General features: G+C 43.2%; 3 protein-coding genes and 2 long non-coding RNA genes across 10 annotated transcripts in view; 2 read left to right on the top strand and 3 right to left on the bottom strand.

The window, feature by feature from the left end:
* LOC145536867 (melanoma antigen preferentially expressed in tumors-like) overlaps positions 1-6,097 on the bottom strand; it is a 26,888-nt gene extending 20,791 nt beyond the window's left edge. Inside the window, exon 1 of one of the 3 annotated variants that reach the window (XM_081567038.1) lies at positions 5,898-6,097. The gene's annotated coding sequence lies outside the window, so the exon portion shown is untranslated. The remainder of the gene's footprint in view (positions 1-5,897) is intronic. The other 2 variants (XM_081567037.1, XM_081567039.1) reach the window with 2 other exon arrangements.
* A 10,242-nt stretch (positions 6,098-16,339) lies between these two features.
* LOC145536866 (uncharacterized) lies at positions 16,340-20,925 on the top strand. The gene is made up of 2 exons (XR_014076064.1): positions 16,340-16,469; positions 17,679-20,925. It is a non-coding gene; the product is annotated as an uncharacterized LOC145536866 (long non-coding RNA).
* LOC145536861 (melanoma antigen preferentially expressed in tumors-like) lies at positions 20,454-53,940 on the bottom strand. 4 transcript variants are annotated; one of them, XM_081567028.1, is made up of 4 exons: positions 53,705-53,940; positions 24,434-24,733; positions 23,403-24,008; positions 20,454-22,577 (listed from the first exon to the last, which is right to left on the bottom strand). In XM_081567028.1, exons 2-4 carry the CDS (start codon positions 24,721-24,723, stop codon positions 22,064-22,066), a joined length of 1,410 nt encoding a protein of 469 aa, XP_081423154.1. In that variant the 5' UTR covers positions 24,724-24,733; positions 53,705-53,940; the 3' UTR covers positions 20,454-22,063. The 4 variants fall into 4 exon arrangements, with proteins under 4 accessions (XP_081423154.1, XP_081423156.1, XP_081423155.1 ...); XM_081567030.1 differs by having other exon boundaries at positions 24,434-24,736; positions 53,705-53,931; XM_081567029.1 differs by lacking the exon at positions 53,705-53,940 and adding an exon at positions 38,185-38,851.
* Positions 48,615-52,615, top strand: LOC145536865 (uncharacterized). The gene is made up of 2 exons (XR_014076063.1): positions 48,615-48,716; positions 49,886-52,615. It is a non-coding gene; the product is annotated as an uncharacterized LOC145536865 (long non-coding RNA).
* Positions 53,941-57,941: 4,001 nt separating the features above from the next.
* LOC145536864 (T-complex protein 11-like X-linked protein 2) lies at positions 57,942-62,342 on the bottom strand. Its single transcript, XM_081567034.1, has 6 exons — positions 62,122-62,342; positions 61,139-61,231; positions 60,609-60,826; positions 60,332-60,513; positions 59,174-59,337; positions 57,942-58,365 (listed from the first exon to the last, which is right to left on the bottom strand). Exons 3-6 carry the CDS (start codon positions 60,729-60,731, stop codon positions 58,133-58,135), a joined length of 702 nt encoding a protein of 233 aa, XP_081423160.1. The 5' UTR covers positions 60,732-60,826; positions 61,139-61,231; positions 62,122-62,342; the 3' UTR covers positions 57,942-58,132.
* Between the last annotated feature and the right edge of the window lie 9,442 nt (positions 62,343-71,784).

Genomic DNA, 71,784 nt, shown 5'->3' with positions numbered 1-71,784 from the left:
CAGAGAATCAAATGGTTAGATAGCATCACTGACTCCATACACATGAATCTGAGCAAACTCTGGGAGACAGGGGAGGACAGAGGAGCCTCAGTTGCAAAGAGTCAGACATGACACAGCAACTGAACAACAATAATCATATGACTATCACCATAGATGCCAAACCAATCTTTGGGAAACTTCAATAGGCATTCATGTTAACAAAGAGAAAACTCAAGAAATAGGAATCAGGGATGCATTATGACATGATAAAAGCTATATAAGAAGCTCCTCATGCAAGTACTTTATTTATATAAGTACTTTATACCGGAGGTTTTCCAATAAGGTCAGGAATAACTGAAGTATGCCTACTACATCACTCCTGTTCAGTCTTCAACAGCAAGCACTAGTCAGTTGACTAGAGAAACCAAAAAGATTTTTAAGAATGGAAAAGGAGAGGTAAAGCCACCTCTATGTGCAGGTGATATCATAGCACACCTGAACAGTCTTATAGAAACCATGACAAATTAACTAAAACAAAGAGAATTCAGCAAGGTAGTAGGATATAAAGTTACATACAAAAATTATTAGTCTTTGTTTCTACACACACACACACACACACACACAGAGCTGGAGGACACTTTAGGAGAGAAAATCCCATATACAATAGCGATAACAAAGAGTAAATGTATAGAAATAAACTTAACGAGAGCATCTATACAAGGATAATTTGTAAACACTTTCGAACAACATAGAAGGAAACTTGAATAAGTAGAAAGATTTTGAATGACCTTAGATAGAATAACTCAGTATTAAAAAGATATTCATTCCCTCTAAACTTATGTATACATTGAATATAATCTCAAAAATATCAGTGAACATTTTTACCAGTTAGGGCAATGGATAATTTAGTAAATATTTTTTAAAAAACAAGCAAGAATAGCCAGGATATAAGTAAAATGGAAAACCTATGAGTGAATAGTAATCATATCAGACATAAAAGCACACTATAAAGCCCCAAACTTATACCAGTGGGGTACCAGTACAGGAATAGACAAATAGGCCAGTGGCAGCGAATAAAAAACTCAGAATAACACCAGTTATAGTTGGGGATTTTAGTATATGGTCCGAAGGCATGTAAAATCACTGAGGCAAAGATGAACATTTAATAAATGATGCTGGAATAACATTAAAAACATTAGTGTAGATCCATCATCTCCCATCCACAAAAATAAACTGTAAATGGGTTTAGGAATCGAAACAAGAAAATGAAACCAGAACAAAATCTTGAAACTATGGCCGAATTCTTCTTCAATATCAGCATTGGGAAAGGCTTTCTAACTCTGAATGAAATTTCCAGAGGTGGTTAAAGGAAAGAACATTCTATGTGACTAAAAATGATTTTTTAATGTAAGGCAAATGAAAGTGAAAGTGGCTCAGCCATGCATGACTCTTTGGCACTATGACTCTTAGGGACTCCATGGAATTCTCCAGGCCAGAATACTGGAGTGGGTAGCCATTCCCTTCTCCAGGAGATCCTCCCAACCCAGGGATTGATCCAAGGTCTCCTGCTTTGCAGGCAGATTCTTTACCAGCTGAGCCAGCAGGGAAATCCAAGAATACTGGAGTGGGTAGCCTATCTGTGCTCCAGAGGATCTTCCCGACCCAGGAATTGGACCGGAGTATCCTGGCTTGCAGGCGGATCCTTCACCAGCTGAGCTAAATTAAAAGGCATTGGAGAAACTGGGATAAAGTATTTGCAGGATGTCCCACAGACAAATGAATAATAGTCCAAGTATACACAGAGAAGTCAAGTACTGCAGGGCAAAGGGCTAATATTTCCTCAGAAATATGGGAAAAGTTATGAATAGAGAATTCGCAATATATATATATAATGTGTCACTTCCTCATAATTAGACAGATACATACTAAAACAAGGGCTTTCCTGGTGGCTCAGTGGTAAGGAATTAACCTGGCATGCAGGAGATGCAAGAGACTCGGGTTCAATCCCTGGGTGGGGCAGATCCCCTGGAGAAGGTAATGACAACTCACTCCAGTCTTCCTGCCTAGAGAATCCCATGGACAGAGGAGCCTGGCAGGCTACAGTCCATGGGGTTACAAGAGTCAGACACAACTGAGAAAGTAAACCACCACCATACTAAAACAACACGGAGATATCATTTCTCACCTACAATGACAATAAAGGTCACAAAGATAGAGAAACACATTCTGATAGTGAGGCAGTGAGGAAAGAATCCCAGTGGCCAGTGGTACAACTCTTCTGGAGAGAAATTTGGAAATACCTAACATAACTACAGATGCATTTAACATTTGGCCCAACAATCCTACTGCTGGGAATAAAACTTGAAGAGATATTTCTACCAACACAAAAACACGTGTACCCAGGGTTATTCACTGCAGCATTGTTTGTATTAATAATTACGAAATGTTGGAAACAACTGAAATGCCCCTATAGAAGCCAGTGTAATCCAATGTAGCTGTAAAAAAGAATGAAGGAGTACAGAATAAGGAGTTATTTTTTAATGGAATGCTGTTTATTGCAAAAGGAAAAGTGCAAAAAAGCTGTAGAAAATGCTATCTTTCATTTAATAAACAATGGAACATAAGACAACCCATATGTATCTGTTCATTTGTGTAGAGTAAATACAGGGAAGATTCAACCAGATAACCAGATTGGTTATCTACAGGGGGACTGTTTGAAAGAAATGGGGAATGGGAAGGCTGTAGAAGGCATGGGGAAAGAATCATACTCCTACAGCATGTGTTTTTGTGTAGCCCTGAGTTTGAATCACAGTAGTGTTTCACATATCCCAAGATTAAGTGAAAAATTAAAATGAACTAGGATATGCGGGGAGAGGGCAAGCTCAAATTAGAAACACCAACAAATTAACCTAAATAGATTACAAATGAATGCCTTAACCACAAGAGAAGGGGTGAGGAAGAAAATAGCTAAGCTAAGCACCTTGGGGGAACAGTACTTTGATTGCATCCTCTGAGGCTTAAGATATAAAGAAGTGTACACAAACACAAGTCATCAGATCCGCTGCTAACAGGTGTGTTTTTGTGTTCAGTCACTAAGTTGTGTCCAACATTTTGCGACCCCCAGCTCTGTAGCACCAGGTCTCCCCACCCTTCACTATCTCCTGGAGTTTGCTCAAATTCATGTCCATTAGGTCGGCCATACTATCTAACCATTTGGTAGCATTTCTGCAACTACATCGTGTATAATCAGGTGTGAACAAATAAGTAAATACTGAAGATAAGGAGAGCCAGGTGAGACAAAGAAGTTACAAATAAGGCTAGAGTGGATTGTTGATATATCGCATCAACCATCACAATATTGTAAACTCATTATCCTCCAATTAAAAGTAAGTAATTAATTTAAAAAAAAGAAGTATCAGTGTGATCTCCTGGCTTTCACTATCTACAGAAATAGCTAGAGAAATTCCAATGTATTTGGAAGTGTAAGCATATACACAAAATGTATTTCCTTCACTTAGGAATGGAGAAGGAGGACCTAGCTGCAAGGAAACGCCAGTAGCAATGAACACGCAGGGAGATATCAGCTACTAAATGTCATTTTCCAAGGAAAGGAAACATGGGTTTTGGCAGAAGTGTTCTGATTTCAGGGTCATGGTGGGGAAAGAAAAACAAGAGATGAACAGGAATATCTTATAACACCAGCAGGGAAGTACACAAAAAAGAACCAGGTCATGCTAAAAGAACACAAACCCCACAAGAAGGAGTTCCTAATCACCAAAGCTGGAAAAAGGCAAGAAACTAAATAATGATATAATTTGATTATAAGTCACAATATAATGAAGCTATTCACAATTCAATATTGACATAAAGAATTTGATTACTTGATTTGATAATTAGAAAGGCATTCTATAAAATTTTATAATTTGAAAATTTATAAAATTATGAGGGGAAAAAAGACAGCTCTACAGAATTCCAATGAACAAATATGATAGGAATAGGACATAGAAAGTCACCTTTTAGTCATATTTGTTGTAGGCAAAATCAACAGATGAATTGTAAAAGCGGTGAATGAAAGTCTGAGAAGAATCCTATCCCTCTTTTTGGCTCCCAGCAAGAACTCCCCTAGCCCCAAAGCAGCCTTATCACAGGAACTAGCCACAGTGTCTGCTTGCCCCTGATTATCAGGTTTCAGTTCCCCACCAGCCCACAGAAGTATTCAAACAAGCTAATCACATCTTTCCTTGGGAAGCAAGGGTCACCTCCTCGTCTTGTTACCACAGATTGCCTCCCACAGCCCTGCTTGTTCATTCTCTTCCAGAGCATGACTTCCCTGAGGCTCGACCTGGCCAGTAGTGTCCTCTGCCCTCAGGCGGTGAGGGCAGTGAGTGAACATTACTGAGAAGCTGTTGCGGGTAGCACTTGTCCAGTGTGTATGTTCAGCAGTCACCCCCAGATCCCTATGGTAGAAATCACTCCATCACCATTAGAATGAAGGAGAGGAAATAAAACAGGTATTATCGCCAAAAATGTGTAACTTTCATTTAATCCTAAGAAAACACCAACAAACCCAAATTGACAGACATTCTATAAAACACCCCACCAGTATCTCCAAAACTGTCACCGTTGGGAAAGACCCAGAAAGCTTGAGGAATTCTCGGCCTGGAGGAGACTAAAGAGAAATGATGGCCAAATATGGTATGCTGGGATGCTGGGACAGAAAAAGGAGATCACCGCGATAAATGGTAGACTTCAAATAAAGTATGTAAATTAGTTAATAGTGCTGCATCGATATTAATTTCCAATTTTCATAATTTTTCTATGCCTATGTAAGATGTTAACATTATGGAAATCTGGACGAAGGCTTTCTATACTGTTTTTTGCAAACATTTTTCGGGTCTAAAGTTATTTCCAAAAAATTTTTTTAAAAAAATCACTCACTGCTGAAAGGAACCATAATGATATCTGTGTGATAAATTGATTCAGTCTTGTCTGACTCTTTGCCACACTATGGACTGAAATCTACCAGGTTCTTCTGTCCATTGGATTATCCAGGCAAAAATACTAGAGTGGGTTGCCATGTCCTCCTCCACGGGATCTTCCCGACCCAGGGATCAAAGGCAAGTCTCTCATGTTTCCTACATTGGCAGGTGGCATCTTTACCAGCTGAGCCACAGGGGAAGCCCCACGGTTATACTATAAATCTCACTTTTTAGTAATAGTTTAACCAATTGAAATACGGTTAGGAGGAGGGATATAAAGATGGATAAATGTTCGTGCCTCGTGATCCATTAACAAACTATTTCAAAGTGGTTTGAAAGTGAGAGTGTTAGTTTCTCAGTCATGTCTGACTCTTTGCGCTTCCACGGACTGTAGCCTGCCAGGCTCCTCTGTCCATGGGATTCTCCAGGCAAGCATACTGGAGTGAAAAATAAAAAAAAAGAATACTGAGGTGGGTTGTTGTGACCTCCTCCAGGGGATTGTCCTGACCCAGGGATCGAACCTGGACTCTGTATGTATATATATACACACAGAGACACATATGCGTGTATATACACCCACACATATATACAAACATGCATCTCAACATTTAGAATTTAAAGTTTGGCGTATCACTATGAACCACAGAAATAATTCGATGCAAAGAAATATGATATTTTAAAGGAACGCAACATGATCGAGGGATTTTATTTTGTTTTTTTTGGATCGAGGGATTTTAAAGAGAGCAAGAAATGATTAGTCACAAAATTGAAGCTAATCACAGGTAAGGAAAGAGGGTTGTACAGAGGGTGGACAGGAGAGTTGGCCGGCGAGCAATTCAATCGATCGCCTTTCTTATTAATCCCCAAGCTTTGGTCCTAGGTAATTTCATTTATATCAGTAGAGACGTAGTTTATAGAAAAAATACTGTTGAGATGTACCTGACTGGAAGAAGAGTCGGAAAATAGTTGAGACGTCCAAGACCCCAGCAGTGGCAGCGCGTTCCTCCCTCTCCTCAGGTCGCCGCCAACAAGCCGCAGTGCTGGAGGCAGCTGGCGGCTTAACGGTTTCCGCCGCAAGCTAACCTCGCCAGAAGAGCACGTGATTGGTGTAGTTCCGGTCACATGCCACTCACTCACTCAATCAGTTCGGTCCCGGGAGGCGGGGCCAAAATACAGGCCCGCCCACAGGGACTGAAGGCAGAGAGGCTTATGGGTGAGAGGGTTCCTCTCAGATGCCAGCTCCGCGTCTCTGTAACCCATGGGTGGAAAGCTCGGCAAAAGGTCTCTCCGTGTGGCCTAGATACCGCCTGGCCAGGGTTTCTGCCAGGCCAGGACTCAAACCCAGAGAACTGATGTCCACATCGATGAACTTTGCAACAGAGACTGAACTTAAAAACGATTGGCCCCTTGATGAAAAAGAGGCTTCTCAGGTGGCGCTAGTGGTAAAGAATCGGCCTTCCAGTGCAGGAGATGCCAGAGTCCAGGTTCGATCCTGGGTCGGGACGATCCCCTGGAGGAGGTCACGGCAACCCACTTCAGTATTCTTTTTTTATTTTTCACTCCAGTATACTTGCCTGGAGATTCCCATGGACGAGGAGCCTGACGGGCGACCTAGCACTTGATGAAAAAAGCCATCAGACTCTAGTGTCCACAGGCCTCTCCTATGGTAAATAAGGAGTTGAGTCCACACCAGATAGGGAAAATGTATTCTGGCCTCTGTGCAGTAAAGCCAGCATAGCAATGACATTGACATTTGACAAAAGCAGCATAAAGGAGAAAACGGCATGCATGCTAAGTCACTTCAGTCTTGTCTGACTCTTTGTGACCCCATGAACTGTCGCGCACCAGGTCCCTCTGTCCAGGGGCTTCTCCAGGCAAGAATCTTGGAGTGTGAGGCCATGCCCCTCTCTGGGGAAGGAGAAAACTGTGACCCCTTTAAGAACAAGAGGCATTCAGGGTATTTGTGTCCAACCTTCTCAGTGTGCAATGTGGGAGACCTCGTTTCGATTCCTGGGTTGGGAAGAGGCACTGGAGAAGGGATAGGCTACCCACTGCAGTATTCTTGGGCTGTCCTTGTGGCTCAGATGGTAAAGAATCTGTCCATCAATGTGGGAGACCTGGGTTTGATCTCTGGGTTAGGAAGATCCCCTGGAGAAGGGAAAGGCTACCCACTTCAGCATTGTGGCCTGCAGAAATCCATGGACTGTATAGTCCATGGGGTCGCAAAGAATCGGACACGACTGAGCAACTTTCACTTTCTCCTGATTCCACTGTTTATTTCCTATTCTCTTCCCAATTGTTTAACACTTTTTGGAATACAATACATTTTATTTATATGCTATTTTTCTAAATTGGCCATCTCCTTCTGATGGAAAAATATAAATTCATGGAAGGCAGGAATCTATGTTTATTTGTTCATTAACATATCCATATAGTAATGCCTGGTATAATGTATACTTCAACGTTTGTTCAATGAATTTTTCTCCAGCCACACTAGCCTCTTTTTTGTGCCTCTGACTCTAACTCTAACTCACCAAGCATGTTCTCACACCATTATGTATTTTCCTGTAACAACCTGCATGTAGATGTCCCTATAAACACCACCCTCACTAAGCTCACTTCTCTGCTCAGCTTACCAGCCAAGGCTTACTTTTCTTCATGAAACTGAGCATTTGATCATAGGTTTTCTCAGTATGTTTTGTTTCTCCTATTTGTCGTTGTTGTTTTTACTTTGCTTCAGTTTAGTTTTGCTTTTTTCTGTTCTCTTTCTTCAACACTTCTTTCTTATATTCTTTTAATTGCTGCTAAAGAAGTAAACCATCCATGACTGTTCTAATTTTTGCCGTCTAATGCCATCTTTCAGTAGATGGGGGTAATAGCATTAAATATATTAAGACTGGATCCCTGGGTTCATGACTTTACCACTGAGTGGTACCATAGCTCCATGACCTTGGCCTGGCACATTAACACTTCCAAGATTTCATTATCCATCTTCAAAAGGAGAATGACAATTGATGTCACTTCTTGACTGTTGATAGGCTTCCATTTAGGGCTTAGCAGAACACTTGACAGTGATGATAAATGGAGGATGATTATCATGATCATTGATGTATGCTATCAGAATTGAGTGTCAAGAGATCTAGGCTTCTTCCTAGTCTCTGTTGCTTAAAAATATATTGCAACTTCCGTGAAGTTACCTTAAAGCACACTGTGCTTTAGATTCTGCTTCAGTCCAAAAGAATGACAATGCCTATCAATATTGATTCCCATAGGTAGTTTAAGGAAAGTCTAAGTATTTAACTCATCTCCAACCCAGTATCACTTTTTTAATGGGAAATGGCTGGTTGAAGTGCTTCCAGTGTCCAGAGAAATTTCTAAAGAACCTCAGGCAAGGATAATGAAAAATCCTGTTCTCTGTTGCTCAGAGGAACAGACATTAGCCCAGCCTAATGTCAGGTTCTGCCCAAAGAATCCTGAGCAGAAAACAACTGAGAGGTCCAATTCAGGTGCCACTTGTACAGACAGTAACTGGGCAGATTGCAACGATAATGCACTTAATGTCTTCCTCTAGATGGACCACTCATGGGTGAAGATAAGAACAACAGAAACTTTTCAAAAGGAGAATTTTAAGGTATCTATTTTCCCCTATAAGGATTTTGAAAACTGGCTTCTCATATTTTTAGATTGCAAAGGATGTAATTTCTAGAATATTGTAGATATACCAGATAAATGTGTTTTAGATATCCTTTTTCTAAATCTTGGTACTACAAGTGTAGCTCACTCAGATTATGAAAAATGTTCAGCATATGACTGAACGATTGGAAATCTAGTTCTCACTGAAAATTTTCAATTATCAATAGCATTATAGTTTATAAGTAAAAGTCTGACTTCATTTCTCAATTTCAGTAAATGTGTGAATGTCACTCTATAGTATCTTCCTTCTGAATTTCAAATCTAATATTGCTCAGTGGATAATAAGATAGAATGCAAGGTAGAAGAAGCCCACTTTTAAGTCTAAAATCTATCTCCCAGGTTTCAATAAGAAATGCAGTATTGTGTTCTATAATTTCCATGTGTTTCTTTCTCTTTCACTTCTTTGCTGAGATTTTCAATTTTTTCATTTGTTTAAAGAGAATTTGTAACTACTTGATAGTTTCTTTTATGATGGTCACTTCAAACTTCTTGTCATTATTTCAACATTGTCCACATCAGTGTTAGCATCTGTCAAATGTCTCTTATTATTCACGGAGTGATTTTCTTAATTCGCGGTACTGTGATCTCTATCATATCCTAGGCATTTTGAATACCAAATTCTAAGGCCCTGGACCCTATTCACATGTATTTTTGTGTGATTCTTGGGTGCAACACACAGTGATGTGGGCTGTACCTTCAGATTCGTGCTCTGATTCCACCCAAGCAAAACTGGATTGCTGACTCAGGCTGCCTCAGTGGTAGCAACCACCCAGCGCAGCCCTGGATACCGTCCCAGTCAATGAGAGGCACCAATTCACAGCCCTTCTGTAGCTTCAGAAAGGGAGTGTAAGCTCAGTTCTCCTCTAGGCAGGGCTGACCCCAGGGAAGGGGGAAGGGAAGGGCAGACCGAATAATTTGTGAAGAAAATAGTCAGGACTACATTAATGGATGCAGAAGTAGTATTTGACAAAATCCAGCAGCCATTCATAATAAAATCTCTCTCAACACACTGGGAATAGGGGATAATTACCCCCAACTTAACAGACTCAAGGGTAGGTGCAGAGATCAGCAATGTTTGTAAGTGTCAGGGAGGAATGTAGGCACTCTCCAGAGTTGACAACTTGGGAAACAATTCCAGATGGCACAGTCCAAAACCGGAAATAGAAAGAAGTGATTGTCACCTCAGGGTGGTGAAGCCTCTCACCCCCAGTCTCTCCATCTTCTCTCTCCTTTCTCCCCTGGGTAGCTCCCTCCCAGACTGTCCCAACTCCCTTCTCCTGTGCCACAAGGACCAGCACTTCAAATCCAATCTGCAGGCCTTCCACCCCTCCCTGCCTCCGTTCCTCCAGTGCCCAGTGAAGGGTGTGGAGGAAGAGGGAGTGGGGGGATGGATGGCGAGGGCCTTGCTACCTCACTGGGGGTCCAGCACTCTGTCAAATCAAGACAGACCTCAGGGATGGCCCAGGAGGCTGTGGCAGGGAGGTGGGTGTGGTGGGGCTCAGGAAGGAGGGAGGAAGATGAAGACAGGAAGAGAGTGGAGGGAGGAGGGGAGCGATGAGACATAGGGGTGTAGAGACAAAGGAGAAAGAGAAAGGGAAGGGAAGAGAAGAAAGCTCTACCATGGCGGGGGTCAGAGGAGAGCCAAGGGAAAGGGGAAGCGGTGCCCCTGAGGCAGCCCTTTCCTTCCCCTGCCCCAGAACAGCCCAGGCACCGTTCCTCCAACTATGCACATGTTGGACTGGGGGTCACTGGATGCTGGTTGAAGCTTTGTCACCTGTGTGAGCTCAGTCAGACTTGGCCGTGGGAAACAGAGCAGCCATGGGGGTAGATCGTCCCCAGAAGGAGTAAAGGGACAGTTCCCGGCTCACTGTGGGGCTGAGGGTCTTTGGCCCGCCCTTATGATCACCACTTTCTCTCCCGATGGCCCCTGTGCCTGTCTGAGTTGGATATTTCTCTGAGGAATCACAGCTGTCTCAGGCTACCTGGGGTTCCTCTGGAGGACAGGCAGGATGGTGTGACGAGTGCAGGGAGGGACGGGCGGTGTCCCCCAAGAGGCCTGTCCTGCAATCTCCTCTAACACCTCTGCCCTCTGCCAAGTTGGAGGAAGGAAAAGAATGAAAGTGTTAAATGTCTGGCCATCTATTCTGCTTGCTGACCTGTTGCAGTCATGCTGAGGGGGCCCATGTGGACATCACTCATTTTTGTGTGTCCATCTCGCTCCTGGTAGGATGAAAGATGTATATCAAAACTGTTCCAAATAATTCCCATGCTTCTCTGAGTAAACATGCTGGGGTTTGCTCTTCTTGGAAACGAAATACCGTGATCATTGTAATCTGTTTTTGGAACAATACATTAATGCTCCAAAGGCCGGAACAAAGTCCTAGGAAAATATCATGCCTAATGAAGCAGAATCACTGCCTTTATTTTTTTTCTTTTTTATTTATTTTAATTAGAGGCTAATTACTTAACAATATTGTGGTGGTTTTTGCCATACATTTAGGTGAATCAGCCATGGGTGTACATGTGTTCCCCATCCTGACCCTCCCTCCCACCTCCCTTCCCATCCCATCCCTCAGGGTCATCCCAGTGCACCAGCCCTGAGAACCCTGTCTCATGCATCCAACCTGGACTGGCGATCCATTTCACATATGATAATATACATGTTTCAATGCTATCCTCTCACATCATCCCACCCTTGCCTTATCCCACAGAGTCCAAAAGTCTGTTCTTTACATCTGTGTCTCTTTCTCTGACTTTTAAAAGCTAAAATGAAGTATTGCACGGTTCTAAAAATGTTGGAAGACCTCACTATACTGTATTTTCTGGGATGTGAGAGGTTGGGAAGATCCATAGCCCAGGAGAAAGCAAGTACAGTGGGAAGGACTTGGGCTGAGGGTCTGATCTATGTTAGTTTGAGCTCTGCCTTTGTCATGCTGGGTCACCTGAGAACATTCACTTAACATCTCTAACCCTTACCTCCCTTTAATATACGAGAGGCATAATAAACTATACCCTGAATATTTCGTGCTGTGGTTCAAAGCTCAAAGATGATTTTCCTACTTGAAAGAAGACTTAGAAAAATGATATATCGGTCTAAGGAAACTGTATAGACTGTAACCTGGAGTGACACAAGGTTAGAAATTGGCAAAAGAGAGTAGATGAGAGTTAATGGAGAGGTGGTGAATAAATCTAATACACGTTTCATTGGCATTCAAGAAAGAGAAGAATAGAGAAGTATTTGAAGAGATCATGATTGAGAAATATCCAAAAGTAATTAAAAATATCAAATTGTTACAGCACATCAACGAGAGAATTAATTTAAGGAAACTATACTGTAGAAAAGAAACATTTCATAACTATAAATGGTTTCACTTGATAAGAATATATTAATAAAGCAATTTGAATTTATGCACTTCTTATCATAGGAGTAAAAATATATGCAGCAGAAATTGACAGAATAAATAGTGAAATAAACAGTCACAGCGAGGTGATGTAACAGCTCACTGAATTACAAGTAAAACAGACAAAAAAAATCAGTTAGATGGAGAAGTTTTGAACAACATGAGTGACAAAATTAATTCAAATTAGTATACTGCATATAACAACTGTGGCTGCAACATCCCAGAATATGCTTGGCCATAAATCAAACCTCAAGAAACTACAGTGAGAGTAATACAATCGATCCTGAATGGTTCATGTGAGGATTCAAAGGTAAGCGTGGTTTCTCTGCCCCTCCCTCATCTAATTATGAATCCCAAGATTTCCCACACTCTCCACCCCAGGGACACTCCCCTCTCTCCAAATATTTATCCTGAGAGGTATCAAAGACAAACAAGGCCAAGAACTAGTTCCAAAGAGTTGGACACGACTGAGCAACTGAACAACAACATATAGGAAGCAAGTCCACTGTGAACTGAACTTGTAAACTGTCCAGTGTGAACTGAACTTGAATCCTTGAAAAGAAGGCTGGAGACATTTTTACAGATGGGTGAATGCTAAGGGAAAGTCATTGAGGGGTGTTTGAATGGGGGTGGAGTAGGGGCTTAGTTCCTATGATGCAGCTACTTGGATTTGGTAATTAGCACTTATGTGGGGCTTCCCAGGTGGCTCGATGGTAAAGAATCTACTTGCAATGTGTTGCAATGTGGGAGGCCTGAGTTCGATGCCCGGGTCGGGAAGATCCCCTGGAGAGCGGAATGACTACCCAGTCCAGTATTCTTGCCTGGAGAAATCCATGGACAGAAGAACCTGGCAGGCTACAGTGCATGGGCTTGCAAAGATCTGCACCTGAGGGTAAGAGTAACACTTTCTCTCTTTCACTTATCTGGAAGAGAAACAGTCTTCTATTGTATTGCTGACAGGAAGCAGTGGTGTAAATTGAAACAAGGTGTTCACTGAACTTAAGCCCTTAACCTCCCATAGGGACAGGGAACAACAGGGAAGGTTATCTCCCTGAACCTTTGCACTTCACAGCGATGACTCTCAGGTCCTTGAGGCAATGTTTCATCTCAAATTGAGGAGAAAGGATTGTAACTATAAGATATCTAACTGCTCTAAGAGTGAGTACTGGGGAATATCTGTCTGCTACCAAGTTTTAGATGCAACACACAGCAAATCCTATTGTTAGCATTGAGCTTTTTCAAGGATACAATTAAAGGTGTGTGTGGGGGTAAGTTGGGATGGGGTTGTCTCTAAGATACAGCCTTAAGCTACTAAAAGCCATGCTTGAGTTTAGTCAAGTCTTTTAGTGCAGAGATTTTTGAAGGAGTAGTTATGAGCCTGGAGTTCTGCAAAACTCAAGCAATCACATGATTAGAGCCTTTCCCCTTCAGCAGAGGGAAGATTCTACATTAGCCATGACCTTAGCCACAAGAGGAGAGGTTCATCACAGGTAATCATGGCATATGTGTTAGGGCTCACTCCACACACATCCTTAAAAGAGTGGAAAACAATCAACCTGAGCCATTGTGCCAGCATCATCTGTGTAAAGGGGAGTGCCCTGGGTGTCCTGTGGGTTAGGGTGGGGAGGATCTCACAATCCCACCTACCATATAGGGTCCTAAGGTCAAGACCTCATGGTGACCGACTCACCCAGTTTGGCTTGTGGGCAGGGACCAGGTCTTCACAGAGTGTTTGTGAGGAGAGTCTATGGGATGAAGTCATGGGTTTTTGGAAAAATAAGGAAAAATGGTCAAGGGAACCAAGAATCGTCTCTAAATCACCTTGTCAGGGCCACATAAGCAATATGAGTCCTCAAAAGAAGTTCCTTTTCCAAGCAGAGAGAGGAGAGCCCTAGGGGCCAGAAGAGACTGAGCTCCCAGTTCTTACTGCCCTCCCCCCACCCCCACTTTGCTACCGGTGTAACACCGAGAGAACCCTTAGAAACCGAGCCACCCATGCAGAAGCAGGTAGCTAAAATCAGGAGGCCTGGGTCCCAGTTACTTGGATCTACAAATCCAGGGAACTCTGAGGGCCTGCTGCATGCCAGGCCCTGTGCCTCCTGCTTCATATTTTCTTCCTTCTTGTGTTCTGATCAGGACTCTGATATGCAGAACTGCCAGGTCCTGGCCCTCTCTGAGGCTGCTGAGGCTTAATGAAATATAGGAGCTTGTCAGGAGTCATTCAGATGCTACACGGAGATGCAGACACTGGGACTGAGCTCTAACTGAAGGAACATGATACCACCATGAATAGTTTTTAATAAACTCCCGCTGCCATATTATGGGATTTTTCTGAAGGAAGATCAAAGTTGCAAAAAGTACTGAAAGTAGCTGCATGACAGTCCAGCCCGTTCCAGGGAGGGCATACCAGGGACAGAAATGGAAAGCATAAAGGACACAGGAAGCGGAGCTTAGTGGGCACTGAAATAATAGTAGCGGGAAAAGTCATGCTGCTTCTTTTGGAAAAATGTGGACAATGTGGATCGATGTTCCCTGTTTGTCAGAGACAGAATTGGAACTCTGGAAGTCTCAGACCAGCTTACTTAGCAAGGGAGAGGGAGTGAAGACAGGGTATCAGGCAGAACTTTCTGGAATTTTCTCTCTCCTAACAGCAAGTTCTTCTGGAGTCTCTGTGACCTGAGAGAAGAAATCCATCTCCTGCATGAGCTGAAGAGAAATCTGCACAAGAGTTGTGAACAGTTTGGATGATGGAAGTGAAAGACAAAAAATAGACACACACTGAAATAAACCTTCAAGAAAACCTAAAAATCCATGTGAATGTTTGGTCAACGTATTAGTATATATTTTCTAGTGTTTCACTCAACAAATTTTGCTAATTACAAAATATTAAACACTCTAAATGTTTATTTAGAAGAAGAAATCATTCTGCATCTTCCATCTATATGAAACCATCACCGTGACTCTTAGATATCCAGTATTTACTAGGTTGGTGCAAACTTTCCAAATGCATTTGTCCTTAGGTAATGTGCTTACCTACCTAAAATATTTTAAAGTGTTTAGGATGTTTGTATATTATTTTTAATAGTTACTATCATGTAAAATTTTCTTCAAGGTGGCTTTCTCACTTATTATATCTCCTAATTTTCATTTTTTAAGCTAATGTGATTTGGCATCTGTGTAGAGGTTTATTGAGGAAGTGTTTTCCTTTTTACGTGTATTATTTGTTGATCTCTTGTCTACTTTGTCACTTATATCTCATGGCATATTTAGTCATTCAGCCATGTCGGCCTCTTTTGGACCCCATGGGCTGTAAGTAGCCCTGCCAGGCTCTGTCGTCCATGGATTTCCCAGGCAATACTGGAGTGGGTTGCCATTTCCTTCTCCAGGGGCTCTTCCCACTGGAAGGACGGAAGGATCTAACCCAGGTCTTCTGCATGGCAGGCTGATTCTTTACCCCTTAGTCATCAGCTCCCTACTAGGGAAGCCTCCTCTCCCTACCAGGAAGCATGCCCCTCCTCCAACCTGGGAAGCCCCCAGTTAGTAGATAAGAAAACAGTGGGGAGGGGCCGCAGAGGAGGCGGGGAAACCGCGACTAGGCCAATAGCAGGGCTGGGACCACCTTCGGATTAGCGCCACATGCACCGCGGAGACTGCAAGATCTTCCCCATGCTGGACATCCCAGGGGAGCAGGCCCAGAGACTGCTTGAAGCACGTGGAAGCTGCCTAGGAGGGGCCGACCGCGGAGGCCGCAGCCAGGGCCTCTATGTAAGCTGTCTTCCTATTTCCTTCTCATGGGCAGCGTTCCCAGGCATCTGCCACAAAGGCAGGTGCCCCCATGTCTGAACTTAGCGGGATGGAGGACCTGGAGGTCCTGAGAGGACACTCCCAGCAGAGTAACACTGGGGTAGCAGGGTGCGCAGGCCTTTGATCAGCAAGACACACTCTGATCCACTGCTAAGAGTCCTACCAGTTTGGTTTTGACTTCAGCCCCCCTCCCATCCCAAGAGAGACCAGCCCCTGGCCCGGCACATTCACCCAGGAGGATGCCCAGGAGGGAAACAGCGGACCTGATGGTCTGGAAAGTTCCAGATGGGGCACCAGGCAGGGACCAGCAGGGGCAGCCTCTGACACCGCACAGGCTCTGGGGGTGTGGGGGGCGGAGGGGTTTCCCTCCTCCCTCCAGGACGAGGGTCCCAAGCAGGGGAACAAGCGGCTGCGGGCAAGACAACCGCTGCCGGTAGCCCCCTCCCGCCTGCCTACGCCTGGGTGACCGTGGCGCCAGGGGGCGCCACAGCCCCTTGGAGCGGCGGAATCTGGGGAAGAAGAGACCAGTCTCCTGACTAGCCGCGGGCCCGACACCAAGGCGGACAGGCGACCTCCCCAGGAGCCTTTAAACCTCCGCCCCAGGACAGGCTAGGTAACAGCGAGGCAGACAAGGCAGGGGCGGAGCGCCCCACAGCCGCCACCCCGCCTTGGACCACCACTCTCCACCTACAGACCGCCCGGGGCACGCAGGCTTCCGCGCTTTGGGCCCCTGACTAGGGAACACTGGGCGCCGGGCGCCCGCCGGCCGACGACAACCCCGGGTCCCCTGGAAAGCAGGCAGAACCCCCTGGCTCCCCGATCGCCCCTTGACTTTCCCAAACCCCGGGACCCTCCCCGCACCCGCGTCTCAGGCACCCTCCCAGCCACAGGCGAGGAGGGGGAGAAATTGCCTAACCGACGGAGGGGAGGCCCGAGGCGGAGAAGGCGGGGAAAAGCCCTGGGCTGCAGGCCTGCAAGCCCACCCGCAGGGGAGCAGCCTCAGCCACTCCGCGTAGCCCTGAGGCTCTGCCCCAGACACACGGGAGGCTATGCGCTGGTCCAGCACACCCGGGCTGGGGGTGGGGTGGAGGTGTCGTAACTGGCCACAGTGACGAAGGAGCGTTGGAGATGAGGGGCTGGGCCCCATGGAACCCTCGAACATAACCTCGAGGGACGTGGCAGGGAGGTCGGGCAGGAGAGACATGCCAGAGAAGACTTCCCGGGACGCGAAGGCGGGGCTCGCCTTGGCCCTCTAGACAGGGTTCAGGGTGTTCTGGGTGTAGGCAGGAGAGGAAGACGAGTGGGGAGAGGGCGAGGAGCTGCCTTCCCACCCAATCGCTTCACGCCACCCCTTCTCACTGTCGTCCCTTTCAGAAGACTAAGGCCCGACTGCCTGCCGCCCAGGCGCCAGATTCTTGCAAAGGCGAGGACTGGCCTCCAGCGGCCTCCGGCGGCCTCCCCGCCCTCTTCCCGGCCCGCCTGGGGGCAGGCTGGAGAGCTGCCTGGAGTGGCCTCCACACTCTCAGAATCGCGTTAATGATCCTCTTGCAGGTTCACCTATGTACATAGTCAAGATCCACCGTCTTAATGCTCAGCCAGGCCTTTGGGCAGACTCTGGTGGGGCCCATCCCAGTGCCTCACTAAACCATCCATCCAATCAGGAGTAGCAAGGGGGCAGTAGCAACCACTTCTCCACTGATTAGCAAAGCTCTTCTTTGGTCAGGCATCTTAGCATAAAGTCTATAATATTTACTTTTAACACGTTTCCTTCTTTTGCTAGTACAGAAATTGTGTAAATTTATTCATTGATTTTTGCCAACAGAACGCAATGGTCATAGCAGACACCCTCTTCCGACAACACAAGAGAAGACTCTACACATGGACATCACCAGATGGTCAACACCGAAATCAGATTGATTCTATTCTTTGCAGCCAAAGATGGAGACGCTCTATACAGTCAGCAAAAACAAGACCTGGATGTGACTGTGGCTCAGATCATGAACACCTTACTGCCAAACTCAGACTTAAATTGAAGAAAGTAGGGAAAACCACTAGACCATGACCTAAATCAAATCCCTTATGATTATACAGTGGAAGTGAGAAATAGATTTAAGGGACTAGATCTGATAGACAGTGCCTGATGCACTACGGACGGAGGTTCGTAACATTGTACAGGAGACAGGGATGAAGACCATCCGCATGGAAAAGAAATGCAAAACAGCAAAATGCCTGTCTAAGGAGGCCTTACCAATAACTGTGAAAAGAAGAGAAGCAAAAAGTTAAGGAGAAAAGGAAGGATATTCCCATTTTAACACAGAGTTCCAAAGAATAGCAAGGAGAGATAAGAAAGCCTTCCTCGCCGATCAATGCAAAGAGATAGAGGAAAACAACAGAATGGGAAAGACGAGAGATGTCTTCAAGAAAATTAGAGATACCAAGGGAACATTTCATGCAAAGATGGGCTTGATAGAGGACAGAAGTGGTATGGACCTAACAGAAGCAGAAGATATTAATAAAAGGTGATGAGAATACACAGAAGAACTGTACAAAAAAGATCTTTACGACCCAGATAATCACGATGGTGTGATCTCTCACCTAGAGCCGGACATCCTGGAATGTGAAGTCAACTGGGCCTTTGGAAGCATCACTACGAACAAAGCTAGTGGAGGTGATGGAATTCCAGTTGAGCTATTTCAAATCCTGAAAGATGATGCTGTGCAAGTGGTGCACTCAATAAGGCAGCAAATTTGGAAAACTCAGCAGTGGCCACAGGACTGGAAAAGGGCAGTTTTCTTTCTGATCCCAAAGAAAGACAATGCCAAAGAATGCTAATACTACTGCACGATTGCACTCATCTCAAACGCTGGTAAAGTAATGCTCAAAATTCTCCAAGCCAGGCTTCGGCAATACGTGAGCTGTGAACTTACAGATGTTCATGCTGGTTTTAAAAAAGGCAGAGGAACCAGAGATCAAATGGCCAACATCGTCTGGATCATCGAAAAAGCAAGAGAGTTCCAGAAAAACATCTATTTCTGCTTTATTGACTATGCCAAAACCTTTGACTGTGTGGATCACAATAAACTGTGGAAAATTCTGAAAGAGATGGTAATTCCAGACCACCTAACCTGCCTCTTGAGAAACCTGTATGCAGGTCAGGAAGTAACAGTTAGAACTGGCCATGGAACAACTGACTGGTTCCAAATAAGAAATGTTGTACGTCAAGGCTGTATATTGTCACACTGCTTATTTCACTTATATGCAGAGTACATCATGAGAAATTCTGGACTGGAAGAAGCACAAGCTGGAATCAAGATTGCCGGGAAAATATCAAGAACCTCAGATATGCAGATGACACCACCCTTATGGCAGAAAGTGAAGAAGAACTTAAAAGCCTCTTGATGAAAGTGAGAGAGTAGAGAAAAAATGTTGGCTTAAAGCTCAGCATTCAGAGAACTAAGATCATGGGACCTGGTCCCATCACTTCATGGCAAATAGATGGGAAAACAGTGGAAACAGTGTCAGACTTTATTTTGGGGGGCTCCAAAATCACTGCAGATGGTGACTGCAGCCATCAAATTAAAAGACCGTTGCTCCTTGGAAGGAAAGTTATGACCAACCTAGACAGCATATTGAAAAGCAGAGAGATTACTTTGCCAACAAAGGTCCGTCTAGTCAAGGCTATGGTTTTTCCAGTAGTCATGTATGGATGTGAGAGTTAGACGGTGAAGAAAGCTGAGCGCCGAAGAATTGATGCTCTTGAACTGTGATGTTGGAGAAGACTCTTGAGAGTCCCTGGGACTGCAAGGGCATCTACCCAGTCCATCCTAAAGGAGATCAGCCCTGGGTGTTCATTGGAAGGACTGATGTTGAAGCTGAAACTCCAGTACTTTAGCCACCTCATGCGAAGAGTTGACTCCTTGGAAAAGTCTCTGATGCTGGGAAGGATTGGGGGCAGGAAGAGAAGGGGACGACAGAGGATGAGATGGCAGGATAGCATCACCGACTCGATGGACATGAGTTTGGGTAAACTCCGGGAGTTGGTGACGGACAGGAAGCCCTGGCATGCTGCGATTCATGGGGTTGCCAAGAGTCGGACACGACTGAGCGACTGAACTGAACTGATCCATTGATTATTTGGGGGTGGGGGCGTGGGGACCACGCAGCTTGCACTGCAGGATCTTAGTTCCTCAACCAGAGATTGAACCCAGCCTAAGGAAGTGAAAACACTGAGTCCTAACCCCTGGAGCACCAGGGGGGTTCTCAGTGATGTTTTAAATGCAAAAATTATACAACTTGTGAATAACTGAATGCTTATTTGGCTTAAAGAAGACACCACAGAAAATGCCTCCGACTTAATTCTATTTGTGGGATTTCCCTGGCGGTTCAGTGGTTGGTTAGGACTCTGCACTTCCAGTGCCGCAGGCCTTGGGGTGGATTCCTGGTTGGGGATTGTTAGTCTTTCTAATTCAGAAATGCAGTCCTTAAATGCAGTTAGGAACAAGTTGTTAGCTATAGTTATTAATTAAGAATTAATTTTTATAATTTCTCAAGACTTTAAAATGGTTTATCATTTCAACATGTAGGAAAAATAACTAAATTTTTTACTGAGTTTTAAAAATTGTTTTATTACTTCAACATGGAAACAACGAACACATCATTAATACTGTTACATTTTTTCTTTCTTACTAAGTTTTTAAAATGCAATCTGTTTTCTTTTCAACAAGGAAACCCTATACATAAACTACTAATTATTTTTCTATTCTTTTTTTGTTACCAAATCATTGACATTTTCTGTGTTACCCTATCAACATATAAACACTAGGAACAATCTATTAATTAACAGTATTTTCTCTCAGTGAGTGTTGAAATGCCTTATTTTATCACATTGACTTGTAAACATAGGAGCAGGTAATTATTTTAACATTTTCCTTACTAATTCTTTGAAATACAATGCTATCATTTTAACATATAACAATATAAAGAATTTACATTCTCTTATCTTTACTGTTTTTGATATGCAGTATGTTATCAGTTCAACATGGAAACAGTATACATAAATTATTAATCAGTTATTCTACATCCTTTGTTTCTTATTGACTCTTGGATACACAGTGTGCATCTAACACTTAGAGTACATCACATATGAGAACAGCCAAATTTCTAGACCTCAGTATTGACATATGTTTAGTGTGCACCATACTGAACAGTGCAACTCTAGTGGAAGAGCAGACAGAATAAATACATACGGAACAATGTGTACCGTGAAGGAACTGTACATGGTACATTAAGACAAAGAAACATCAGAATAAATCTACTTAAATGGGGAAATAAGAGAAAACAGAAAACCTGTCTGAGGAGGTAAAGTTCAAGCCATGATGTGAGGACTGAGCAGCTATCCAACAGGACAAAAGAGGCCAGTATCATTTGAGCCAATCATGTAAGGGAAAATGTTAAAAAAAAAAAAAAAGGGCGGGGGAAGGATATGGGGGATAAATAAGTTCTCAAATGCTCTAGGGAAAACAGACAAGCTAGTAAATGAGAGGAGTATCTACAGTTTGAGTGAGATCAGGGACTTTATTGTTTTTTTTAGCATGTGCAAAAGTTCCTAAATCATAACACATGCTTGGTGAACGTGTGTGGAACAGCCAGTAACAAAGCCGGGCTTCTGAGACCTGAAAAATCAGGCAGTAACATGCTGATGAAGATGCCACTAGGTAGTGGGCATAGTCTGTTTCTTTTTACCTGCATATGCTTCCTGATACACCTCAGCGAAGCAAATAGAGAGGGAAATCTGTAGGTACCTAGAGGGTAAAATTCCTGAACAAATACCACCTCTAGGAAGAGTTTCAACAGATCTCAATTGTGTCAAGTGCCCATAAATGGATAAATGGACCAATCAGTGTGGAAAAGGAAATGATGTGATGTATAATGCCTCAGTCAGCATATATCACAGTCATAACTTGGTTAGTAACGAGAAGATGTAGAGGGCAGCGGGCAAGAGATCCAGAGGACTTTTCTAATTCCTCTATTTCCTTTTTAAGGTTTCTCTTTTATAGAGGTCAGTTACATATCCAACATTCCTAAACCCCAGTTTCCTGGAATAGTAGAACTTTGTATATGTATCTCTACAAACTTGGGCTTCATGCAAAACAATGAACCCTTAACAGCCACGTATCAGTGATGAAACTACTCCTTATACAGTGGAAATCACTCAGAATAAGTAGCCCATTTCACGTGATCCTGGTGTAACATGTGAAGCATCGCCTTGACCTGGGCCTGAACTTCGGCAAGTTTCTGTCGGTTCACGCTGCAAAGAAAATTCCACTCCTGGTAACAATGGACAGGAATGGGATACATCACCTGCCTCAGCCTTGGCAAGGATGTCAAGTGCTGCAGAAGGCTCTCGAGCACAGGCATCGTAATGGGGTTGAAGGCAAATTTAAAGACGCGGAGGTGGGTACATTGGTTCAGGGTTGGGATGATGGCCAAGAGAATAGAATCAGTCATCATACAATAATTTATCTCCAGATGTTGCAGGGTGCCTGAGACCTTCTCCAGCAGAACCTGGAAGGGCTCATAAGCTTCTGAAAAGATTTGATTGTTATTGAGATTCAATACTCTGAGCTGGGTGGCCTGAGAGCTCTGGGACAGGGAAGTGACATCTCTGATAGAAAGGCCACAGAAAGAGAGACACAATGTATCCACATGAGGTGGCAGGACTCTAAGGAGAGAAAAGGTAAGTTTATTTTAGAAGAATGACAGCAAAGAGCCCCAAATTACAGTAATATATTCGTCTAGAATACACTGCTATATACGAGTTTCCAATAGGTGGTTATCAATGTGGACATGATGATCAGAGATTATAAATTTGTGACCCGGAGAAAGTTACTTTACCACTCTGAGGAAGAGGGTTTTAACCTTGAAAATGTGCACAGCAGTAATTATTATTCATGGTTACAAGAAGGATTAAGTGAAAAAAATCGCATGCACTCAATATATACAAAATAATAAGTGCTGGATCTGGTTGACTTATTTGGCGAGGATGGGTCCAGGGAAGCAGGCAACTGAGGGTTTCCTTTAACTACTTCCCAGATGAGAAGCTCTCCATTCAAGGGTCTAAGCCTTCAGGAAAATACAGGAGCAAAATTATCGGGCAGTGTTAACTCTTGTGAGCCATCCACGGGCATGTGCATTAGAGCTACAACTTAATGTTTCTCTCTGAGTGCCTCCCCTTCCTCCCTAGAGAGCTATAAAGTCCAGGAGCAGAAGAATGGAGTCTTTTTCAGAAATCTATGTACAGACATGTTCTAACTGTCTGCCCGTAGTCACTGAATAAATGAGTGAGCAGAGCTTCCTTCACTAACCTCATCTGTCCCTCACCATAAGGTTCCCCATTCTCCCCCAGCTAGGTTCAAAGTCCGAGCAATGCCTATGCTGAGGTGAAAGGAGATATAGGTTACTAGGAGCATAGGAAGACGCAAGAATGGGCCCTTCTGTCTTAACAATGAGGTTTTCAGGGAACCCAGATTTCTCCCAACCCCCTCACCTGAGTACTCTGTGCAGTTGATCTTTGAGGTAGAAGAAAGACAACCTGAGCTCCTGGAGGTTTTCCAGCTGCCCAAGCCAGATGAGAAAATACCTGAAATTCCTTCCCTTATAAGACTCAAAGCTGAGGTTAGACAAACTAAGGCTGCGCAGGTGGATCATTCTGGAAAAATGGGTCATGACCTCACTCAGATAAGCTTGATCCGTTTCCAGATGATCAATGCACCCCAGATCCACAATCTGAAGGATCCGTGTGTTGGCAGACATTCTACTGATTTGCAAATCTCTGCAGCAGAGGTGCAAGAACCCAGAGCTCTGCTCAACTTTATTACAGAGGAAAGTGAGAAACTGCTGTGTTCTCAAGGTATTATTGAGGGAAATATCCACTAGTAATGCCATGGTTTCCTGAGCTGTCTCAACCTCAGACCTGGAATTACCAATCCCAAGGCACCTGGCACTATGATGCTGAGTGTTTTCTAAGTTAAGGACAGTGTGCTGAGGGGATATGCGTGACTGTAAACACAAAGGGAATGCGATCCTGACGTGAGAGCATGTTGTCTTATACTTTGAGTTGTGCCTTAAATCTAGGATCCTCAGTTTGTGGCCCCTGTAAGGAAAGGAGAAGACACAACACATGAGATGTGGTTGATTGGAACATAACCCAGCAAGATCAATGATGGGAAACAGAGAGAGAACACCTGAATCCTGGTTTTCACTTCATCACCATTCACCAGGAAGTTCTTTCCACACAAATTGAGCATCTTTCATCCTTTCCCCACACTTCCTTCACCTCTGGTCTTGCCCTGTCTCAATGCCCACGTCCCACTTCTATGTAATCACACTCAAATTCATACATAGTACCCTCAATCACCTCTATTCTTTAATCAACTCTATAAGACAAGGAAATACTGAATGTGACCCCAACTGCTGAACTCATTGGCTAGTGTTGGGAGAAGGTTAGATACTCCCCTGCCGCAGGCTACAGCATACCCTCCTGCTGACTCCCTATAAATCTTCTGGTCGTAAACTTACCTAGAGGAAGAGTTCTGGGCTGGGGGGATCGGCAGACCATCAATCATGGCTTCCAAGATGTCATAGTATGGCTCTTGTGCCTTCAGTGACCCAAGATGAAGACAGTGAAAAGGCCACACCCTCACCATTGCCTTTAGGATCTTCTTATGCCCACCAAAGAAGGCAGCGTTGAACAATGGAACAAAGAGATCTCTTGGGATTTCCTCCAGAGCATGCATCACTGCAGGCTCACTACTCAGCAGACTCTTTGCAGCAAGCTCGAGGAGTGTGGCTGTGGTCTTTTGGTCCATCTTCACAAACCTGCTTCAGAGTGGAGAATATTAGAAGTTCTGAGAAGAAATATATAGTCTCTTGTCTGTTTCCGGGGATAGCTATGGACAAAATGCTTACTGAGTAAGTATATGGGCTAATTATATGGCCAACTTAAGTGACCTCTCCTCTGGGAATAGAATGAAAATAGACTTGCGTGTGGATTTAATTAGATATATGCACACATAGGCACGTTTACATAAGATAAAATGCCATTAGAAGTCATAGGTAAGTTGGCAGAAGCCGATCTTGACCGTCCTCAAATTATTTCTTCCCCAAAAGATACAAACCAATAAGAAGCAAAATGTGCATCAACATAAAAGCCTCATAATTCCTTTAAAATGGGGAATGCCAAAAATTCAAAATAATTGTGAATAAAACAAATTTCATGAAATCTCAGCATGATTTTTCATACTCCCATGACTAGGCTTTGTGGTAAGAAAAAAGACAGACATAGAAATCTCCCAAGAGATAGAGAGGAAGGAAGATGGGAAAGGGCTTAAAGGAGATCTAAAACTACAGCAGAATGACTAAGCACAGAATAAATCTAAAATTCCTAAAAAGGTGTCCTAGATTATGAGAGCATGGACTACAGGGGAGGAATTCCTAATAGGAACTCTTTAAGGGACACGGATGAATTAAAAGTGCAGTTTTTGAAAGATACAACTTTTTTAGGGAAGAATAAGGCAATGAAGAAGGGAGAAGCCTCAGCTGGCCCTTGGGTAATGATGGGAAAAATAAACAGAAGGGAAAATTAAGGCTCTTTCAATACATAAGAAAACCACAAATCAGAGTACCATGACTTCTCACTCAATCGCCAAAACAAACAAACAAAATGAAAGGCTGACATAAAGATTTTATATTCAACTAAGGAAGCTACTAGAGTAGGGATTAGTCTTCAGCCTGGCCCACTAACCCAAATCAAGCCCACTGCTTCATTTGATATATAAAGTTTGATTGGAACAAAGCCACGATCTACCATTTATGTATTGTCTCTGAATGCTTTGGCACTGCAGTTGCATAGTTGAGTAGAGTGACAGCGACACTGCGACCCGGAAACTTACAATATTCGCTACACGTCTCTTTACAGAATATTTGCCAGTAATCTTCTAAAAGAAGAACTGAGATTGTGTCCCAACAGGTGATGAGGAGGAAAACGTCACCAAAGTATCTAACGGTGAGTATTTTACATGGCAATACTAAAATCAACATGGAGGAAAGGGGAGAAGACTAATGTACACAAGTTTTATGTTGTGAAAAAACAGAACATGTGCAAGTAAAAATGAGAGAAAGGGGAAGAGTATAAGAAAATAGAACAACCTTTTTATCATAATGAAATAGGGGAGTGTTAGCTGATACTGGAGGAAAAAATGCATGGATTAGAGAGTAAAGTGTTAAGGAAATAGGTGCTTCAGGATGAGTTTTAACAATGCATTAACTATGATGATTTGAGATACCAAAGGAGAACTTCAGGCAAAGATGGTCTCAATAAAGGACAGAATGGTATGGACCAAACAGAAGCAGAAAATATTAAGAGGAGGTGGCAAGAATACACAGAAGAAGTGTACAGAAAAGGTCTTCATGACCCAGATAATCATGACGGTGTGATCACTCTCCTAGAGCCAGACATCCTGGAATGTGAAGTCAAGTGAGCCTTAGGAATCATCACTATGAACAAAGCTAGTGGAGGCGATGGAATTCCAGTTGAGCTATTTCAAATCCTGTAAGATGATGCTGTCAAAGTGCTGCACTCAATATGCCAGCAAATTTGGAAAACTCATCAGTGGCCATGGGACTGGATACGGTCAGTTTTCATGCATTCCCAAAGTAAGCCAATGCCAAAGAAAGCTCATGCTACCGCACAACTGCACTCATCTCACATGCTAGTAAAGTAATGCTCAAAAATCTCCAAGCCAGGCTTCGGCAATACGTGAACCGTCAACTTCCAGATGTTCAAGCTGGTTTTAGAAAAGGCAGAGGAACCAGATATCAAATTGCGAACATCCGCTGGATCATCGAAAAAGCAAGAGAGTTCCAGAAAAACATCTATTTCTGCTTTATTGACTATGCCAAAGCCTTTGACTGTGTGGATCGCAATAAACTGTGGGAAATTCTCAAAGAGAAGGGAATACCAGACCACCTGACCTGCCTCTTAAGAAACCTGTATGCAGGTCAAGAAGCAACAGTTAGAACTGGACATGGAACAACAGACTGGTTCCAAATAGGAAAGGAGTACCTCAAGGCTGTATATTGTCACCCTGCTTCTTTAACTTATATGCAGAGTACATCAGAGAAACGCTGGGCTGGAGAAAGCACAAGCTGGAATCCACATTGCCAGCAAAAATATCAATAACCTCAGATATGCAGATGATACCACCCTTATGGCAGAAGGTGAAGAAGCACTAGAGCCCCTTGATGAAAGTGAATGATCAGAGTGAAAAAGCTGGCTTAAAGCTCAACATTCAGAAAACTAAGACCATGGCATCTGGTCCCATCACTTCATGGCAAATAGATGGGGAAACAGTGGAAACAGTGTCAGACTTTATTTTTCTGGGCTCCAAAATCACTGCAGATGGTGACTGCAGCCATGAAATTAAAAGACCCTTGCTCCTTGGAAGGCAAGTTATGACCAACCTAGACAGCATATTGAAAAGCAGAGAGCTTACTTTGTCAACAAAGGCCCGTCTGGTCAACGCTACGGTTTTTCTAGTGGCCATGTATGGATGTGAGAGTTGGAGTATAAAGAAAGCTGAGCGCAGAAGAATTGATGCTTTTGAACTGTGGTGTTGGAGAAGACTCTTGAGAGTCCCTTGGACTGCAAGGAGATCCAACCAGTCCATCCTAAGGGAAATCAGCCCTGAATATTCATTGGAAGGACTGATGCTGAAGCTGAGACTCAAATATTTGGCCATCTGATGTGAAGAGCTGCCTCATTTGAAAAGACCCTGATGCTGGGAAAGATGAGGGCAGGAGGAGAAGGGGACAACAGAGGATGAGATGGTTGGATGGCATCACCGACTCAATGGACATGGGTTTGGGTGGACTCCAGGAGTTGGTGATGGACAGGAAAGCCTGGAGTGCTGTGATTCATGAGGTCGCAAAGAGTCGGACACGACCGATTGACTGAACTGACTGAAATATATCTTAATCATAAAACATGAACATGTCTTAATCATAAAACCATAAACTCAGAGTGAAGATATAATCTGCAGGAATATTTATGCACCAGGAGTACTGCAAACTCCTTCAATGAGGTGGATGAAACTGGCGCCTATTAAGCAGGGTGAAGAAAGCCAGAAAGAAAACCACCAATACAGTATACTAATACATATATATGGTATAGTTAATCGGTAAAGATAACCCTGTATGCGAAAACATCAAAAGAGACACAGATAAATAGAACAGTATGATGGACTCCATGGGCGAGGGCAAGGGCAGGATGATATGGGAGAATGGCATTGAAGCATGTAAATTATCATGTGTGAGGCGAATCGCCAGTCCAGGTTCACTGCATGCTATAGGGCGCTCAGGACTGGTGCGCCAGCATGTCCCGGAAGGATGGGATGGGGAGGGAGGTGGGAGGGGGCTTCTGGAGGGGGAAAACATGTACACCCATGGTGGATTCATGTCAATATATAGCAATACAAATACAATATTGTAAAGTTAAAAAGTAGATAAATAAACTAATTAAAAAGAAAAAGTAAATAGGGACGCATATGTGGATAAAATAACAGTAGTAAGAGAAAACAATAACAATAGAAGATTTAATACATCAAACTCAGTCTAAGGCTGATCAGATTGTATGAGACTAGAGAAAAGGGTGGTCCCGAGGTGGCAGAGGAATAGAATGGGGAAACCAGCCTCTCCCCCACAAATTCATCAAAAGATCATTTGAATGTTGAGCAACTCCCACAAAGAAACTTCTGAGCACTGGTGGAGGACACAAGGCACCCAGAAAGGCAGCACAATCTCTTCGAGAGGAGGTAGCACAACATACAAAAGAAGAAAAGAGAGACTAAAGATTTAGGGACAGAGAACTGTCCTGGGGACGGAGTGGTGAAGAAGTAGAATTTTCCACACAGTAGGAAACCCTCTGACAGCCATGTCTGTGGGGAGTTTTTGAATCTCAGAGGGCAGCAACCTGGAGAGATAAAGAAAACATAGAATACCCGTACCTAACAGCAACAACACGGGGAGATGGAGAAGTGGCAAAGATGCTTGCATCCGCCACCAGCAAGAGGGCCTGGGCAGGGAGGCGCGGGCTGCATCATCGGTCCTTAGGGAAAGAACTGGGCCTGAATGCCCTGAGGAACATCTGAGGGACCTAATGTGAGATAGCAACCCAAACCATGGGATCGCCGGGGAGAACAAAAAAAAAAAAAATCCTTTCCCATGAAAGGTTCTAATGCCGCACAGTGACCCCTGGCACACTCACAGAAGAAATGATTGTGTAAATATTATAGGAGAGGAAGCCGGCTGCCGTATAGGGCCCTCTATACCCGGAGACAGAGAGGTAGGTTTGTGACACCCAGGGCCAGAAGGCAAGGAGCTGCTGCAGTCTCGGCCCCAGAGACCACATCTTCCACCAAACAGTGAGCAGGCTCCCAGTAGCTAACCATGTATTCCAGGGATCCTGGATGGTTCACACCTGCCAGGGATGTCACAGCCTGAGATCAGCTCCTGAGAGGAGACACATGGCACACCTGGGGCTGTGCTCTTGCAGCACACCAGGGCAATCAAGTGGCTGTAACCAGGGAGGTGCATAAGACGCATGACCCACCTGGGACAGTGCACTAGCCAAGCACCTGGTCGCCTGAGCTGCTTGGACCTGGGAAGGGCACAAAACGCACAGCCCATCTGGGTCTGTGCACATGTGCAGCACACAAGAACCTCAGTGGGAAGTGCACGAAATGCAGGGCACACTTGGGACAGTGCCCTTGCAGAGCACTCTGGAGCCTGAGCAGTGTGGACCCAGAAAGTACACGCCACCTTGGGCTGGGGCCAAACCACTGTGGTCCATCCACTGTGATCACTTCCCACACGTGCCAGTGGTATATGTTTGCAGTGTCCCTCTCTCCCCACAACACAAATGAACAAGTGAGCCTAAATCAGTGGCCACATTCACCCCCTCTTGTCAGGGTAGTAAGTAGACACTGAAGAGATCTGCAAACAGAGGATGCCAAAATAAAGAAAGAAGGGGGAACTGCTCTGGAAGTGACAGGTGCACCAGATTAAAACACTGCAGTTAATGCTGAGACTGGGAATAGACCTTGGAAACAAGTACAAGCTGAAACAAGGGATCAGCTGACACTGAAGTGACCCCACACTGCCCATGGTAGCTCCAGAGAAATTCCTAGTTATAATTTCACTATTATCACATTTTAACTTCTTTAAAAATTTCAAATCTTTTTTATTCTTTGAACTTTCATTTTATGGCCTACAATTACCTTTAAAAACACTTTTTTAAACAAATAGCCTAAGTATGTTTTTTATTTTTGTGATTGATTTTGCATTTATTTTTTATATTGTAGTTTTAAGAGTCTAACTTCTGTTCTAGGTTTTTAAAATTTGATATCTGATATTTGCTATCAATTTTGTACGTTTAAGAATCAATTGTTTAGTATCCATTTTCACTTAGGGATTTGATTACTGGCTTAGTTGCTCTCCCCCCTTTTCACTCTCCCTTTTCTCCTCCAGGCTACCTCTATCTCCTTCCTCCCTCTTCTCTTCTCTACATAAGTCTGTGAATCTCTCTGGGTGTTCTGAGCTGTGGAGAGCACTTAGGGATTTCATTACTGGCTGGATTGCTCTCACCACTTTTGACACCCACTTTTCTCCTCCTGGTCCCCTATTTCTCTTTCCTCCCTCTTCTCTTCTCTACATAACACTGTGAATCTCTCTGGGTGTTCCCAGGTGTGGAGAATTGTTGCACCATTAACCTAGGGGTTTCATCTTCTGTGATGTATAGATGAAGAGGTCTTGAGGCAACTGTAAGTGTAGGACCAAAAGCCACATGCAGGACGTTTCACTCCAGAACGTTAGAACATTTGAGAATTCTGGACTCCAGGGAACATTAATAGATAAGAGCTCACCCAAAAGTCTCCATATCTGCACTGAAACCAAGATCCACCCAAAAGACAACAGGTTCCAGTGAAAGACACACCATGCTAATTCTCCAGCAAAACAGGAACAGACCCTGAACATTAAAGAGGGGCTACCTAAAGCCATGCCAAAGCCAAAAACACGCCAAAACTCACTCCTGGACACTTCACTGCACTCCAGAGAGAAGAGATCCAGCTATGCCCACCAGAACACAGACACAAGCTCCCCAAACCAGGAGACCTTGACAAGTCACTGGTCCATCCCCACCCACAGGGAGCAGACTCCAAAAGTATAAGGAACCATGAACTTCCATCTTGAAGAAAAGGCACCTGAAACACAGCAATCTAAACAAAATGAAAAGGTAGAGAAATATTCAGCAGGTGATGGAACATGACAAAAACCCACGAAACCATACAAAAGAGGAGGAGATAGGGAGTATACCTGAAAAAGAATTCGGAATAATCAGAGTAAAGATGATCCAAAATCTTGAAAACAAAATGGAGCTACAGATAAATAGATCTAGAGTCAAGGATTGAAAAGAGGCACGAAATGCTTAAAAAGGACCTGCAAGAAAAACAGAAGCATCAATCAATCGTGAACAATGCCATAACTGCAACTAAAAGCACTCTGAAGGAAAACAATGGTAGAATGACTGAGGCGGAAGAGAAGAGAACTGAGGTGGGAAATACAATGGTGGAAATAATAGATGCAGAGAAAGTCTTTGACAAAATTCAACATGTGTTTATGATAGAAAAATTCTCCAGAAAGTAGGCATAGAAGGAACATATCTCAACATAATAAAACTCATATACAACAAACCCACAGCAAACATTATCCCCAGTGGGGAAAAATTGAAAGCATTTCCCCTAAAGTCAGGAAAAAGACAAGGGTGCGCACTCTCACCACTACGATTCAACATAATTTTGGAAGGCTTAGCCACAGAAATCAGAGAATAAAAAGAAATAAAAGAAATCCAGATCGGAAAAGAAGAGGTAAAACTCTCACTGTTTGCTGATGACATGATCCTCCACATAGAAAACCCTAAATAACCACCAGAAAATTAGTAGAGCTAATCCGTGGATATAGTAAAGTTGCAGGATATAAAATTCATACGCAGAAATCCCTTGCATTCCTAAAGAATTACAATGAAGAAATAGAAAGAGAAATTAAGGAGACAATCCCATTCACCATCGCAACAAAAATTATACAATATCAGGAATAAATTTTCCTAGAGAAACAAACGACCTATATATAGAAAATGCTAAAACACTGATGAAGGAAATCAAACATGACACAAATAGATGGAGAAATATACCATGTTCGTGGATTGGAAGAATCAATATAGTGAAAATGAGTATACTATCCAAGGCAATCTATAGATTGAATGCAAACCCTATCAAGCTACCAATGGTTTTCACAGAACTAGGACAAATAATTTCACAAAATGTATGGAAACAGAAAAAACCTCGAATAGTCAAAGCAATCCTGGAAAAGAATGGAAGTGGAGGAAACAACCTTCCTGACTTCAGACTATACTCCAAAGAGAAAGTCATCAAGATAGTATGGGACCTGCACAAAGACAGAAATATAGATCAGTGGAACCAAACAGAAAGCCCAGAAATAAACCTGTGCACCTATGGACACCTTATCTTTGACAAAGGAGGCAAAAATATACAATGGAGAAAATACCATCTCTTTAACAAGTGCTGCTGTGGAAAATGGTCAACCACCTGTAAAAGAATGAAACCAGAACACTTTCTAACACCATACACAAAAATAAACTCAAAATAGATTAAAGATCTAAATGTAAGGCAAGAAACTATAAAACTCTTAGAGGAAAACATAGGCAGAGCATGCTCTGATGTAAATCACAGCAAGATCCTCTAGGACACACCTCCCAGAGTAATGGGAATAAAAACAAAAGTGAACAAATGGGGCCTAATGAAACTTAGAAGCTTTTGCACAAAAAGGAAACTAAAGCAAGGTGAAAAGGCAGCCTTCAGAATGGGAAAACATCACAGGAAATGAAGCAACTGACAAAGAATTAGTCTCCAAAATACACAAGCAGCTCATGCAGCTCAGTACCAGAAATATAAAAGACCCAATCAAAAAGTGGGCCGAAGAGCTAAATAGACATTTCTCCATGGAAGGCATACAGATAGCTACCAAATACACGAAAAGCTCAACATCACTCATCAGAGAAATGCAAAGCAAAACCACAATGAGGTACCATCTTACGCTGGTGAGAATGGCTGCTATCCAAATGTCTACAAACAATAAATGCTGGAGAGGCTGTGGAGAAAAGGGAATCCCCCTACACTGTGGTAGCGAGGCAAACTAGTACAGACACTATGGAGAACAGTGTGGAGATTCCTTAAAAAACTGGATATAGAACTGCCATATGACCGAGCAATCCCACTGCTGGGCATGCAGACCAAGGAAAACAGAACTGAAAGAGACACATGTACATGTACCCTAGTGTTCATTGCAGCAGTGTTTACAACAGCTAGGACACAGAAACAACCTAGATGTCCACTGGCAGACGAATGGATAAGGAAGTGTTAGTACGTGTACACAATGGACTATTACTCAGCTATAAAAAAGAACACATTTGAGTCAGTTCCAATGAGATGGATGAAACTGGAGCCTATTACATAGAGTGAAGTGAGTCAGACAGAGAAACATCAATACAGTGTATAGACGCATATATATGGAATTTAGAAAGATGGTAACGACAACCCTATATGCAAGACAGCTGAGAGGGATTTATGTAAAGAACAGACATTTGGACTATGTGGGAGAAGGCGAGGGTGGGATGATTTGAGAGAATAGCACTGAAACATGTATATTACCATATGTGAAACGGATGACCAGTGCAAGTTCGATGCATGAAGCAGGGCACTCAAAGCCAGTGCTCTGGGACATCCCAGAGGGATAGGGTGGGATGGGAACTGGGAGCGGGGTTCAGGACTTGGGGACTATGTAGACCGATGGCTGATTCCTGTTGATGTATGGCAATAGGCACACAATATTGTAAACTAATTAGCCTCCAATTAAAATAAATAAATTTACACCAACAACAAAAAAGACTAGAGAATATACACTTGTCAGTGATGGATTGTAATGATCTCACAGAGATGATACCATTAATTTCTATAAAGTAGAAATATTACAAGCAATCTTATCTAATCCCAATGCAACAATAGTTGATAACAAAAATTGAAACAGAAAGGCTTTTCCATCTGAAAAAATTTTAACTCTTCTTTAAAAAGTGCTGAGTTCAAGAAATACAAAGTCAAGTTATAAAGAACGACTATGAAAAACTACACATCAGAATCTATGGGAGACATTTATAGCAGTGATCTGAGGCAAGTTCACAGCCATAAACACACTTATGGGTAAAAATAAAAGAATGAAGATAAATGAATTAAAAGTATGGCCTCAGAAAACTGAAAAGAAAACCTAGGAATAAAAGAACAACTAAATAAAACAAAAGATAAAAGCAGAAATGAATGAGACACAAAATAGAATAACAAATTGAAATCCTGTTTTTCAAAGCAGACAAGCCATAAGCTGGCTTGAAGAAGGAAGCAAGATCACAGAGACAGACAAAGTAATAGGTGAAAAGGATGAAATAATCATTGAAACTTAAAAACTGAGGGATTACTTTGTCAACCTATACTCATATCAACTTGAAAATCCACATGAAATAGGTAACTTCCTAGATAAATACAGACTACCAAAAGTCTGACTCTAGTGTTAGAAAGTTTAAATCAGCCAATTTTCACAGAAGAAATGGATAAAGTTATTACAAGAACTACCGTCACGAAGCACTTTGCTCAGATGTATTTATCAGTGAATTCTTGTAAACCATCAAAGATCAAATAGTACCAAAGCTTTATGACTTGTGTAAGAACATTTGAAAGGAAGAACACTTCCTTAACTTCTTTTAGGAAGCAAGTAGGATACTAACACATACACATAGATACCAAAACTATAAATAGAATATTAGCAAACGGCCAACAATACATTTAGAAAGTAATATACTGTGACAAAGTGGGATTTATTCCATTAATACAAGGCTGGCTCTATATTAGGAACTTCACTGATATCATTCACCACGGTAACATATTTAACGACAAAGACCCTGATGTTGAGAAAGATGGAAGGCAAAAAAGTAGGGGGCAGCAGAGAATGAGATGGTTAGATAGCATCACTGACTCAATACACATGAATCTGAGCAAACTCTGGGATATAGGGGAGGACAGAGGAGCCTCAGTTGCAAAGAGTCAGACATGACACAGCAACTGAACAACAATAATCATATGACTATCACCATAGATGCCAAACCAATCTTTGGGAAACTTCAATAGGCATTAGTGTTAAAAAAGAGAAAACTCAAGAAATAGGAATCAGGGATGCATTATGACATGATAAATGCTATGTAAGAAGTTCCTCATGCAAGTACTTTATTTATATAAGTACTTTATACTGGAGGTTTTCCAATAAGGTCAGGAATAACCAGTGTATGCCTAATACATCACTCCCATTCAGTCTTCAACAGCAAGCACTAGTCAGTTGACTAGAGAAACCAAAAAGATTTTTAAGAATGGAAAAGGAGAGGTAAAGCCACCTCTACGTGCAGGTGATATCATAGCACACCTGAACAGTCTTATAGAAACCATGACAAATTAACTAAAATAAAGAGAATTCAGCAAGGTAGTAGGATATAAAGTTACCTACAAAAATTATTAGTCTTTGTTTCTACACACACACACACACACACACACACACACACACACACACACACACACACAGAGCTGGAGGACACTTTAGGAGAGAAAATCCCATATACAATAGCGATAACAAAGAGTGAATGTATAGAAATCAACTTAACGAGAGCATCTATACAAGGATAATTTGTAAACACTTTCGAACAACATAGAAGGAAACTTGAATAAGTAGAAAGATTTTCAATGACCTTAGATAGAATAACTCAGTATTAAAAAGATATTCATTCCCTCTAAAGTTATGTATACATTGAATATAATCTCGAAAATATCAGCGAACATTTTTATGAGTTAGACCAATGGATAATTTAGTTCATATTTTTTAAAAAACATGCAAGAATAGCCAGGATGTAAGTAAAAAGGAAAACCTATGAGTGAATAGTAATCATATCAGACATAAAAGCACACTATAAAGCCCCAAATTTATACCAGTGGGGTACCAGTACAGGAATAGACTAATAGGCCAGTGGCATCGAATAAAAAACTCAGAATAACACCAGTTATATTTTGGGATTTTTCTATGTGATCCAAAGGCATGTAAAATCACTGAGGCAAAGATGAACATTCAATAAATGATGCTGGAACAACATTAAAAAAAATTAGTGTAGATCTATGATCTACCATCCACAAAAATAAACTGTAAATGGGTTTAGGCATCTAAACAAAAAAATGAAACCATAACAAAATCTTGAAGATAATAGGGCCGAATTCTTCTTCAATATCAGCATTGGGAAAGGCTTTCTAACTCTGACTGAAACTTCCAGAGGTGATTAAAGAAAAGAACATTCTATGTGACGAGAAAAGATTTTTTTAATGTATGGCAAGTGAAAGTGAAAGTGGCTCAGCCATGTATGACTCTTTGGGACTATGACTCTTTGTGACTCCATGGACCTCCATGGAATTCTCCAGGCCAGAACACTGGAGTGGGTAGCCATTCCCTTCTCCAGGAGATCCACCCAACCCAGGGATCGATCCCAGGTCTCCTGCTTTGCAGGCAGACTCTTTACCAGCTGAGCCAGCAGGGAAATCCAAGAATACTGGAGTGGGTAGCCTATCTGTGCTCCAGAGGATCTTCCCGACCCAGGAATTGAACCGGAGTTTCCTGGCTTGCAGGCGGATTCTTCAGCAGCTGAGCTAAATTGAAAGGCATTGGAGAAACTGGGATAAAGTATTTGCAGGATGCCCCACGGACAAATGAATAATAGTCCAAGTATACACACAGAAGTCAAGTACTGCAGGACAAAGGGCTAATATTTCCTCAGGAAAATGGGAAAAGCTATGAATAGAGAATTCACAGTATATATATAATGTGTCAAACTTCCTCATAATTAGACAGATACATACTAAAACAAGGGCTTCCCTGGTGGCCCAGTGGTAAAGAATTCACCCAGTATGCACAAGATGCAAGAGACTCGGGTTCAATCCCTGGGTGGGGCAGATCCCCTGGAGAAGGTAATGGCAACTCACTCCAGTCTTCCTGCCTGGAGAATCCCATGGACAGAGGAGCCTGGCAGGCTGCAGTCCATGGGGTCACAAGAGTCAGACAAAACTGAGAAAGTAAACCACCACCATACTGAAACAACACGGAGATATCATTTCCCACCTGCCACGACAATAAAGGTCACAAAGATAGGGAAACACATTCTGATAGTGAGGCAGTGAGGAAAGAATCCCAGTGGCCAGCGGTACAACTCTTCTGGAGAGAAATTTGGAAATACCTAACATAACTACAGATGCATTTAACATTTGGCCCAACAATCCTACTGCTGGGAATAAAACTTGAAGAGATATTTCTACCAACACAAAAACACGTGTACCCAGGGTTATTCACTGCACCATTGTTCGTATTAATTAATACGAAATGTTGAAAACAACTGAAATGCCCCTATAGAAGCCAGTGTAATCCAATGTAGCTGTAAAAAAGAACGAAGGAGTACAGAATAAGGAGGTTTTTTTAATGGAATGCTGTTTCTTGCAAAAGGAAAAGTGCAAAGAAGCTTTAGAAAATGCAATCTTTCATTTAATAAACAATGGAACATAGGAAAACCCGTATGCATTTATTCATTTGCGTAGAGGAAATACAGGGAAGATTCAACCAGATAACCAGATTGGTTATCTACAGGGGGACTGTGGAAAAGACATGGGGAATGGGAAGGCTGTAGAAGGTGTGGGGAAAGAATCATACTCCTACAGTATGTGTTTCTGTGTAGCCCTGAGTCTGAATTTAAAGTCTGGCATATCAATAAGAACCACAAAAATAATTAGATGCAAACAAATACGATTTTTAAAGGAGCGCAACACGATCGAGGCATTTTATTTTATTTTATATTTTTGATCGAGGGATTTTAAAGAGAGCAAGAAATGATTAGTCACAAAATTGAAGCTAATCACAGGTAAGGAAAGAGGGTTGTACAGAGGGTGGACAGGAGAGTTGGCCGGCGAGCAATTTAATCGATCGCCTTTCTTATTAATCCCCAAACTTTGGTCCTAGGTAATTTCATTTATATCGGTAGAGACGTAGTTTATAGAAAGAATACTTTTGAGATGTACCTGACTGGAAGAAGAGTCGGAAAATAGTTGAGACGTCCAAGACCCCAGCAGTGGCAGCGCGCTCCTCCCTCTCCTCAGCTCACCGCCAGCAAGCCGCAGAAGAGCACGTGATTGGTGTAGTTCCGGTCACATGCCACGCACTCACTCAGTCAGTTCGGTCCCGGGAGGCGGGGCCAAAACACAGACCCGCCCACGGGGAGTGAGGGCAGAGAGGGTTATGGGTGAGAGGGTTCCTCTCAGATGCCAGCTCTGCACCTCTAGAAACCATGGTTGGAAAGCTGGGCACAAGGTCTCTCCATGTGGCCTAGATACCACCTGGCCAGGATTTCTGCCAGGCCAGGACTCAAACCCAGAGAACTGATGTCCACATCGATGAGCTTTGCAACAGAGACTGAACTTAAAAACGATTGGCCCCTTGATGAAAAAGAGGCTTTTCAGGTGGCGCTAGTGATAAAGAGTCCGCCTTCCAGTGCAAGAGATGCCAGAGTCAGGTTCGATCCTGGGTCGGGACGATCCCCTGGAGGAGGTCACGGCAACCCACTTCAGTATTCTTTTTTTTTTTTCACTCCAGTATACTTGCCTGGAGAATCCCATGGATGAGGAGCCTGACGGGCGACTTAGCACTTGATGAAAAAAGCCATCAGACTTTAGTGTCCACATGGCTCTCCTATGGTAAATAAGGAGTTGAGTCCACACCAGATAGGGAATATGTATTCCGGCCTCTGTGCAGTTAAGCCAGCATAGCAATGACATTGACATTTGACAAAAGCAGCATAAAGGAGAAAACTGCATGCATGCTAAGTCGCTTCAGTCTTGTCTGACTCTTTGTGACCCCATGAACTGTAGCGCACCAGGTCCCTCTGTCCAGGGGCTTCTCCAGGCAAGAATCCTGGAGTGTGAGGCCATGCCCTTCTCTGGGGAAGAAGAAAACTGCGACCCCTTTAAGAACAAGAGGCATTCAGGGTATTTGTGTCCAACCTTCTCAGTGTGCAATGTGGGAGACCTCGGTTCGATTCCTGGGTTGGGAAGATCCACTGAGAAGGGATAGGCTACCCACTCCAGTGTTCTTGGGCTGTCCTTGTAGCTCAGCTGGTAAAGAATCCACCCATCAGTGTGGGAGACCTGCGTTTGATCTCTGGGTTAGGAAGATCCCCTGGAGAAGGGAAAGGCTACCCACTTCAGCATTCTGGCCTGGAGAATTCCATGGACTGTATAGTCCATGGGGTCGCAAAGAGTCGGACACGACTGAGCAACTTTCACTTTCACTTTCTCCCTGAAATCCTGATTCCACTGTTTATTTCCTGTTCTCTTCCCAATTGTTTACCACTTTTCAGAATACAATACATTTTATTTGTATGCTATTTCTCTAAATTGGCCATCTCCTTCTGATGGAAAAATATAAATTCCTGGAGGGCAGGAATCTTTGTTTATTTGTTCATTAACATATCCTTATACTAATGCCTGGTATAATGTATACTTCAAGATTTGTTCAAGGAATTGTTCTCCAGCCACACTAGCCTCTTTTTTGTGCCTCTGACCCTAACTCTCACTCACCAAGCATGTTCTCACACCATTATATATTTTCCTGCAACAACCTGCCCACAGATGTTCCTATAACCACCATCCTTACTAAGCTCACTTCTCTGCTCACCTTAGCAGCCAAGGCTTACTTTTCTTCATGGCACTTAGCATTTGATCATAATTTTTCTGAGTATGTTTTGTTTCTCTGATTTGTTGTTGTTGTTTTCACTTTGCTTTAGTTTAGTTTTGCTTTTTCCTGTTCTCTGTCTACACTTCTTTCTTATACTCTTTTAATTGCTGCTAAAGAAGTAAACCATCCATGACTGTTCTAATTTTTGCCATATAATGTCATCTTTCACTAGATGGGGGTAATGGCATTAAATATCTTAAGACTGGATCCCTGGGTTCATGACTTTACCACTGAGTGGTACCATAAGCTCCATGACCTTGGCCTGGCGCGTTAACACTTCCAAGATTTCATTATCCATCATCAAAAGGAGAATGACAATTGATGTCACTTCTTGACTGTTGATAGGCTTCCATTTAGATAATGCATATATAGGGCTTAGCAGAACACTTGACAGTGATGATAAATGGAGGATTATTATCGTGATCATTGACTGTATGCTATCAGAATTGAGCGTCAAGAGATCTAGGCTTCTTCCTAGTCTCTGTTGCTTAAAAATATATTGCAATTTCCACGAAGTTACCTTAAAGCACACTGTGCTTTAGATTCTGCTTCAGTCCAAAAGAATGACAATGCCTATCAATACTGTTTCCCATAAGTAGTTTAAGGAAAGTCTTAAGTATTTAACTCATCTCCAACCCAGTATCACTTTTTTAATGGGTAATGGTTGGTTGAAGTGCTTCCAGTGTCCAGACAAATTTCTAAAGAACCTCAGGCAAGGGTAATGAATAATCCTGTTCTCTGTTGCTCAGAGGAACAGACATTAGCCCAGCCTAATGTCAGGTTCTGCCCAAAGAACCTGAGCAGAGAACAACTGAGAGGTCCAATTCAGGTGCCACTTGTACAGACAGTAACTGGGCAGATTGCAACGATAATGCACTTAATGTCTTCCTCTAGATGGACCACTCAGGGGTGAAGATAAGAGCAACAGAAACTTTTCAAAAGGAGAATTTTAAGGTATCTTATTTTCCCCTATAAGAATTTTGAAAACTGGCTTCTCATATTTTTAATTTGCAAAGGATGTAATTTCTAGAATATTGTAGATACACCAGATAAATGTGTTTTAGATATCCTTTTTCTAAATCTTGGTACTACAAGTGTAGTTCACTCAGTTTATGAAAAATGTTCAGCATATGACTGAACGATTGGAAATCTAGTTCTCACTGAATATTTTCAATTATCAATAGCATTATAGTTTATAAGTAAAAGTCTGACTTCATTTCTCAATTTCAGTAAATGTGTGAATGACACTCTATAGTATCTTCCTTTTGAATTTCAAATCTAATATTGCTCAGTGGATAATGAGATAGAAAGCAAGCTAGAAGAAGCCCACTTTTAAGTCTAAAATCTATCTCCCAGGTTTCAGTAAGAAGTGCAGTATTGTTGTGTTCTATACTTTCTACTTGTTTCTTTCTCTTCCACTTCTTTGCTGAGATTTTCAATTTTTTCGCTTGTTTAAAGAGAATTTGTAACTACTTGATAGTTACTTTTATGATGGTCACTTCAAACTTCTTGTCATTATTTCAACATTGTTCACATAAGTGTTGGCATCTGTCGAATGTCTTTTATTATTCAAGCAGTGATTTTCTTAATTCGGGGTCCTGTGATCTCTATCATTTCCTGGGCCTTTTGAATACCACATTCTAAGACCCTGGACCCTATTCATGTGCATTTTTGTGTGCTTCTTGGGTGCAACACACAGTGATATGTGCTCTACCCTCAGATTCCTGCTCTGATTCCACACGAGGAAAAGTGGATTCCTAACTCAGGCTGCCTCAGTGGTAGCAACCACCCAGCGCAGCCCTGGATACCGTCCCAGTCAATGTGAGGCACCAATTCACAGCCCTTCTGTAGCTTCAGAAAGGGAGTATAAGCTCAGTTCTCCTCTAGGCAGGGCTGACCCCAGGGAAGGGGGAAGGGAAGGGCAGAGCAAATAATTTGTGAAGAAAATAGTCAGGACTACATTAATGGATGCAGAAGTAGTATTTGACAAAATCCAGCAGCCGGTCATAATAAAATCTTTCTCAACACACTGGGAATAGGGGATAATTACCCCCAACTTAACAGACTCAAGGGTAGGTGCAGAGATCAGCAATGTTTGTAAGTGTCAGGGAGGAATGTAGGCACTCTCCAGAGGTAACAACTTGGGAAACAATTCCAGATGGCACAGTCCAAAACCGGAAATACAAAGAAGTGATTGACAGCTCAGGGTTGTGAAGCCTCTCACCCTCAGTCTCTCCATCTTCCCTCTCCTTTCTCCCCTGGGTAGCTCCCTCCCACACTGTCCCAACTCCCTTCTCCTGTGCCACAAGGACCAGCACTTCAAATCCAATCTGCAGGCCTTCCACCCCTCCCTGCCTCCGTTCCTCCAGTGCCCAGTGAAGGGTGTGGAGGAAGAGGGAGTGAGGGGATGGAAGGCGAGGGCCTTGCTACCTCACTGGGGGTCCAGCACTCTGTCATATCAAGACAGACCTCAGGGATGGCCCAGGAGGCTGTGGCAGGGAGGTGGGTGTGGTGGGGCTCAGGAAGGAGGGAGGAAGATGAAGACAGGAAGAGAGTGGAGGGAGGAGGGGAGCGATGAGACATAGGGGTGTAGAGACAAGGGAGAAAGAGAAAGGGAAGGGAAGAGAAGAAAGCTCTACCATGGCGGGGGTCAGAGGAGAGGCAAGGGAAAGGGGAAGCGGTGCCCCTGAGGCAGCCCTTTCCTTCCCCTGCCCCAGAACAGCCCAGGCACCGTTCCTCCAACTATGCACATGTTGGACTGGGGGTCACTGGATGCTGGTTGAAGCTTTGTCACCTGTGTGAGCTCAGTCAGACTTGGCCGTGGGAAACAGAGCAGCCAAGGGGGTAGATCGTCCCCAGAAGGAGTAAAGGGACAGTTCCCGGCTCACTGTGGGGCTGAGGGTCTTTGGCCCGCCCTTATGATCACCACTTTCTCTCCCGATGGCCCCTGTGCCTGTCTGAGTTGGATATTTCTCTGAGGAATCACAGCTGTCTCAGGCTACCTGGGGATCCTCTGGAGGACAGGCAGGATGGTGTGACGAGTGCAGGGAGGGACGGGCGGTGTCCCCCAAGAGGCCTGTCCTGCAATCTCCTCTAACACCTCTGCCCTCTGCCAAGTTGGAGGAAGGAAAAGAATGAAAGTGTTAAATGTCTGGCCATCTATTCCGCTTGCTGACATGTTGCAGTCATGCTGAGGGGGCCCATGTGGACATCACTCATTGTTGTGTGTCCATCTCACTCCTGGTAGGATGAAAGATGTATATCAAAACTGTTCCAAACAATTCCCATGCTTCTCTGAGTAAACATGCTGGGGTTTGCTCTTGTTGGAAACGAAATACCGTGATGATTGTAATCTGTTTTTGGAACAATACATAAATGCTCTAAAGGCTGGAACAAAGTCCTAGGAAAATATCATGCCTAATGAAGCAGAATCACTGACTTTCATTTTTTTTCTTTTTTATTTATTTTAATTGGAGGCTAATTACTTTACAATATTGTGGTGGTTTTTGCCATACATTTAGGTGAATCAGCCATGGGTGTACATGTGTTCCCTCCCCATCCAGACCCTCCCTCCCACCTCCCTTCCCATCCCATCCCTCAGGGTCATCCCAGTGCACCAGCCCTGAGAACCCTGTCTCATGCATCCAACCTGGACTGGCGATCCATTTCACATATGATAATATCCATGTTTCAACGCTATCCTCTCACATCATCCCACCCTCGCCTTATCCCACAGAGTCCAAAAGTCTGTTCTTTACATCTGTGTCTCTTTCTCTGACTTTTAAAAGCTAAAATGAAGTATTGCACAGTTCTAAAAATGTTGGAAGACCTCACTATACTGTATTTTCTGGGATGTGAGAGGTTGGGAAGATCCATAGCCCAGGAGAAAGCAAGTACAGTGGGAAGGACTTGGGCTGAGAGTCTGATCTATGTTAGTTTGAGCTCTGCCTTTGTCATGCTGGGTCACCTGAGAACATTCACTTAACATCTCTAACCCTTACCTCCCTTCAATACTCGAGAGGCATAATAAATTATACCCTGAATATTTGGTGCTGTGGTTCAAAGCTCAAAGATAATTTTCGTACTTGAGAGAAGAATTAGAAAAATGAAATATAGGTCTAAAGAAACTGTAGAGAATGTAACCTGGAGTGACAGAAGGATAGAAAGTACCAAAAGAGAGTAGATGAGAGTTAATGGAGAGGTGGTGAATAAATCTAATACATGTTTCGTTGTCATTCAAGAAAGAGAAGAATAGATAAGTATTTGAAGGGATCATGATTGGGAAATATCCAAAAGTAATAAAAGATATCAAATTGTTACAGCCACATCAATGAGAGAAATACTTTAAGGAAACTATACTGTAGAAAAGAAACATGTCATAATTATAAAAGGTTTCATTTGATGCGAATATATTAATAAAGCAATTCAAATATATGACATTCTTATCATAGGAGTCAAAATACATGCAGCAAAAATTGACAGAAAGAAATGGTGAAAAAAACAGTCACAGCGAGGTATTTTAACAGCTCACTGAATTACAAGGAAAAGAGACAAAAAAAAAATCAGTTAGATGGAAAAGTTTTGAACAACATGAGTGACAAAATTAATTCAGAGTAGAACACTGCATACAAAAACTGGGGCTGGAACATTCCAGAATACGCTTGGCCATGAATCAAGAAACTTCAGTGAGAGTAATACAATCGACCCTGAATGGTTCGTGTGAGGATTCAAAGGTAAGGGTGATTTCTCTGCCCTTCCCTCATCCAATTATGAATCCCAAGATTTTCAACACTCTCCACCCCAGGGAGGCTCCCCTCTCTCCAAATATTTATCCTGAGAGGTATCAAGGACAAACAACGCCAAGCACTAGTTGCAATGAGTTGGACACGACTGAGCAACTGAACAACAACATATAGGAAGAAAGTCCACTGTGAACTGAACTTGTAAACTGTCCAGTGTGAACTGAACTTGAATCCCTGAAATGAAGGCTGGAGACATTTTTACAGATGGGTGAATGCTAAGGTAAAGTCATTGAGGGGTGTTTGAATGGGGGTGGAGTAGGGGGTTATTTCCTATGATGCAGCTACTTGGATTTGGTAATTAGCACTTATGTGGGGCTTCCCTGGTGGCACGATGGTAAAGAATCTACTTGCAATGCGGGAGGCCTGACTTCGATCCCCGGGTCAGGAAGATCCCCTGGAGAATGGAATGACTACCCAGTCCAGTATTCTTGCCTGGAGAAATCCATGGACAGAAGAACCTGGCAGGCTACAGTGCATGGGCTTGCAAAGATCTGCACCTGAGTGTAAGAGTAACACTTTCTCTCTCTCACTTATCTGGAAGAGAAACAGTCTTCTCTTGTATTGCTGACAGGAAGCAGTGCTGTAAATTGAAACAAGGTGTTCACTGAACTTAGGCCCTTAACCTCCCATAGGGACAGGGAACAACAGGGAGGGTTATCTCCCTGAACCTTTGCACTTCACAGCGATGACTCTCAGGTCCTTGAGGCAATGTTTCATCTCAAATTGAGGAGAAAGGATTGTAACTATAAGATATCTAACTGCTCTAAGAGTGAGTACTGGGGAATATCTGTCTGCTACCAAGTTTTAGATGCAACAAACAGCAAATCCTATTGTTAGCATTGAGCTTTTTCAAGGATACAATTAAAGGTGGGGCAGAGGGGACCAGTCTGGGGTTGTCTCTAAGACATAGACTGCTAGAAGCCATGCTTGAGTTTAGTCAAGTCTTTTAGCGCAGAGATTTTGAAGGAGTAGTTATGAGCCTGGAGTTCTGCAAGACTCAAGCAATCACATGATTAGAGCCTTTCCCCTTCAGCAGAGGGAAGATTCTACATCAGCCATGAGCTTAGCCACAAGAGGAGAGGTTCATCACATGTAATCATGGCATATGTGTTAGGGCTCACTCCACACACATCCTTAGAAGAGTGGAAAACAATCAACCTGAGCCATTGTGCCACCATCATCTGTGTAAAGGGGAGTGCCCTGGGTGTCCTGTGGGTTAGGGTGGGGAGGATCTCACAATCCCACCTACCATATAGGGTTCTAAGGTCAAGAACTCATGGTGACTGACTCACCCAGTTTGGCTTGTGGGCAGTGACCAGGTCTTCAAAGAGTGTTTGTGAGGAGAGTCTATGGGATGAAGTCATGGGTTTTTGGAAAAATAAGGAAAAATGGTCAAGGGAACCAAGAATCGTCTCTAAATCACCTTGTCAGGGCCACATAAGCAATATGAGTCCTCAAAAGAAGTTCCTTTTCCAAGCAGAGAGAGGAGAGCCCTAGGGGCCAGAAGAGACTGAGCTCCCAGTTCTTACTGCCCTCCCCCCACCCCCACTTTGCTACCGGTGTAACACCGAGAGAACCCTTAGAAACCGAGCCACCCATGCAGAAGCAGGTAGCTAAAATCAGGAGGCCTGGGTCCCAGTTACTTGGATCTACAAATCTAGGGATCTCTGAGGGCCTGCTGCATGCCAGGCCCTGTGCCTCCTGCTTCATATTTTCTTCCTTCTTGTGTTCTGATCAGGACTCTGATATGCAGAACTGCCAGGTCCTGGCCCTCTCTGAGGCTGCTGAGGCTTAATGAAATATAGGAGCTTGTCAGGAGTCATTCAGATGCTACACGGAGATGCAGACACTGGGACTGAGCTCTACTGAAGGAACACGATACCACCATGAATAGTTTTTAATAAACTCCCGCTGCCATATTATGAGATTTTTCTGAAGGAAGATCAAAGCTGCAAAAAGTACTGAAAGTAGCTGCATGACAGTCCAGCCCGTTCCAGGGAGGGCATACCAGGGACAGAAATGGAAAGCATAAAGGACACAGGAAGCGGAGCTTAGTGGGCACTGAAATAATAGTAGGGGGAAAAGTCATGCTGCTTCTTTTTGAAAAATGTGGACAATGTGGATTGATGTTCCCTGTTATCAGAGACAGAATTGGAACTCTGGAAGTCTCAGACCAGCTTACTTAGCAAGGGAGAGGGAGTGAAGACAGGGTATCAGGCAGAACTTTCTGGAATTTTCTCTCTCCTAACAGCAAGTTCTTCTGGAGTCTCTGTGACCTGAAAGAAGAAATCCATCTCCTGCATGAGCTGAAGAGAAATCTGCACAAGAGTTGTGAACAGTTTGGATGATGGAAGTGAAAGACAAAAAATAGACACACACTGAAATAAACCTTCAAGAAAACCTAAAAATACATGTGAATATTTGGTCAACCGATTAGTATATATTTTCTAGTGTTTCACTCAACAAATTTTGCTAATTACAAAATATTAAACACTCTAAATGTGTATTTAGAAGATAAAGTCATTCTGCGTCTTCCATCTATATGAATCCATCACCGTGACTCTTAGATATCCAGTATTTCCTAGGTTGGTGCAAACTTTCCAAATGCATTTGTCCTTAGCTAATGTGCTTACCTACCTAAAATATTTTAAAGTATTTAGGATGATTGTATATTATTTTTAAGAGTTACTATCATGTAAAATTTTCTTCAAGGTGGCTTTCTCACTTATTATGTCTCCTAATTTTCATTTTTTAAGCTAATGTGATTTGGCATCTATCTAGAGGTTTATTGAGGAAGGGTTTTCCATTTTACGTGTATTATTTGTTGATCTCTTGCCTACTTTGTCACTTATATGTCATGGCATATTTAGTCATTCAGCCATGTCGACCTCTTTGGGACCCCATGGGCAGTAAGTAGCCCTGCCAGGCTCTGTCGTCCATGGATTTCCCAGGCAATACTGGAGTGGGTTGCCATTTCCTTCTCCAGAGGCTCTTCCCAGTGGAAGGACGGAAGGATCTAACCCAGGTCTTCTGCATGGCAGGCTGATTCTTTACCCCTTAGTCATCAGCTCCCTACTAGGGAAGCCTCCTCCCCTTACCAGGGAAGCATGCCCCTCCTCCAGCCTGGGAAGCCCCCAGTTAGTAGATAAGAAAACAGTGGGGAGGGGGCCGCAGAGGAGGCGGGGAAAGCGCGACTAGGCCAATAGCAGGGCGGGGACCACCTTCGGATTGGCACCACATGCACCGCGGGGACTGCAAGATCTTCCCCATGCTGGACATCCCAGGGGAGCAGGCCCAGAGACTGCTTGAAGCACGTGGAAGCTGCCGAGGAGGGGCCGATCGCGGAGGCCACAGCCAGGGCCTCTATGTAAGTTGTCTTCCTATCTTCCTTCTCATGGGCAGCGTTCCCAGGCATCTGCCACAAAGGCAGGTGCCCCCATGTCTGCACTTAGCGGGATGGAGGGCCTGGAGGGCCTGAGAGGACACCCCCAGCAGAGCAGCACTGGGGTAGCAGGGTGTGCAGGCCTTTGATCAGCAAGACACACTCTGATCCACTGCTAAGAGTCCTGCCAGTTTGGTTTTGACTTCAGCCCCCCTCCCATCCCAAGAGAGACCAGCCCTTGGCCAGGCACATTCACCCAGGAGGATGCCCAGGAGGGAAACAGCGGACCTGCTGGTCTGGAAAGTTCCAGATGGGGCACCAGGCAGGGACCAGCGGGGCAGCCTCTGACACCGCACAGGCTCTGGGGGTGTGGGGGGCGGAGGGGTTTCCCTCCTCCCTCCAGGACGAGGGTCCCAAGCAGGGGAACAAGCGGCTGCAGGCAAGACAACCGCTGCGGGTAGCCCCCTCCCGCCTGCCTACGCCTGAGTGACCGTGGCGCCAGGGGGCGCCACAGCCGCTTGGAGCGGCGGAATCTGGGGAAGAAGAGACCAGTCTCCTGACTAGCCGCGGGCCCGACCCCAAGGCGGACAGCCGACCTCCCCAGGAGCCTTTAAACCTCCGTCCCAGGACAGGCTAGGTAACAGCGAGGCAGACAAAGCAGGGGCGGAGCGCCCCACAGCCGCCACCCCGCCTTGGACCACCACGCTCCACCTACAGACCGCCCGGGGCACGCAGGCTTCCGCGCTTTGGGCCCCTGACTAGGGATCACTGGGCGCTGGGCGCCCGCCGGCCGACGACAACCCCAGGTCTCCTGGAAAGCAGGCAGAACCCCCTGGCTCCCCGATCGCCCCTTGTCTTTCCCAAACCCCGGGACCCTCCCCGCACCCGCGTCTCAGGCACCCTCCCAGCCACAGGCGAGGAGGGGGAGAAATTGCCTAACCGACGGAGGGGAGGCCCGAGGCGCAGAAGGCTGGGAAAAACGCTGGGCTGCAGGCCTGCAAGCCATCCCCGCAGGGTAGCAGCCTCAGCCACTCCGCCTAGCCCTGAGGCTCTGCCCCAGACACACGTGAGGCTATGCGCTGGTCGGGCACTTCCGGGGTGGGGGTGGGGTGGAGGTGTTGTAACTGGCCACAGTGACGAAGGAGCATTGGAGATGAGGGGCTGGGCCCCACGGAACCCTGGAACATAACCTCGAGGGACGTGGCAGGGAGGTCGGGCAGGAGAGACACGCCAGAGAAGACGTCCCGGGACGCGAAGGCGGGGCTCGCCTTGGCCCTCCAGACAGGGTTCAGGGTGTTCTGGGTGTAGGCAGGAGAGGAAGACGAAGATGTGTGGGGAGAGGGCGAGGAGCTGCCTTCCCACCCAATCGCTTCACGCCACCCCTTCTCACTGTCGTCCCTTTCAGAAGACTAAGCCCCGACTGCCTGCCGCCCAGGCGCCAGGTCCTTGCAAAGGCGTGGACCGGCCTCAGGCGGCCTCCCTGCCCCCTTCCCGTCCCGCCTGGGGGCAGGCTGGAGAGCTGCCTGGAGAGGCCTCCAGGCTCTCAGAACCGCGTTAATGATCCTCCTGCAGGTTCACCTATGTACATAGTCAAGATCCACCGTCTTAATGCTCAGCCAGGCCTTTGGGCAGACCCTGGCGGGGCCCATCCCAGTGCCTCACTAAACCATCCATCCAATCAGGAATAGCAAGGGGGCAGTAGCAACCAGTTCTCCACTGACTAGCAAAGCTCTTCTTTGGTCAGGCATCTTAGCATAAAGTCTATAATATTTACTTTTAACACATTTCCTTCTTTTGCTAGTACAGAAATTGTGTAAATTTATTCATTGATTTTTGCCAAGAGAACGCAATGGTCATAGCAAACACCCTCTTCCGACAACACAAGAGAAGACTCTACACATGGACATCACCAGATGGTCAACACCGAAATCAGATTGATTATATACTTTGCAGCCAAAATGGAGATGCTCTATACAGTCAGCAAAAAGAAGACCAGGAGGGGACTGTGGCTCAGATCATGAACACCTTACTGCCAAACTCAGACTTAAATTGAAGAAAGTAGGGAAAACCACTAGACCATTCAGGTATGACCTAAATCAAATCCCTTATGATTCTACAGTGGAAGTGAGAAATAGATTTAAGGGACTAGATCTGATAGACAGTGCCTGATGAACTACGGACGGAGGTTCATAACATTGTACAGGAGACAGGGATGAAGACCATCCCCATGGAAAAGAAATGCAAAACAGCAAAATGGCTGTCTAAGTAGGCATTACCAATAACTGTGAAAAGAAGAGAAGCAAAAAGTTAAGGAGAAAAGGAAGGATATTCCCATTTTAACGCAGAGTTCCAAAGAATAGCAAGGAGAGATAAGAAAGCCTTCCTCGCCGATCAATGCAAAGAGATAGAGGAAAACAACAGAATGGGAAAGACGAGAGATGTCTTCAAGAAAATTAGAGATACCAAGGGAACATTTCATGCAAAGATGGGCTTGATAGAGGATAGAAGTGGTATGGACCTAACAGAAGCAGAAGATATTAATAAAAGGTGATGAGAATTCACAGAAGAACTGTACAAAAAAGATCTTTACGACCCAGATAATCACGATGGTGTGATCACTCACCTAGAGCCGGACATCCTGGAATGTGAAGTCAACTGGGCCTTAGGAAGCATCACTATGAACAAAGCTAGTGGAGGTGATGGAATTCCAGTTGAGCTATTTCAAATCCTGTAAGATGATGCTGTGCAAGTGCTGCACTCAATAAGGCAGCAAATTTGGAAAACTCAGCAGTGGCCACAGGACTGGAAAAGGGCAGTTTTCTTTGTGATCCCAAAGAAAGACAATGCCAAAGAATGCTAATACTACTGCACGATTGCACTCATCTCAAACGCTAGTAAAGTAATGCTCAAAATTCTCCAAGCCAGGCTTTGGCAACACGTGAACCGTGAACTTACAGATGTTCATGCTGGTTTTAGACAGGCAGAGGAACCAGAGATCAAATGGCCAACATCCTCTGGATCATCAAAAAAGCAAGAGAGTTCCAGAAAAACATCTATTTCTGCTTTATTGACTATACCAAAGCCTTTGACTGTGTGGATCACAATAAACTGGGGAAAATTCTCAAGGAGATGGGAATTCCAGACCACCTGATCTGCCTCTTGAGAAACCTGTATGCAGGTCAGGATGCAACAGTTAGAACTGGCCATGGAACAACCGACTGGTTCCAAATAAGAAATGTTGTACATCAACGCTGTATATTGTCACACTGCTTATTTAACTTATATGCAGAGTACATCATGAGAAACGCTGGACTATAAGAAGCACAAGCTGGAATCAAGATTGCCAGGAAAATATCAAGAACCTCAGATATGCAGATGACACCACCCTTATGGCAAAAAGTGAAGAAGAACTAAAAAGCCTCTTGATGAAAGTGAAAGAGGAGAGTGAAAATATTGGCTTAAAGCTCAACATTCAGAAAACTAAGATCATGGCACCTGGTCCCATCACTTCATGGCAAATAGATGGGGAAACTGTGGAAACAGTGTCAGACTTTATTTTGGGAGGGCTCCAAAATGACTGCAGATGGTGATTGCAGCCATGAAATTAAAAGACCGTCGCTCCTTGGAAGGAAAGTTATGACCAACCTAGACAGCATATTGAAAAGCAGAGACATTACTTTGCCAACAGAAGTCCGTCTAGTCAAGGCTATGTTTTTTGCAGTAGTCATGTATGGGTATGAGATTTGGACGGTGAAGAAAGCTGAGCGCCGAAGAATTGATGCTCTTGAACTGTGGTGTTGGAGAAGACTCTTGAGAATCCCTGGGACTGCAAGGACATCTAACCAGTCCATCCTAAAGGAGATCAGCCCTGGGTGTTCATTGGAAGGACTGATGTTGAAACTGAAACTCCAATACTTTGGCCACCTGATGTGAAGAGTTGACTCCTTGGAAAAGACTGTGATGCTGGGAAGGATTGGGGGCAGGAAGAGAAGGGGACTACAGAGGATGAGATGGCTGGATAGCATCACCGACTCGACGGACATGAGTTTGGGTAAACTCCGGGAGTTGGTGATGGACAGGAAGCCCTGGCATGCTGCGATTCATGGGGTCGCTAAGAGTTGGACATGACTGAGCGACTGAACTGAAGTGAACTGATTCATTGATTATTTGGGGGTGGGTGCGTGGGTACCATGCAGCTTGCACTGCAGGATCTTAGTTCCTCAACCAGAGATTGAACCCAGCCTAAGGAAGTGAAAACACTGAGTCCTAACCACTGGAGCACCAGGGGAGTTCTCAGTGATGTTTTAAATGCAAAATTTATACAACTTGTGAATAACTGAATGCTTATTTGGCTTAAAGAAGACACCATAGAAAATGCCTCCGACTTAATTCTATTTGTGGGATTTCCCTGGCGGTTCAGTGGTTGGTTAGGACTCTGCACTTCCAGTGCCGCAGGTCTTGAGGTGGATTCCTGGTTGGGGAGCTAAGATCCCACATGTTGCAGCATTCGTCCAATAAATAAATAAATTAAAAACACTAGTTTCTTAATTTTTTTCTTGTTAAATTCCTTCTCCCCTCAGAGGTCACACCTTTCCAGTGCTTCTGCCTGGACCTTACACACTACCATTTCTGACAGCTCTATATCCAGGTCTACAGCAGGATTTTATCTTCCTCATCTTCCTCAGCACCAAGTAGGTGGGTTGTGTACATTGGAGGCATGGTATAGATATCCTCAAAGAAATTAAAAACTAGCTATATGACTGAAAAAGCTTTCAACTATGCTACAAATATATGTACAAAAATTAAAGTGAAGTTAAGATCTTTTCTATCCATCCAAAAAGTCTCCGATAAAGAATGGTGAATTGTTTTAGAAAATATCAAGGACATGTCTTAGGAGCAAATTTTCAGCATATAAATGAAAAAGGGTGTTAGATTCCCAAAAACCTACAGGAAGGAAACAAATTGATAAAAAGTACTCAGCTGCAAACATGTAGTATCGTTCAAGAAAAATGGAAGGATGATTCTGAGTACAGAACCTTCGATGTGAAGTATAGACCCTCAGGCACGAAGGCCAGAATCTCCAGAAACAGAAGATGATTTCCAGGCCTTGTAGCCTGGTGGAGTTTACCTAGCTGGATTTCAAGATTGCTTGGAGTCAATAACTCTTTTCTTCATTTTCTCCCATTTGGAGTGGGAATGTCTGTAACTATTATCTTATACCTATCCCACTACTGTATTTTGGGAAGGGGTAACTTTTTTACTAGTTCACAGACCCACTGATGGAGAAAATTTTTGCCACAGGGAGAATCATACCCAGTTTCTCACATATCTGGTTAAATGATTTACAGGTGAGATTCTGGACTTGATAGGTAATATGTTGAGACTTTGGGGAATATTGGGATGAGATGAATATGTTTTGCATGATGGATGGATTTGAGTCCTTGCAGGGGTCAGAAGACAGACTGTTGTCTGCTGAACAATGGCCTCTAAGGATATCCATGCCCTAGTGCCTGAAATCTGTGAACGATACCTGATTTGGCAAAACGGACTTTGCAGATGTGATTAAGTTAAGGATCTTGAGATGGGGAGACTATCTCAAAAGCGAAAAGTAAAAGTGTTACTCACTCAGTCGCGTCCGACTCTTCGTGACCCCATGGAGTATAGCCCACCAGGCTCCTCTGCCCATGGAATTCTCCAGGCAAGAATACTGGAGTGGGTAGCCAATCCTTTCTTCAGGGGATCTCCCTGACCCAGGGGTCAAACCCAGGTCTCCTGCATTGTAGGTAGATTCTTTACCGTCTGAGCCACCAGGAGACTAGCTTGGTGAGCCCTCAATGTACTAGTGTGTCCTTATAAAGAGGAAAGGAGAAGGAGATTTGATACAGAAGAAGGAGGGCAGTGTTACGACTGAAGCAAGATACTATGTTGTTGGCTTGGATGACGGATGAATGGGTCACAAGGCAAGGACTATAAGAATGCAGCTCTAGATGTAAAAAATGCAACTTAAGAAATTCTCCCCTAGAGAAAGCCTGCCAAAGGGACAGTGGCCTTGCCAAGAAACTTTGGTTTGTACCCAGTAAAGCCGGTTTTGTACTTGATCTCTGGGGCTAGAAGAGAATAAATGTGTGTTATTTTAAGTCACCAGGTTCATGGTAATTTGTTACAGCCACTGTAAGAAAATAACCCAGGAACCTTCCAAGATAATCTAGTCCAGTGGCTTCAAACAATCCTCAGAAGAACTTCGTTCAGCCCCCAGAAATGTGCAAAGATGTCCCCTTAACTCACTCAACCAGAGAAGAAAACCAAAAAGCAAAACAGGTTCTAATGCCCGTTAGAGCTGCTTGTGCCACACTGTTCCGTGCAGGTGTGCTCAGTTCTGTCCACCTCTTTGTGACCCCGTGGACTATAGCCCACCAGGCTCCTCTATCCATGGAATTTCCTAGGCAAGAATACTGCACTAGAACTAGGAATATAGACTGGAAATAAACAATGGAGGAATACATAAAACCATATATGTAGAAAGCTTAAAAGAGTGCCTGGCCTGTATGTGATCATAATATTATTAGGTGTACTTGCATTTGCAGAGAAAATCTCTGGACGGATACACAAAATGGTAAAAATGGCCATTTCTTCTAGGTTGAATGAATCACACGCATGCTACAGAAACTGGCTTTTTACCATATTTAATCTTGTGCACATACTGCCAATCCAGGCGGATCACTGGTAAAGTATCCGCCTGTGAATACAGGTCCCATCCTACAGCTGAACCAACCTTTTTGTCACGTTTTGAGCCTGAGAACACTTCATTTTTCTTGAGAGAAATGACGTGAGTATTCAAGGGTCAGACAGACACCGTGTTTCTGTGTTTTGTTTATCTTCTCTGGTTAAGTGAGTTAAGGGAACATCTTTGCACGTTTCTGGGCTTCTCCTTTAGCTTGAGTTGAAGAAGAGCGGATACACATACACACATACTCCCCTTTGGACTTGTTTGAAATGGACAGGAGAAAAAAGAAATTCACTTGTGGGGTATTATAACTGGATGGGAGGAAAATGTCCTCACCATTTCAGGGTGTGTATATATGAATATATTTTCCCCTTAAATGGTGAGCAGCATTCAATGGAGCCATCTTTCCCTGTTTAAGATTAAGATTTCTATCTCCTTCATGTGGAGATATAAAACTAGCTCAGAATCTCAAAGAAATCAATTATACCAAATTTCAGTTGTAAACTATAAGGCAAAATTTCATTTCAGTCTAATGTCTATATCCACCAACTCTCCTGCCACCAACAGTCATTTCCACAGGGATCCCTTCAGAGTACATTTTTATATAAAGCAAATCCAAAGTGAAGATTTTTCTTAAAATATATCAATATTGGCAAATCAGATTAGAAAAATCCAGCTAGACAAAATTCACAGCCTGATTATTAAATGCACATTAACCAGCCATTGTCTCTTTCCTGAAACTAAGTCACGAGACTAGAACCCTTGAATGATTCATTCCCCGGCTTCCCTCTGTGCCTTGCTCAGCCACTCAGTCATGCCTGACTCTTTGCGACCCCGTTGACTATAGCCCGCCAGCCTCCTTCCTCTGTGTGCCTTATATTTAGCCAATAAAGATATCACTCTATTCACCTAGATATAGCAAACACCTGGGATCCATCTTCTAGAAAAATTACCCTGGGAGTAATGGAACTCAGATCCCATCTGTTATTATTCTTGGATTAAGTAAATTATACTCAGCTCTTCCCATCCCCTGAAATGATGAGGACATTTTTTTGCCCCATGCAGTTATAATATCCCACAAGTGAATTTTTATTTTCTCCTGTCCATTTCAAACAAGTCCAAAGGTGAGCTAATTTCCCCCCTGCTTTCCTAGAGTGCTGGTGGTCTGTTGTAGTTGGCCTGTAAATGATAGGGTCACTTCAGTTCAGTTCAGTCACTCAGCCCTATCCGACTCTTTGGGACCCCATGGATCGCAGCACGCCACGCCTCCCTGTCCATCACCAACTCCCGGAGTTTACTCAAACTCATGGCCGTGAGTTGATGATGCCATCCAACCACTGCATCCTCTGTCATCCCCTTCTCCTTCTTCCTTCAGTCTTTCCCAGGATCAGGGTCACTTCAAAGGAGTCAGTTCTTTGCATCAGGTGACCAAAGTATTGAAGTTTCAGCGTCAACATCAGCCCTTCCAATGAATATTCAGGACTGATCTCCTTTAGGATTGACTGGTTGGAACTCCTCGCATTCCAAGGGACTCTCAAGAGTCCTCTCTAACACCACAGTTCTAAAGCATCAATTCTTTGGCACTCAGCTTTCTTTATAATCCAACTCTCACTTCCATACATGACTACTGGAAAAACCACAGCTTTGACTAGACGGACCTTTGTTGGCAAAGTAATATCTCTGCTTTCTAATATGCTGTCTAAGTTGGTCAGAACTTTTCTTCCAAGGAGCAAGTGTCTTTTAATTTCATGGCTACAGCCACCATCTGCAGTGATTTGGGAGCCCAAAAAAATAAAGTCTGTCACTGTTTCCACTGTTTCCCCATCTATTTCCCATGAAGTGATGGGACCATATGCCATGATCTTAGTTTTCTGAATGTTGAGTTTTAAGCCAACTTTTTTTAACTCTCTTCTTTCACTTTCATCAAGAGGATCTTTAGATCTTCTTCGCTTTCTGCCATAAGTGAGGTGTCAACTGCATATCTGAGGTTATTGATATTCCTCCTGGCAATCTTGATTCCAGTTTGTGCTTCATCCATTCCAGCATTTCCCATGATGTATTCTGCATATAAGTTAAATAAGCAGGGTGACAGTATACAGCCTTGACATACTCCTTTCCCGATTGGGAACCAGTCAGTTGTTCCATGTCTGGTTCTAACTCTTGCTTCTTGACCTGCATACAGATTTCTCAGGAGACAGGTCAAGTGGTCAGATATTCCCATCTCTTTCAAAATTTTCCACAGTTTGTTGTGATCCACACAGTCAAAGGTCAAATGATAGGGTGACTCTCTACAATTGAAGAAAACAAGCCCAGATCTTTGTGAATCTAGGACATCTGTCATTTGTGATGCCAAATGAATTGACAATCACAATCTGGGAGTTAGAGGCTTAGACTGCAAGCGGGAAGAAACATGGTGGCTGTCCCACTCTTGAATACCCAGGTCATTTATCTCAAGAAGAAAGAAGTGTTCTAAGCCTAGAAATGTGACAATAGAAGATTTAGCTACAGAATGGAACCAGAGATGAACTTGAAACAAGTGTCTGTGACCTAATGGAACCAGAGATGAACTTGAAACAAGTGTCTGTGACCTAAGTGCTTGCATTTGCAATTGGTTTGAGAGAGTCTAAAACTTACCCCCAGGATCACTAAAGAGAGAAAGAGAGAGAGAGAGCGCCCATTGAGGCTGAGAAATATCCTCAAATGAATGCTTGTTGGCAGACAATATTGACTTTAACCCAGTCCTCACTTTTGCATACTGCTTCATGTCCTCCACACCAGAACAGGATGTGGCGGCTCTTACTATTACTGCAGTTTGAAAATTATAGGGAAAATGTGATACTGGAATTAGGGTTCTATGTCTTCCCCTGATCTGTAACTCAGCGTATTCCCAACCTCTAGAAGCCCTTATACTTCCAGAACTCATACTTTGGAAAAATTCCAGAGAAAGTTTTCACAGCCCTCAAGGAAATGATTTTCCATTGGAGGAAACAATGCTAGCAGCCGATGCCCTGATGCCTGCTCAAGCCAGGCAGGAAGATGATGAGCCAGTGAAAGAGAACTGCGAGCTCATGGGTTCTCAGACAGTAGGGGATAAGGGCACGAAACCTGGATTCAGTCGCAACACAGAAGGAACCAAGGTTTTCTTGCAGCACAGAAGTTTATTATGAAGGGGGCTGGGCCAGTTTGTATTTACATGCTGGAATCCTGCAGCCCTGAGTCCAGGCCATAGTGAGGAAGATGTTACTCGGCTCGCCACAGGTGATGTCATCCCAGGAACATGCTGAGCCCTCTCTCCTGGGTCCCTGTTGCCAGACTGGGGTCTGGCACTGTCAGATAGACTCCACTTCTGTTTCTTGGGCCTGAGCTGGAGGGATGATATCTTTAAGGATTTCATCATAATAGGGGCTAAATACCTGCTGATTGTGACGCATCAGATTGAAAAACTTCCAACCCAGTTTTGTCAACTCCCCCTTGATGAGAATAATGCCAACAGGGAAGTCTAGCAGAGACTCCTGCATCCTGTGAACCAAACAGCCTTTGAGAAACAAGTGGGTCTGCTGATCTGTGTGCAAGAAAAAAGTTAAAAGGGAAAGATCAAAGAGGTTTCAGAAGAAATTCACAATGCCCTTGCCCTCTCTGTTCACCGACGTTTAAATTAACACATTTTCACTGACCTACCCACTCATTTAGGTAAACCATGTTAATGAATTTTTTTCTTTTCTTTTGGAAGAAGGAATGCTATAAAGCTCCTAAAAGCAATGCATTATTGAAAGATGTCCAGCCAGTAAGTCTCTGGCTGTTTATAATGTTATGGGGTGCTAAGTGAGCTCCCGATGCGTGTGACCTAACAAGAGGATCCTAGACATTGTACATGAAATTCTAAGGACACACATTGCAGCCAGTGTACCAACACTGGGTCCTACAACCATATCAGACTATGTCAAGATTCAAAAATTAGAAGCAAGGTGGTCGAGTTCACTGCTCCCATTCTTGCAGGGAATATATCCTTCGGCCTAAATTAGCATCAGCTCCTTAGAGGGAAGTAGTGACCGTCATGGTAACTTAAAGCATGGGATATAGAAAGGGTTTCCCATCACAGGTCTTGGGTTATAGTTAGAGAATGACCAGGAATCACTCAGCACTAGCACCTGCAAGTTACGCATCCTAGCTGACCTTAAAACCTTCAAACTGAAAGAGATCTATTTCAGTTCTGCACATCATACATAAAGAAACTAAAGCCAAAAGACTTTCCCAACGATCATTCCATTTTCGAATGGCTTCACAATTGACTTCCAGGCTTGAATCCACCTTCTTACCTTCCACATTCTTGCCACCCCTTCCCAGCCCCACCACCATAGGAGGACTCTTACCAATGATGCTACGAACATGGTTCTCTTTCTTGGCGATGTTCTGAAGTTGGCCTCTAAGAGAGGCTTTCTTTTCACTACTCAGGGCAGTTAGGCCCATGTCTTTGAGGCGTTCACGTATTTTCTGAGACACTTGTTCACTCACAGTCACCATAGCCTCTTCAGGCCTAGATAATGAAGGACAGAAAGCAGAGTGACCTTGGCATAGGGGCAAAGCCCAGAGAGTCCAACACCAGAAGCCAGGTCCACTTACAAAAGAATTCCAGCTCTCCACCACTAACAGGGGACTCAGCATTTCAAATCATTTCATTGTTACCCTCAAGATGTCAACTATTTCACACATATTAATTCGTACATATCAACTAATTCATACTATTCTCCACTTCAAATGAAACAAATTAGACAAGGGTTCAGTTCCATTCTTGGATCTACTCAGTATTCTTTGGCCCCATAAACTTTATTCAAATTCTGTTTTAAGATTTCTTAGGCATTTTCCATAGTTGTCTTCCCTACTTCAGCAATTAACTTGTAAATATATTGAGGTCTGAACTTCCAGTTCTTCTTTTTACTTCAGCTGAGGTGCCCTGCTTGAAGCAAATTATGGATACATATTGACCAAGGGATCAACTTCTGGATATACAAACACAAATCCAGTGTCACTTATTTAAGTATATAATGACTCACTTTTAGCACACACAGTACTGGATCTTTCATAGCAAACTAGTTACCACACTCACCTCCTTGGAAATAGGTTTTGTTTCCATCACAAGCCTTAAAACAGTTTATCAAAAGGCACCAATGACCTTTGAAGATGATGCCCAAGGTCTTTTGCGTGGTTTATGATGAAGAATAAGGCAGTAATACATTAACTGCCTAAGTTCCAAAACCAACATACTAGTTTCCACTCTCAGAAAGATCTAGGAAATTTGTTGTTGCTCATGTTGTTTAGTCTCTAAGTCATGTCTGACTCTTTTGCAACCCCGTGGACTGCAGCCTGCCAGGCTCATCTATCCATGGAATTCTCCAAGCAAGAACACTGGAGTGGGTTGCCATTTCTTACTCCAGGGGATCTTCCTGACCCAAGGTTCAAATCTGGGTCTCCTGCATTGGCAGACAGATTCTTTACCACTGAGTCACCGGGGAAGCCTCTATGAAGTTTACCTGGAGTTAAATTCCCCCATCAGGGCCTTGGTTATGTGTTTCAGTTTATTCACAAATTCAGTCGAACTGAATAAAGCGCTACCAGAGAAACTTCTGGCCACTAGCAAGACTGAGGCCAGAATGGCCAACTGCTTCAACTGGGACTCCTTGTCCCGCAGCTGGATTCTATCCATTAGCAGAGTCTGGTGAGGCAGGGAAAAGCAAGCTGTCAGAAGAGTGTTTTAGTTAAGGTATCGAATACAAAACAAAAAGGCAATATTCTAACCTATGTTCCTACCTCAGGAAACTCGTTACTGTCAAGATCCCAGAGAAGAAGGTTCAGGTAACCCTGGAACAGCACCATTGTGGAACTGGGAAGTTGTGGGTTGTCCACTGCCCAATTTGGAGATGAGCGGGCCATGCTGGAGGAGCTGGGAGAGTCAGGAGAACTTGAAGGTGGTGTAGTGAGGTCTAGAGCTGTTTTGGTTAACCATTTTGTGGTGCAATCAAGGAGATCTATGACATAGAAGGAAATATGTAAATATCTTCAAACACCAAGGCTTGAAAAGTAAGGCTTGAGGATATATTCTTCCTCAATAAATAAGTGATTTTGTACATTTTTTCTCTTGGAGAAATGTTCCTTCTTCCTACCCCAGGCCCTAGCCCCCTGTCCAACAGGGAGAAACTATTTATCAAAAAATAAAAAAGAAAGTATCCTTTCAGTGCAAGAAATCAGACCGAAAGTCAAATCTCCCCCTCTCCTGTCCTTAAATTTTGAACATACTGGGTTGCTTGTTGAGGAGTTCCTGGAATTTAGCTCATTCATACCAGATAGAATGTTCCTTCAGGTAGGGTGGGAGGCTCTGTATAGGATAGTTTACCATGTCCATTTTCATCAGGCCCAGAACATGGAAGATGCCCCTGTCAATGGAGGAAAAATCACATGCTTACACTCTAAAAGGTAATCTAGTGGGGTGAGGTGGAACTCAAGCTAAGAGTCCTAAAATTGCAGTGTCTTAGAGTTAAAAATGGCCTTAAAAACCGCAGTCCTACTTCAGTTTACAAATACACACATTGCAGCCAGGGACCCAAGGCCACAGTGTGAGTTGTTATCAGAGCTAGGAACAGATGCATCTTCTGACCTTTTAGTTACCAGTCTAGCGCTCTTTCCACTGTAGGTACTCCATCTCAGAAAAATGACTAAAATTCTAACTCTCTGTGGGTAGTTGGGATGATGGTGGTTGAATTTGCAACTCATTTGGCTTATGACTTTACCTCTGGGTCTTGGTTCTTCTATCTGTGAAACAGGGATCATCCTCATTCCTGTTCCCCCACGAGGTTTGAGTTAGGATACATAAGAAATTATCTGCAAAAGTGCTGCTTGAAATCTCCCAGAGAAACAGATACTGTACTCTGGTGTCTAGACAAGAATGTTGGAGTGGGTTGCCGTTTCCTTCTCCACAGGATCATCCCGACCCAGGCAGTGAACCCTCTTCTCTTGCATCTCCTACATTGGCAGGGGGATTCTTTACCACTAGTGTCACCTGGGAAGCCAGTATCTGAACAGCATCATTTCTTAGAAAGGGTCCAAATGATCTGAAGATCATCAAAAGGCTTCTGAGAAGCCATCCTTTGAAAATAAAAGCCAATAATCCAGAGAGGAACAATAGAGGTATTACTCCGTTCTTCAGTATAGAAGAACTAGGCAAGCCAGGGGCTATAACCCAGTATCTGGCCCAGAGTTTTCTGGTACAGTGTCTACGACAGGATACTACATCTAGTGTTCAGGAACAGTACATCTAGTTTCTCACCTCAGTAACTGCACAGGATCTGTTATGCTCTTTAGTTTTCGCACTGCTTCATCTCGGACTGGTGCACACAGCAGGGTCATCAAATTAAGAGTGTAGTTGGAGAGATGAGGGACATCCAGGGCCCCATGCTCTGCTTCCTGCTTGAGGAGATCTATGTCCAGAGCTTCTTCAATCTCATCTCTTAGGCTGTTCTGGCGTGGTAATAGCAGTGATAGCAATATCTGCCCAGAAAAGACAATCAATGGAGCCAGATTATTTGGAACCCCAAGCACTCTTTGATGAACAATCTCCTTAAGGCAAAGGCATGCCAGCCTATGTCTACTGGGGCTCCAGAAACCAGGTTTCCCAATTGCATATTCAGAATATGATTTCTCTCTGTTTAGGAGCCAGTTATAATTTAAGGCTTCATTGGGATTAGTAGTAACAGTAGTGCTGTACTATTTTCTGGGCAGAATGAGATAAAGATAGGAAGAAAAATAACTGTGACAAAAACAAATGCAAAGAAAAGCAAACATTATCCTAAATGGTGAAAAACTGAAAGCATTTCCCCTAACGTCAGGAACAAGACAAAGGTGCCCACTCTCACCCCTACTCCTCAACATAGTTTTGGAAGTTTTGGCCACAGCAATCAGAGCAGAAAAAGAAATAAATGGAATCCAGCTTTGGAACAGAAGAAGTAAAACTCTCACTATTTGCAGATGACATGATCCTCTACATAGAAAACCCTAAAGACTCCACCAGAAAATTACTAGAGCTAATCAATGAATATAGTAAAGTTGCAGGATATGAAATCAACACACAGAAATGCCTTGCATTCCTATACACTAACAACGAGAAAACAGAAAGAGAAATTAAGGAAACAATTCCATTCACCGTGGCAATGAAAAGAATAACATACTTAGGAATACATCTTCCTAAAGAAACAAAAGACTTAAATATAGAAAACTATAAACCACTGATGAAAGAAATCAAAGAGGACACAAATAGATGGAGAAATATACCGTGTTCATGGATCAGAAGAATCAATATAGTGCAAAAATGAGTATACTACCCAGAGCAATCTATAGATTCAATGCAATCCCTATCAAGCTACCAACAGTATTTTTCAGAGAACTAGAACAAATAATTTCACAATTTGTATGGAAATACAAAAAACCTCGAATAGCCAAAGCAATCTTGAGAAAGAAGAATGGAACTGGAGGCATCAACCTACCTGACTTCAGGCTCTACTACAAAGCCACAGTCATCAAGACAGTATGGTACTGGCACAAGGGCAGAAATATAGATCAGTGGAAGAAAATAGAAAGCCCTGAGATTAATCCACGCACCTATGGGCACCATATCTTTGACAAAGGAAGCAAGCATATACAATGGAGAAAAGACAAACTCTTTAACAAGTGGTACTGGGAAAACTGGTCAACCAGTTGGAAAAGAATGAAACTAGAACACTTTCTAACACCATACACAAAAATAAACTCAAAATGGATTAAAGATCTAAACGTAAGACCAGAAACTATAAAACTCCTAGAGGAAAACATAGGCAAAACACTCTCCGACATAAACCACAGCAGGATCCTCTATGACCCTCCTCCCAGAATATTGGAAATAAAAGCAGAAATAAACAAACGGGACCTTATTAAAATTAAAGCTTTTGCACAACAAAGGAAACCATAAGCAAAGTGAAAGGACAGCCTTCAGAATGGGAGAAAATAATAGCAAAGGAAACTACTGCTGCAGAAACTACTGTATGAGCCAAAGCAGCGTGTCCACATAAGCACTGTTGACTTCAGTCTCATGCAGGTCTAAATGATTAAAACAAATCTGCTGAGTTGCAGTTCTTAATTTGGGGAGAAAAACCGTGTCTATTGATTACTATGAGCCATACGCTTTAAAAGGATAACTCATTTCAGAGAGGTAACTCTATAGATTGGTGCTGATACAGAAGGTTATGATGAGGACAAGGAATTCCAGAGGTATGAAAACATTCTCTTGACCAAGAGGTCATGGATATTGTAGGTGGCCAACCAAGAATGGTATACAGACAGCAGACTGGTTCCAGACTCTGTGTTCTGGTCACACACTAGGTTCACACTGAAAAGTAACAGTGGGATAAACTTTACTAATTGACAAAATCTGGCAAATCAGCCTCAGTTACTGAAAAGATGAGATCATGACAGATCTCTTTGGAATGCCACATAAGTCATTTCTAGTACTACTGCTAATTAGACCCAGTCACAGCTGAATCTATTTCATGGCCTCTAAGTTTTGTGTATAGTAGAAAGCTATCTCTCTCTCTCTATATATGTGTGTGTGTGTGTGTGCGTGCGCACGCGCGTGTGTGTGTGTCTCTCTGTGTGTGTGCGCAGTACATGAATAGCTTCATGTTAGCTGAAAACATTTTCTTCTTTTAAATAAACCCAGAAAAGAAGCTATCAGAACATTTAATCACCATACTCCATGTGCCTGAATTACAACAGTTACAAATGAGTGGAATCTGAATTGATTAGATCTTACAGTTCATATTCTGTCTGTGTCTCCCCAGAATGGAGAGAAAAAGAGTAGGAACATATCTTGTAGGGTTGAGCTTGTTGTTAAACTGAACATCCAGAAACACCTATTTTGCTGGTTTGTGTGGGAAACTGCAGGATCATCAGTATGTCCAAAATTAGTTTGACCTAATCTTTCTGGTTTGCTGGCTTTGGTAAACAATGCTATCCATTAAGGGGGATGTTTTGCTAGGTTTCTGCAATATGGCATGGCTATATATATGAGCTGAAGAAAATGCAGCAGATCTAATTTTCCATTGTGGCTAAAGATGAGGAATTTAGAAAAGACAAGAGACTCTGTTTGTGGTTCTAGGCTTACTGAAAAATGTCCTAAGTTTTGGAGTGAAGAACAGTAAGTGAAGACATTTACTTGTGCAAGTGACTGTGTCTCATCTAACTGTGGAGAATTACTTATGGGACACACAAAATTAAGAGCCACAAATGAGGCTTATCTTTATTTAAAATAGAAATTACTCTAAAATTTTAAGACAGAGTTAGGAAACATCTATATATAGTCATAGAATGGAATCTGACATCAAGGCCAAATATAGTTCTTTTAATTAGCATGTGATTATAGTTTCTTTTAATTAGTATACTTCTTTTAATAGGCACAACAATTTTACCTAGCCCAACTATGCTCTCCTGAGGGTGACTGGGCTCAACTTTTTACATCAAAAGACAAATTCTGGCCTTCTCCTTATCCCTCTTCAAGTCAGATTTTGCTTCTGTCAGACCTGATACTCCAATCAGTCACTCTTTCTCTGAGAGGATTACCAGGTTTTTCTCAGGACCTTCTAAAAACTTTGAGCTGCATCAGTGGACCCCGGTCAGCAGTTAAAGATCTGTATCTCTGGGGGCCAGTTTAGACATTATCAAGCACTGTATTTAGGCAAGCAGCTTGATGAGCTTGCCCGTGATTTGGTAGGATTTCATGAGAACAAATTTCTCTTCTGTTATTTTTTTGCTTTGAGCTGGCCATTTTGGAAGTTGGTGCCAGTGGCTTTAGGAGAAGGAGTGGCTTCCTCTCACATGGAAAAGTGGGAAATGATAGCAACAGAACACTTGTGATGCTGTTACCCTGAAGGTAAATACTGAAATCCTGGGTCTAACACAAATATGTACAAGTGAGCTAGATACCCTATGTGAATGTACTTTCAGAAAGCAAAGCTGACTTACCTAGCAACAGTACAGTGATATTACTAGCATCAGATGAAACTGTGTTATTTCTGCGGAAATTGTATTCAAAACCTGTTTTTGTTTGTATCTTTCTGAAATTCATTTACATAAATAGATGTAACTCTATTGTCGGTATTAACCAATGGGAAAGAAGAGAAGCAGTTCCAGGTAGTACTCTATGACATAAAGCAGAGTATGCTTACCCTCCAGTCCCTGGTGGCTCAGTGATAAAGAATCTGCCTGCAAGGCCTGAGACCTGGGATCAATCCCTGGGTCGGGAAGATTCGCTGAATGAGGGCATGGCAACCTACTCCAGTAATCTTGCCTGGAGAATCCCAAGGACTGAGCAGCCTGGCAGGCTACATCCTATAGGGTCGCAAAGAGTCAGACACGACTGAGGTGACTGAGCATCAGTCATCACAATGTAGTATTCAACAGCTCTGGGGTGAATGTAATAGGTTGAATAATAGGCTCATCCTGTGAGGAGTACCACAGCACAGAAATAAAAAATTACCTTCACAATGAAAACTTCTGCCCAGTAAAGGATGGAGAGAAATGAGACCACAGGGATTCTGTGTATGGTGTTGATTTATGAGCTCTGTCTTTTCTCCTGATATGACTCTTCAGTGTAGTGTGGACCCCTTCCATGTGAAACACATTGTGCATAAACTTGTAATTCATAGACTTGCGTAGTACCAGACTAGAATGAACATTTTCATGGATTGCCTCTTTTATATCCACTCAAATATTTTCCATTCAATACATAATTGTGGAGTGTGATGTCAGGAAGTTGGCAGGAATCTGCAAGTACACATTTTGGCAAATAACCATGGAGAGTTTTTTTTTTCCTAGGAGCCCCAGTGTCCCGTGGTAAAGGCTCAGCACCCTGATGTATTTATTAAAAAAATCCAAGAATAGACACATTGAAGACACTAAGAACAGGGTCATTTAACCAATATCAATCTTCCACCAAGACTATACATATCAATGCCTAGAGAGATGCACTAGACTGGTAATACTTCCCACAAGGGAAGGTGAGAGTGTGGTGAACACCTAAATGATTCAGTGGTGCTAGAGGCTGCCCAAGAATTGCACTTCTTTCTTGCCTAAATACAGAACCCAGAAGGAATAGCAGGGCTAAATAATCTTGGGATAGCAAGGAGCTGGACATCACCAGATGGTCAATACCGAAATCAGATTGATCATATTCTTTGCAGTCAAAAATGGAGAATCTCTATACAGTCAGCAAAAACAAGACTGGGAGCTGACTGTGGCTCAGATAATCAAGTCCTTATTGCAAAATTCAGACTTAAGTTGAAGAAAGTTGGGAAAACCGCTAGGCCATTCAGATATGACCTAAATCAAATCCCTTAGGATTATTCAGTGGATGTGACAAATAGCTTCAAGGGATTAGACCTGATAGAGAGAGTGCCTGAAGAACTATGGATGGAGGTTCCTAACACTGCACAGGAGGCAATGATCAAAATTATCACCAAGAAAGAGAAATGCAGAAAGGCAAAATGGTTGTCTGAGGATGCCTTAGAAATAGCTGAGAAAAGAAGGGAAGTGAAAGGCAAGGAGAAAAGGAAAGATGTACCCATCTGAATGCAGAATTTCAAAGAATAGCAAGGACAGAAAATAAAGCCTTCTTCACGAACAATGCAAAGAAATAGAGGAAAACAATAGAAAGGGATAGAGTCGAGATGTCTTCAAGAAAATTAGAGATACCAAGGGAATATTTCATGCAAAGATGGGCACAATAAAGGACAGAAAGTGTATATGCCTAACAGAAACAGAAGATATTAAGAAGTGTAAGTAAGTCAGTGTTAGTCGCTCAATCATGCCCAACTCTTTGCAACCACATGGACTGCAGCCCACCAGGCTCCTGTGTCCATGAGATTTTCCAGGCAAGGATCCTAGAATGGGTTGCCATTTCCTTCTCCAGGGCATCTTCCCGACCCAGGGATCAAACCTGGGTCTCCTGCACTGCAGGCAGCTTCTTTACCAACTGAGCTACAAGGGAAGCAAAAATGCACACAAAACCTCAGCACAGGCCACAGGACAGGGAAAGGTCAGTTTTCATTGCAATCCCAAAGAAGGGAAATGCCAAAGAATATTCAAACTACCCCACAATTGCACTCATTTCACCTGCTAGCAAAGTAAGCCTCAAAATCCTTCAAGCTAGGCTTCAATAGTATGTGAACTGAAAACTTCCAAATGTACAAGCTGGATTCAGAAAGGACAGAGAAACCAGAGATCAAATTGAGAGCATCTGTTGGATCATAGAAAAAGCAAGAGAATTCCAGAAAAACACCTACTTCTCCTTCATTGCCTATACTAAATCCACTGAGTGTGTGAATCACAACAACCTGTGGAAAATTCTTAAAGAGATGAACATACCAGACCACCTTACCTGCCTCCTGAGAAACCTGTATGCAGGTCAAGAAGCAACAGTTAGGACCAGGCATGGAACAATGGACTGGTTCCAAATTGGGAAAGGAGTACCTCAAGACTATATATTGTCACCCTGCTTATTTAATTATATGCAGAGTACATCATGCAAAATGCCAGGGTGGATGAAACTAAAACTGGAATCAAGATTGACTGAAGAAGTATCAGTAACCTCAGATATGCAGATGACACCACCTTAATGGCAGAAAGCGAAGAGGAACTAAAGAGCCCCTTGATGAAGAGGAAGAAAGAGAGTGAAAGTGTTGGCTTAAAAGTCAGTATTCAGAAAACCAAGATCATGGCCTCTGACCCCACCACTTGATGGCAAATAGGTGGGGAAACAATGGAAAGAGTATGAGATCTTATTTGCTTTGGCTTCAAAATCACTGCAGACGGCAGACGGTGACTGCAGCCATGAAATTAAAAGATGCTTTCTCCTTGGAAAACAGCTATGACAAACTTAGACATCATATTCAAAAGCAGAGACATCACTTTGCGGATAAATGTCCATATAGTCAAAGCTATAGTTTTGCCAGTAGTCATGTATGGATGTGAGAGGTGGAGCATAAAAAGGCTGAGCACTGAAGAATTACTGTTTTTGAACTGTGGTGCTGCAGAATATTCTTGAGAGTCCCTTGGACAGCACGATGATCAAACCATTCAGTGCTAAAGGAAATCAACCCTGAACATTCATTGGAAGGATTGATGCTGACCCTGAAGCTCCAGCACCCTTGCTGCTTTATGCAAAGAGCCAAGTCACTGAAACAGACCCTGATGCTGTGAAAGATTTAGGGCAGGAGGAGAAGGGGGCCACAGAGGATGAGATGGTTTGATGACATCGACTCAGTAGACATGAGTTTGAGCAAACTTCAGTGGATAGCGAAGGACAGGGAAGCCTGGCATGGTGCAGTCCATGTTTCGCAAAGCACTGGACACGACTGACCAACTGAACAACAGCAAACAACGAGTTGGGGAAAGAATGACAGCCAATTGGACACCAATTCAACAAATCTCTGCTGTTCCTACTAACTGCCTCACGGACTGCCCCTCACAAACTTCACAGGACCCATCACCCAGGGAAGCCCCAATTGGCCTACAAGCATCCTCAGCACTCCTTGTGTCCTTCCTCTTCAAAATTGGCATTCCATAGACACCCCTGCTGAAGGTGCAATCAAACCTCTACAGAACATGCACAGGCATAGAAAGAGAACTGGGACCACTTTGCTTGATGGGGTGAACAGTTGTACCTTAATCACTTCTGGGGACCAAGATAGGGATAATAAATAAGAGGCTATCATCACATGTGCTAGCTTTGTGCAATTGACAGACGGTGTATATCATCCTAACACTTCATTCACAAGATGAACAAGAGGGGTTGATCAGATGAATACATAGAGGAAGGCTAAGAGACCCCCCAGTATACCTAGCTTGGCTGACTGGTGCACGTGCTTATCTCCTGAAGAAAGTTCCTAAAGACTGGTGGAGGAGAGTGATTCCTCAAATGTGAAGACACCAACGTGAGATTTCCAGCAATGGGAAAAATCTAGGAAGCCCAACACCGCACTAATGAACAAGTTAATATCCCACTAATTGACCCCATAGAAACGCAGGTCCATGAAGTGCCTGACAAACAATTCAGAATGATTGCTTTAAAGATGCTCAGACAGTTACAAGACAATGCAATGAGATCAGGAAAGCAATAATTGAACAGAATGGAAAGTCAACAAGAAGATAGAAAACATGAAAAGGAGCCCAAAAAGATATTCTGGAGCTGAAGAATACAATGGTTGAGAGTAGAAATATTCTAGAGACCTTGAACAGCAGACTGTGTCAAGCAGAAGAAAGAATTTATGAACTCAAAAATAGATAATTTCAAGTTATCTAATCAGACATGAAAAAAATGAAAAAGAGTGGCGGAAATCTATGAGACTTTTTGAACCCCATTACATGGACCCATAATGGGGGACCCTAGGTAAGGAGACAAAAGAGAAGGAGGAGGAGGAGACAGAAGGAGGAGGAAAGACAGAAAAGGGAAAATTTTATTTGTGGAAATAATGGCTGAAAACTACTCAATTTATGGAACAACATCGACATCCGAATTCATAAAACTCCCAATTTCCTGAACAATATCATCTCAGAGTAGGTTATATGAAGACACATTTTAATAAAAACCTCAAAAGTCAAAGACAGGAAAAGAATTGGTTTTTTTTCTAACTGTTTTGATATTTTACTTATTTTTAGTTCTTACAATATAGAATTTCATTTCAACTTTTTTAAGGTCAGTTTTTCTTGGAGTATATTTGCTTTAAAATATTGTGTTAGTTTGGTATCCAGGAACGTTAGTCAGCTATACATCAACATATATCCCCTCGTTTTTGGTTTTCCTGCCTATTTAGGTCACCACAGAGCACTGAGTAAAGTTTCCTGTGCTATACAGTAGGTTTTCATTAGTTACCTACTTTATACCTAGTAGGGTGTGTGTGTCAATCCCAGTCCCCCAATGCATCCCACACCCTACCCCACCCTCAGTATCCATGAGTCCATTCTCTATGTCTGTCTTTATTTCTGCTTTACAGATAAGTTCATCGGTGTCTTTTTTCTAGATTCCACAATTGTTACTGTATGATGTTTCTTTATCTCACTTTGAATTCCTTCCCTCTGTATACAGTATCTACGTCATTCCTTTCAGTGTCTGAGGAACATTCCGTTGTATATATTTGTATATATGTACCACGGTTTCTTTGTGCATTCTTCTGTGATGGAGATTTACGTTGATTCTATGTCCAGGGTATTGTAAATAGTGCTGCAATGAACACTGGGGCCATGTGTCTTTTTCAATTATGGTTTTCTCTGGGTGTATGCCCAAGAGGGAGATTGCTGGGTGATATGATAATTCTATGCTTAGCTTTTTTTTTTATTACTTTTTTATTTTTTTAATTTTTATTTTTTTAAATAAATTGATTTATTTTGTTGGGGGCAAATTACTTTCCAATATTGTAGTGGTTTTTGCCATACATATGCTTAGCTTTTTTAAGGAACCTCCATACTGTTCTCCATAGTGGCAGTATCAATTTACATTACCACCGATACTGTAAGATGGTTCCCTTTAAAGGAGAGAATTTTTAAGTTTGTGAGAGAAATGCGACTTGTCACATAAAAGGCAACCCCATAAGGCTATCAGGAAATTTCTGAAAAGAAACATTGCAGTCCTGGAGAGAGTGGGATGATATATTCAAAGTGCTGAAAGAAAACAAGTGACAACAAAGAATACTCTATTCAGAAAGGCTGTCCTTCAGAAAAGAAAGATAACGACATTCCCAGAGAAACCAAAGCTGAGGGAGTTTTTCACCACTAGACCTGCCTTAAACAAAATGCTCAAGGGAGTTCTTTAAGCGGAAACAAAAAGACACCAACTAATAAACATAAAATCCTTGGAAAGGATGTAACTCACAAGAAAAAGTAAAGCAAATAGTCAAATTGAGAACACTTG

This window comes from Giraffa tippelskirchi, chromosome X (assembly GCF_054371585.1).
Source record: "Giraffa tippelskirchi isolate mGirTip1 chromosome X, T2T-mGirTip1v1.2.pri, whole genome shotgun sequence".
NCBI classification, from domain to species: domain Eukaryota; kingdom Metazoa; phylum Chordata; class Mammalia; order Artiodactyla; family Giraffidae; genus Giraffa; species Giraffa tippelskirchi.
The sequence above is the reverse complement of the archived record's forward strand: the minus strand, read 5'-3'. Positions and strand labels throughout refer to the sequence as shown.

Coding starts and splice junctions, on each gene's coding strand:
- LOC145536861 (XM_081567028.1), bottom strand. CDS start 24,723: ATGGACCAAAAGACCACAGCCACACTCCTCGAGCTTGCTGCAAAGAGT. Junction 24,009..24,433: donor GCCCAGAACTCTTCCTCTAG/GTAAGTTTACGA, acceptor CTTTCCTTACAG/GGGCCACAAACTGAGGATCC. Junction 22,578..23,402: donor CAACTGCACAGAGTACTCAG/GTGAGGGGGTTG, acceptor TTCTCTCCTTAG/AGTCCTGCCACCTCATGTGG.
- LOC145536864 (XM_081567034.1), bottom strand. CDS start 60,731: ATGGCCCGCTCATCTCCAAATTGGGCAGTGGACAACCCACAACTTCCC. Junction 60,514..60,608: donor ACAGTAACGAGTTTCCTGAG/GTAGGAACATAG, acceptor CTGCCTCACCAG/ACTCTGCTAATGGATAGAAT. Junction 58,366..59,173: donor CCATGTTCGTAGCATCATTG/GTAAGAGTCCTC, acceptor TCTTGCACACAG/ATCAGCAGACCCACTTGTTT.